At 40.2% G+C, this 67,013-nt stretch overlaps 1 protein-coding gene and 2 pseudogenes across 1 annotated transcript; 2 read left to right on the top strand and 1 right to left on the bottom strand.

The window, feature by feature from the left end:
• Positions 1–7,227: 7,227 nt before the first annotated feature.
• Positions 7,228–10,948, bottom strand: LOC147879508 (linoleate 13S-lipoxygenase 3-1, chloroplastic-like). Its single transcript, XM_087371392.1, has 8 exons — positions 10,582–10,948; positions 9,952–10,473; positions 9,374–9,718; positions 9,178–9,263; positions 8,955–9,062; positions 8,479–8,783; positions 8,103–8,369; positions 7,228–7,981 (listed from the first exon to the last, which is right to left on the bottom strand). The coding sequence occupies exons 1-8, from the start codon at positions 10,946–10,948 to the stop codon at positions 7,228–7,230; spliced, it is 2,754 nt and encodes a 917-aa protein (XP_087227518.1).
• Positions 10,949–12,893: 1,945 nt separating this feature from the next.
• On the top strand, positions 12,894–50,669 carry LOC147879507 (uncharacterized; annotated as a pseudogene).
• Positions 50,670–54,291: 3,622 nt separating this feature from the next.
• On the top strand, positions 54,292–55,728 carry LOC147879506 (3-ketoacyl-CoA synthase 1 pseudogene; annotated as a pseudogene).
• Positions 55,729–67,013: the final 11,285 nt, after the last annotated feature.

Below are 67,013 nucleotides of genomic sequence, written 5' to 3'. Positions count from 1 at the left end.
ATTGTGTTCTACACCTTATGCTATCATTCTCAAATCAACTCAAGGTACCATTGCAATGTGTTGGATTTAGGCTAGAATGTATGTGTTTAGTTATCACTTCTCCCAAACACACATGTGCCATGCTATCACTTCTCAAATCCACCCAAGGTCGATTTAAAATGTGTGCCCCACACTCAAACATAAACACACATTGCACACATAAATATATATGTGGTGATGACCATAATGGTATGCACACATTGTATATGTGGCCACTCACACATTCAAATTTAAGAATATGTGGTGATGTTAGTAATTAGACCAGAGGTTGCAAATCTTCACACAAGATTTTAAAACTAAGAATGTGTGATCTTTAGGCAAGAACTTGGTAGGCACATACATTTATCAAGCCCACATGCTCAAATCAACCCATGGTCAACCAAATTTGAAATGACTTTTCTTAGTAATCCAAACTGACCCAAGGTCGGTTTGCAATGATGTGAAGTGCATTGAGAAAGGGACACAGTCCCACACCCCAGCATTGACACACATATCATGGATTGTAAATTGACCTTAGGTCAATTTCAAATCTTTAAGAATATGGTAATTACGATTATGGCATGCACACATTGTATCTGCACATGCGCATGCACGTGTGTACACACACACACATTTGAAATTGCAAAAATGTGGTGATGACAACAATGGGACCAAAAATTGCAAATCAACCTTCAGTCGATTCTAAAACTATGAAAATGTGATATTTGCACAAGACAACACATGTCACACACATTCATAGGCACACCTTGGTCAATGTTAAGGGCAATGTTTAATGGATTATGAAACACAATCTTCAAACAAATTAGTCGATCAAAGACAAGTACATCCTCCAAGTGCAACATTTGCTATACAATTAAAATGAATCAAGAAAGGACATAAATAGAAAGTGAGAGGGAGAAGCTACTACTCCTAGTGTTTATATGCAGGTATTTGTGCAATATTGGAGTCCAAGCCATAGACAAAGATGATGCAGTACAATATGCAAATTGTGCTAGCGATATATGGTGAGTCCCATTGGGAACATGTGGATTCAATAATATGGAACGAGCTCTAGAGGAGCCTTAAAGTTTGCCTTGCTGGCCTCTTTAGGAAAGGGCTGCCGATGCCGCTTGCCCATCATGCAAGCTTCACATACATCGGTCAGATCTGAAATTTCTGGTAGGTCTGCAATCATTCCACTTTTATGCATCTCCTTCAAAGAACTAAGTTTTAGATGACCAAACCTCTCATGCCACAGCTTAGTGTTCTTCACATCTGCTCGAGCACTAAAAGCTGAGAGTTTGTAAATGTTGTTGCGCCGTGTACCTTTACCAATGACCTTCCCTTGAAGATCTAGGATCTGTGCACCATTCTTATTGAATTGATCTTTGAGGTCTTGATCTGTGATCGTGGAAATGGACAACAAGTTCCTCTTGATATATGGCACATAAAGAACATCAGACAAGTGTTTTACAACTCCTAACTTGAGAGCAATCGTACCTTTTCCTTTTGTAGGACATTTTGCATCATTGCCGACTGCTACCAGGATGTCATTCCCTACCGGCTGTAGAGAGGTATACCAATCCTTCTGACTGGTCATGTGGCGCGATGCACCACTGTCAATGATCCAAGGTTCATCCGTAGGTACATGAACACCCTCCGTGCAAATCTCCTCAATTGCGATGAATAGCTCTATTGGTGCTGCTTGCGCACTGTTGCTGGACTCTTTCTTTACTCCGTTCTTCTCATCTGCAATCTTCTTTCGGCACTCATTCTGCTTGTGCCCTGCCTTGTTGCAATAGAAGCACTTTATCTTCTTCTTTCTCTTTTTATCATCAGAAGAAGATGGGTTACCAGAGTCCTTACCCTTACCTTTCTTTGATCTGGTCCAGAAAGCCGAATCTTCTCCAGTCCTCATCTTTTGACGCATCTCCTCCTCGAGAAGCATCACACTGAAATCCTCAAAGTTGAGGGGCGGATTTCTGTTCTGCGTATTCAGCGCCGTAACAAGACCGTCGTACTTTGCTGGGAGAATCCGTATGCACCTTCGTGCTAGATTCTCACTGGTGATGGTGATGCCAATCGCAGTCATCTGATCGCGTAGATTCTTCACCCTGGTGATGAACTTCTCTGCCGCTTCAGACTCAGACAACTTCTCGTTCGCGAGTTGAGTCTCCAGATTTTGAATCCGCGTCTGATTTGTGGTCTCGTCTCAAGACTGTCCATGCCTCCTCCGCTGTGGTGACATGTTGAATTAATGCCATGACGGAATCACTAACACTGCAGACAATAGAACACAGCGCATCTACATTTGTTCTTGTCCACGCGAGAATCTCATCCGCAGTTGGTACTATCTGTTGTCCTGCATTGGTTGGATCCGGTCTCGGAACCGGCCTCACATCCACCCCAGTAGCAATGTCCCAAAGCTCATATGCGCTTAGGATGGTCTTCATCTTGAACTTCCAGAGAGGATAGTTAGAGCCGTCCAACTTTCCGCTTTCGCCGAATGGTGGGATTCACAGTCTTGTGGGCTGGGCTATCTCTCACAATCTGCTCGCAAACAGAAACACACTACCAAATCTTCTTGCTAGAGTCCAGGCTCTGATACCATGTAAGAAAATAATACAACATCTATGCTCAACAGATAACAGGATCTCGTACGCAAGAGAGAAAACCACATAGTATGGAGAAAAAAAAATTTGATTACTGTAGAACTGATACAATAGATGGCGCTGCCTCCCAACCGTGCGCTCTTGCGAAAGGAGCTTCGATGGCGTGCTGGAAACAGTAGAAGATGGAGGCTGGATGCTAAGGAATCAGGGTTGCTATAGCCAGTGATGAAATGGGCTTCACGGGCTTGGTCTTATATAGCCACCAGTTGTAGTCGGTTAGGCTCAATTGGGTGGCCGACCCAGTCTGCCCAAAACGGTCGACTGGCGGGTCGGTCTCGAAATAGGCCACCGACCATACGATAGAATCGGTGTGCAAAATAGAGCAACTCACCTATGGTGTCTGTTCAGCCATCCGGCATCATCTGAGGCTCCAAACGGGCCCCGCAACCCGAGAGTGGGCTGCTTCGAGAAATGCTCCATCTACCCTCAGTGCGGTCAGTCAAGGGATGCCTTCCCTGCACTTGCATGTAGCCTAGTTGGCGGTGTGCTAACTCTATCTGAAGCCATCCAGCCATCAGGCCATACATGGCCCCCATCTGGTGTCCAAACCGGGACCTACCGGATAACCGAGCTACTCAAATGCCTTCTCCTCATATAGGGGGCTTACAAGTAGAGTTAGCTAGTTCCCGCGTAGTTACATGAGAGTGGAGCATTGATATCTAATAGATAATCTGTCTCAAAGTTGTGGCATGAGAGATTCTACCATCTTGGATACTCAATTTTGGATGCAATGTAGAAATTTCAAATATTAGACATGCTTCAACAATATATCAACAACCATAAAGTATGCAAGCTTTCATAGAAAGCAAGCAACACCAAGGCTTGTTTTTGGGAGCTACCACTGAGGCCATGGAACCACTTGAGCTGGATCATTAAGATATCTATGGGCTAATGTCCATGCCAAAGTGGAGCACTTCATCACATTTATCATTGACTCTCGGTTGGATGAAGTGGATATATGTTCTGCCAAAGAAGACTCAGGCCTTCGACAAGCTTAAGGAATGGAGGGTGAAGGTAGAACATTAGACTAGAAGGAAGGTGAAGGCAATTTGAGTGGATAGAGGGGGCAAGTTTGTTGACAAAATTTAACAAGTACTGTGAGTAGATCAACAGTAAGAGGCAAGTGATATGGCAAGGACATCCTAACAAATTGGGGTGTTAGAATGAAGGAACTTGGTTGTTGTTGAGATGGGGCTGAGCATTTTGAGCAGGAAGAAACTTCAACATCTATTTTGGGGAAAGGCAATCAATGCAATGGTCTTTAGAGCTAGTCCACTCTATTACTAGGTCACTTTATATGAGACTTTGTGTGTGGGTTCCCTTAAGATAAGGACAATATATATGCAGTCCCATAAGGATGTACTTCTTGGGACACCAAGCCTAGATTAGACTTTATAACTCATTCAACCTAACACTTAGTTTGATGGGTGCTCGAGGTGTGGGATATAGATGCTTGAATTAGGATAGTTGCTTGGTGCTTGGGTTGCCTTAGGCTCACACTTGGTTGGACATTTGATGAACTAGATCTATGTGAGGGTGTTGAGCTTATAAGTCCCCCAAATGGTCCTTATTTGGGGGTTATTTGGTTTTGTAAGTTATGAGTTATTAGAGGACCTAAGAATCATGTATAGGACTAGCCAACCTTTATTGAGTGCATGTTTTAGCTCGTATCAAAGGCAATTTGATTCTCTTGATGGTAAAAAACTTTTCTCATAGTATTCTTGGTGATGCTACGTGCAGATGATTGCTTCAATTTCCTCTATCCAATTATTGTGATTATTATTGGTTGTCTTCATGTAGAGGTGCCCTCATGGCTAGTGTTTTTTCCATACTATGAATGGACATTGGAATCCATTGGTTCATGTCTGATCCTCGGGGGGGAAGGGGGGGGGGGGGACACTAAGAAATATGTAAGATAGCATGTGCAATCAATGGAAGGGGTTTTATATTTCGATGGAGTTATAGAAAATGTACATACATAAAGGGTTTTTTAATTCAAAAAGTGAAAATTTCCACACATAACTTTTATCATCTCAAGGTTTACAGTCGAAGAGGTGTATATCGGTTATTAAAATCTATAGATAGGGTTCTTTTTTAATACCAATTGCCCCCTGGGGTCTAATCTCCTTGTGAGAGCACAAAAGCCAAATGAGATAGGTGATACACAAACAGTTATATTTGATTGGGTCCAGGGGTAAATGTTGGGATGTCACTCATGTAAGCTTGAATATTGTGGGTTTCGTTGAATTCTTTTCATGAGCTTTCGTCTGGGTGGAGCTTATATGAAATAAAGATTGGAATAATTTGTATACGTGAATCTAGAAGGTCTATTTACGTCTATTAGGACACAATTGCTTGGTTGACGAGATGGATTGGATTCTTCCATAATTATCTATTTACTTCATTCACTTGTCTGTCACAGCAAGGGGGTGTTGAGCCTCCCTCAAGGAGCATTAAATGCATGAGTTGAGATGGATATGGTAGATATTGTTGTATATCTCTACCTACGCATGCCCTCAAACTTGTTTTTCTAGTCACCTTTTTTAGAAGGGCGTGTACTCTAGTAAAGCAAGTTGGAATCGACTATGATTTGGAGGGGCTCTATTTGAAATGTGGAAAACGAGGGTTAGAAATGCAAGCTTTTCGAAACGTATATTTACGATATAGGGGTATAATTATTAAGTGAAATTTCACAATAGGGTACTATTTTAAATAGGGCAAAACCGTTACAAAGGGAGTTTTTTAATACCCTTTGAATTCATGTTCTACACGTCTTACACAATGTGATCTCCCCAAGGGACTTGGGGATTTCATTTGTAGATTTTAGAAAAACAAGCAATGTGCAAAATGGCAGAGAATGAGTTAAGCAGCTTTGCATGATAAGTAGGAATCGAATTTAGATTTAGCACAAATGTGATAAAAGAGTAGGTGAGGTCTAGAGAACAAGTCGAGGGTAAGAGATAGTAAATAATAATGAGATGGGAAACAAGTAGAGGAAAAAGTGAGTCTTTTAAAAAAAGTGAGAATGATTACACATGGAAGAGAGAAAGGCTACTGAAAGCAATAGGTGGTGAGCATTGTGTAAAGGAAATAATGGCCACTAGCAAATACTTTATGATGCCACTGTTGATGCAGATGAGCAAATCGATTGTCCTTTGATATAGGCAAGAAATCACTTTAGTTTAAGCGTGATTATGTTCTACGTGTAGTTTCAAATTTGATGAGTGAGTTTTGTGAAACCATAACACCTTATAAAAATTTAACCTCTTTGATTATATCCTATCTTTTGCCTAGTCCAAGCATCGTCGTAAATATTCTGGAGGGAGCCATTCATGTTGCTTTAATCACTACCCTTTCAGGGAATACAAGCACACATTATTCGATCTTGTAGTATTGGAAGATTTAAAAGCTTGTCTTTTGTTAGGGATATGCAAAATGGGCTTTAGTGGGCATAAGGGTAAGATCCTTGGATAGTCTATTGTGCATATTAGAAAGGATTGGTGGGAAGGGGACTCGCTTCTCATGTAACAATGACTTAACAAGGGTGCACAAGTGAGCATGGGCACTGCGTCTTTTAAAAAGGCATTGGGCTATTTAAAAACAATTTTGGTACAATGATCTCCATAAATGACGATTTAAAACACGCAACTTAATTAATTTTAGAACAAATTACATCTGGAAATTCACAAAAGGAGTTTCAATTCTACATTGTAGCACTACGTCTAAGGAGGGAGTGCACTAGTGTGGGGACATTAACATAGTGGCAAAGACAAGAATGTATACAAATGGGGAAAGTGAAAGAGACGAACATCATATCATAGCAATGAGTGCAATTAACAAAGAGTCGGGGCAACAAATGGGGGAAGTGAACGAGATGAACATCATATCTAAGCACGGAATGGTGTATTTGAAAAGGGGCAATTCCACCCTCAAGCGAGGTGGCCCCAAGGGTGAGTGGGAGAGAGAAAAAAAGAAGCGAACTTTATATCCTCATGGAGACTTTGTGCCAAGGGTCAAAAAATTATGGGGTGGGAAATAAATTAAATATAAGAATCAAGGAATGGATACATGTTATGGTACAAGGCGCAGAACACGACGTGTGTGGGGGGGGGGGGGGGGCTTGCCTTTCCGTCACCCAAAGAAAGCCAGCAGCTGCACCACACAACCCTTGCTTGCTCGCTCGGATTGGACGCCGCTCCACCAAAACAATTCCAAAATTCATGCACTGCCAGCCATCCGTCCCCTCACCTCTTCTTATCGTACAATTACAGCTGCCCTTCGGGTGCTGCTGAAAGATACCTCTCTTGTCCTCCTCATCAACCACCAGATTCAGATAACGCCCTTAGTCACCTCAGCCCACTCCTCCCTTCCTCCTCTCTTTCAACTCCAAAATTGGACCTGCCAGATGCCAAATTTCATCCTTGGGATCCTTTTTCATCAGACCTCAGGCTGCGAAATTTCATCCTTTCCATTCCGCTTCAATCTGTCCTGTATACATGCGTATACTCTGCTTAATCGATCTCTGCCTAGCTAATTTCTATATCGAGATGCTGTTGGGAATACCTCTGCCCGTTAGCCCCGGTCCTGATGTAGGCATCAGCAGTTCATACGGTAATACCCCAGCCCCGTTCCTATTCTTCAGCTTCGGGTTTCTGTTCCTTTGGCTGATAATCCGCTCGATTGCTCTCATGCTCTCTCGGAACTTTAGAGACCCCTCTACTGCCCTCGTGTCAGAAGTCCAGTTTGTTTGAACCCTCTGCCCAAGATATTCTTCGTCTGGTGAATGCGACGAGAGCGTATCTATAACCGCCATGGTGGTGGTGGCTTGCAGCTGATTAGGAATAGTGGACAGGAAGAATTTCTCCGGGTTTTGGAGAAACTCTTGGTATTCCGAACTCCCTTCCTCTGGGATCAGGCGTCTGGTCATGCAGGGCCGGTTTGGCACATACCCACCATAGGCGTACTGCCCAAAATTCACCGCTGCGTGAAAGCCAGACACTATCCAGATTATAGTGGTCAGTATTCCTTCGAGATCCTCCTTCGTCCTCAGCTCAGGCCACCAAGGCTCGTTCTTTTTATCACAATGCCCCTCGTTTTTTATCTCCTCCCACCATCTTTGAATCTCAACGTCATCACAGATTGACTGGGAATCCGAATAGTATAAGGACACATACTCGCCCACCCAAGACTTTATCGAGTTCCAGATCAGCATGCCATCAGCTGCATACGGATAGTCTTCGATAACCAGCTTAAGCCCGTCCGGTTCGCTTGCATCTTCAGTGGCCATGCCCCTACACCGAATGTCAAAACAGAAGCCGAGTCTAAATTCAACCACCGTGAAATTTTCAGCAATTCAACCATCGTGAAATTTTCAGCATACGATCGGAAATTGCTCACGGAAGGTGGACTCACCTATTGATCAACTCAGCGGGTAAGCCTTCTTTGTCGAATCTCCACATGGAACCGTAGGCAGCTGAGCTTATTTCCAACGAATAGGGACCCGGAGTGAAACAGTTCTCGATTACGCCGTCTGCGTTGATGAGCAGCTGGCGAGCAGAGGCATTTATTTCTAATGTGTATCGAAAATGTGGTTGCAGTAGTTTGAAAATCGGATGCATGCAGCTTAATCGGCGGTGCGTTGCTATCACATAAGGCTCCACTGCAGCATGACTTCGTAGCCTGTGAATCGATTGTCTTAGCTCAAGTAATATATCAAACGTTTACTTGAAACATCAACGGTCAGCAAAGAAGGAACTGAACAAGCAAGCACTGAGTTGTTAGCACGTACCAATGATTTACTAATTGGTGGAATCCTGCGTCGTTGGAACTTACGTGAGCCTTGGCAAGCTGCCATTTCCAATAACCTGATGCGTCTTGGGCCGGGGTGAAGACTCGCTGGCTGCCAGCTGTGCCGCGAGAAGGTGGCGGCAAGCTCAATTCGATGGCTACCGGCGTCAGCGTGCCTGTATCAGTACGGAAGAAGATGGTGCGCGAGGCGTACATTTTGCGCCCTTCTAAAGCATTGACATTGTGGATGCAAGGCATAAATGCGTCGTGGTAGTCGATAATAAATAACCTCCCGTCGTCCATAGCCTGAAGTTTGAATGATAAAAACATTATATGATAGGAACAACAAACCTCGCTACTTATTTCTTTCACTCTAGCCAACGTATTGATTACCTGATCAATTTCACGCATGAGAAAAAGAACGTACTAGTGACAATTTTTCAGGTTGGGACTCGAGAGAGCAAGATTTCAATTCACCTGCTGAACTGTGAGGCCTTGCAAACATCCGGCAAGATGTTCCGTTCCTATTGCAGACACAGCGGAACCAAAGACCTCGGGATCCAAATTACTTCTAGGAGGAAATTCCTGGAGTCACACGCATTTGTCTCGGCTTAGTTTCAACGCCACTTACAAACGTTACATCAGATTCTCTGAAACTAGCACGCTACACAGTGCCCTGGAACCGTCCTCAGTGACAAACCTGTAGGCGCTCGATCTTCAGCGGATTGGCTCCTGCAAGAACCTGCCGGCCAAACTCATCATCCCGCAGCCACCTAAATCTATCCTCTGCAATATTCCGTAAAGTTATCAACATTCTGGCCCCTTCGAAATGGAGAAGTTGGAAACGATCAAGGACACGACGTATGATAAGTAAGGCAGAGAAAGATGCCTCTTACTGGAAACAATGTCGGGTTGCGCATATTGAAGAAAGTTGGAAACTTGGTTTGCCGAGTCCTGCACCTCCGTAAGTATTCGATCTATGGGTAAGTTTTTTAGAAAGTCGTGGTCCAGGTCCAAATTCCTTAGGTTCAATCCTGCTTGGTATAGCCTATCGATGTCATGGAAACATTGAAACTCGCCATGCACTTCTTTGGGGATGTTGATCAACGACGGCACTAGTTGGTGAATGACACCTTTCAAGGAGTTGCCAATAAAGGTCTCCCGCTTGATCTCTTCAAAGGCTTCGTCCCTTGGAACGTAATAATTTGTTCCCATTTCTAATGGGCTTTCCGCAGCAACGTCTGCCAAAACCAAGAGGCCATAAGAGTGCCTTCAATAACACGTACTTTCAATTCCATTGCAACATATAGTATTAATAAGTAGGGCGGAAGCGATGCTAAGCCTTTGACGATCATTATACATATGCACAACATTTGGAAAAACTAGGTGGACAAGTAAAATTGAATATGCATTCGCATTGAAAGCGGAACAGAGATCAGGGGTGCAAAGGGGTAGAACAGAAAAAGAAAGATACCAGTTTTTGTAGGTAATCTGCCTGTCCGGCAACGTTGGGGATATGGAAACTTGTCATTGCCACTGAGGGTGGGTCTGGCGAGCTTCTTGCTTTTGTCTGGATTACCGATGTCACTATAAGAAGCGTAATCGTAGACTCGGTCCCAAGGTTGCCGAGTACCCTTGCCATTCCCGCGCAACGATATCATGTCCCTCTCCCTCAAATCTTTTAACCCAAGCGGGGTTTGCGAAGGCAAGTACACTTGATTGCTAAAGAAGATTCGTTCCTCCGGTATTCTTAGCCGTGACTGCACCCAGGAGTAGCACGAAAAATAAATTGTACCGCTAGGGAAGCCTTCAAGAGCTATTGTCTCCAGAAAGAATTCATTCCGATGAGAATTGAGGAGCGTTATCGCCCCTGCAACGCCGAAGTCTTTGTGGATTGTGAACTCTGCAATGTACTGAACTTTGTCGGCAATAATATTTGCCTTTTCAGACCAGTTCTTGAGAGCCGATTGCTTGCTCCGTTTCCCAACTCCGGTTTCTGATTCGCATCACGGAGACAAACGTTGAGCTTCCTGGACTGATGGATATACTGGCGGATAAAAACAGCATTGTTAAACCATGAGGATGGATTGAATAAGTTACTTACTGGGATCAGTCACCACGCTCACTAGCTGTAGGATGACCCTCTGTCCAGCGGAATCGGTGACACAGTCGATGAGGTCGTCCAACCTTTCACTTACGCTCGGATTGCGTTTGCGCCTCACTGTAACTATGGCCCTGACTTTGTAGTGAGTCGGCCCGCCAAAGACCGGTCGCCTTGTAGGCGAGGCACGAAGCGATGCAACAGTCGCAATTACTGCAGTACGTGTCCGCTGAAAATTGGTGCTTGAGGGGAACGATACCTGGCTGTCGTTCTTGAGCGAGAAGAGGCGTCGTCCAGCTAGCGGCAATCCCCCAAGCGAGCCCGATGAGGATTCCAGGCCCAGCGTAGACGCCTGTGCCGATTGCAACATGGCCCAGGTGTAAACTCTCCTGAAAGAATCGAGAGGGAGCACTCAGTATCAAACGAAATACGGGATGATCACACGCTCACTTGTCAACAACAATCGCTGAGTGAAGGTGGCGCACGGAAATGCAGTATTTCTAAAAGCCTTGGCAAACCCTAAACCGCTCGGGAGGAGGAAGCAACGTTCAGAAGGAGAGAGAGATCTCAATCTAAGTAGAGTAAAGGTTTAGACACGGCCAGCTACACAAGCACTCACGAGTACTACTACTACTACGAACTACTGCGACATACAGTTGTGACACATCGAAGCCTGCGTAGGACGTGTAGAGTGGAGAGCTATACTTAAAAGCCCAGTAGCGCAGAGGGGGGGATATGGGCGGATCCAAAATCGCGCTGGCAGAGTTGATTCTCGAGGTTTTGCTCCCACTTTATAATCCGAATTCCTTACGGTTGTCGCGCACAAGCCCGGGTTATTTTGATGGGTGAGGCTTGTGCACGTCGATCTAACGCGGATTTCTTAACAGCGAGCGTGTGTTGGTGGTTGTCTCGATCGCGGCAACGCTGGAGGGACAGGCGAACCTCCGATAGAAAGTCGCTCTGGATATATATGTGTACCTCTAGAGTATGCAGCAGTATGTCGCGGGTGAGGGACAGAGTGCGAAAAGAGGGAGATTGACTTGGATCCGAGCGGGTACTGCAATGCGAGGAGCAGCCTGGGTGGCGATTGGCATAGTTAATAAGAATTGAATCTTGCTGCGCGAGCGCGGCACCTTTATAGATTATGGGTCTGTACAGGGACTATATGGGAGAAATGGGCTGGCAAAGGAGGATCACCTGATTCACAAGAAAAGGAGGCTAAGGAGACGGGGTCAGCAAAGCCACAGACACAGACATGCAAGCAAGAGAGAGAGAGAGAAAGAGAGAGAGAGAGAGAGAGAGAGAGGACAGGTTGCACTTGCATGCTGGTCGTTGTTGCCGGGCTGGCTGGCGGAAAGGAAAGCTTCCTCCTCTTCTTCTTCTTCTTCTTCTTCGTCTGCTTGTGAGGCCTCCTTTTGCCTTGACGGTTGTTGTTGTGGTTACTCGCAATCCTCTTGAATCTTCAAAGTTGAAACCCCTTACAATACAAGAGATTGAATGGAGAAAGAATGTAAGGGAGCTGGCGGCATCTGGCTCTTTATATAAGTTTCTCAAGGGCTGTTGCAGTCAACCACCGCGCGGTGACGGCTGCTGGCTCCCCTTGCTTTCACTGCACAGGACCCGGACCACAGGATATGAGCGCCTCCCACTGAAATCCAAGCGTGCAGCTCCGAGTTCGGAAAATCTCACGTTGAATCGCGATAAATTCTCGAGGTGCGAAATTCGAATCAACGAACGAGTGAATGAAATAATCAGAAAACAATCTGAGACCAGAAAAGGTTGCTGCCGCTGGTTGAACACAATCACCCATTTGTGGTAGGTTGCTACTCTGTTTTGGGACACGATCGCAAGATCGAGGAGCCGCGTCAAACGTCGGTAGATACGGAAAACTTTTACCGCCCTTACTCCTCTCTACTACAACTACTACGAACGCAGCCGGGAGGTAGCCCGCAGCAAGCAGCAGGTCGGTGAAACTTTCAACGGAAATGAGCGGGGGTTCTGTTGTTTAATCGGCGGTCAAGTCAAATGGAGAATGGAAACGAAGCATTTGGAAAGGGGTGTGTAATTATAAGGTGAGGAATACGAACGGGTCGGCGAGCGACGTCGGTGCGAGGATTCGGATTCGGAGGTGGCGAGGGAGCAAGAGATTTGGACGGCTTATGGGTTGCAAAATTTTGGCGATTCTTCAAATAAACCGTGCAGTTGTAAGATATATTTGGGCGGCATTGCGGCTGCCATGGTCATGTTTTTTTATAGGCTATAATAAACGTGTGTCCTCTCTCTGTTCACATGCACAGCAGCCCATCAAATCCGGCATGCCCTCGTGTGACCCCGCCGCAGTCGCCGTGCAAAGGCGGCAGGCCAAACCAAGACGATAACTTTTTAACAATGGATAATTACTTGCATAAAAAGTATTAACATTATGATGTTGGCGGTGTGTATTCACTACATAAGAATGTGCATTGCATTAGTATGTTGAATGTAATGTGAAGGAATTTAAAGATATGTGATTTTGTAATGCATCCCTCATATGTTGATGTTATTGTTCTTGATGATGATGAGGATCATGATGATGATGATGATGGTGGTGATGGTGATGATCTCTCGGATTTATGTGAAAGTGCAGTAACTCAAGGAAATAAGTTACAATAATTATTTTTTGTGATGCATAGTCGCTTTTGGTCATTTTCATGTTTGGGGATCTTCAACGTGAATGATGAGATTGTTAAGTATGGGAGATGTTGGTCATGGAAAACAAATTAAGTTTAAACATCAAGTCTTGTTTGTTAAGAATGCGAGATGTCGGTCATGGAAAACTTAAACATCAAGTCTCCTTTTCTTTTCCCTCCCACTGGAAATAGAAATTATAGACCCTACAAAAAAGCTAGGCATGAACTTTTATGGATGCTTCCAACCTTACCAATACCACTTTCATATTCTATCTAGACATATGTAATTTGAGATAACACATTGCTCACAAAATGAATGTCTATTACAATACTTATACTCCTTGAAATTCAAAATGCTTCAAATGGCATATCCAACATTACCTAAAAATAACACTTGAAGTTATGCCTACCAATATTATACAAAACACCTATCCTTACAATGCTACATGTTTGTAGACCATTATACATGAATAGCTTTAGCTTTTAACCCTGATGACTTAAAGTCAACAAGTACAACCAACTTCTCACCACCTTTAATAAGACATATTTATCATTAGCATGGTCCACACCCATTTCATTTATTTTGGATGACTTCTTTGTTTTGTAATAGAGCTTATTTAAGGCCTTCCCAAATGAATTTGATTTTGAAACACTATAATTTTCTAGCCATTTGGCAAAAACTCGACTAAGAAGGGGATGACATTCGTACCAAATGAGGATTTCACTCATGTTTGGAACCATGCAGTCATGATGGTGGTTTCATGTATTTAATTTGGATCAGATCATCGAAAATACGTGTTGTTCGAATTGACATGACCATGCACTTTTACATATAGTCCTGTCTTTAACTTATATCACAAAAAGAAGGACTCATTGAAACCAGCATAAGCATGCACATCCATCTCGTAGTAGTTCAATGCTTTACAACTTATTGCTTGAAAATATCTCACATTTTTTATATATCATATTATCAATATTTGTTATAACTCATGCCAAATTATGCCACAAAACATATTATGCTTCAATTGACATCATGAAATCATAAAATATGACATCAATTGACATCATAATGATTGAATACATGGCCCAACAGTTATGGATCAACTTCCACATCAAGCCCAGACTCACAAAATATATAAACTCACATACATAAGAAACATCAAAGCCTAAGTTAATATCATTCAAAAGAATAGATTTATGATTATACACTTACATGCTTAGGATAAGACATAATCTTGTTTGACACAAATTAAATTGTACATACAACATGAAAGAAAAATAATAAACATTACAAAACTTTGTACTGAGAAATGGGACGTATAAGAGAGTCCTTCTAGTGATGACATGGATGCATATGGCCCCTAAATCTGAACATAGTATTGGCTTATGGAGGTTGGAATATAATACTATTTTTCTAATTATTTATTTAATTGGCCCAAAGTTTGATGCAAACGTCCCACTTGTGGCCTCAACCCGCCCATTACGTTTTTGAATTATAACCGAAATTCCCAACAAGTGTCTCAATCAAAATTGAACCATTTCTTCTGAAACTAGATCCTCTTATCCAACTAGCACCTTTCTTTCATTTCCAATATTTTCCTCTTCCATCGCCCTTATTTTAAGGAGATTTTAAGGTTCCCTTTGCATCTCTCTTCTCTTAAACCTGAAACATAAATTCTTTTAGTTCTTTTGAGTGGATAGCTCTTTCTAGTTGCCTCCCCCTTTATTTCCTTTCTTTCAAATTTAAAAATTTTTTGGAAAGAGATGGGATGTGTCCTGTTCTTCTTCGACTTGGGATGCTTATCTTCTACAATTCCATGTCCAATGTGGTTGGAAGAATTAATGATGGTGGAGAATGACACTAGCTTGGGAGGGATTAAAAGGAGAAAGTAAGAGGATTATTTCTAAGCATCATACTTATTGGTTCATGAAACTTTATTCTTCTTTTATTCATTAGTCATCAATCTTGGAAGAGCTTTGAGGACTTCACCTATTACGGTCTCTTGCTTGTTATGATCACAAAATATTTTGTAGCATTGTTTCTTTTCTTAAGCATGTTGGATAGAGGAGGAGGTAATATTAGAGTCCTCTTCAAAAAGGAATATAGTGACAATGATAAGGTCTAGAGGAATATACTCTAGCCCTTTCCTAGAGGAATATATTACAATCCTTTTCCTAGACAAATATGGTGACAATGACAACAATCTAATCTTATGTTTGATGAAGATACTTTTTGTGTATCCTCTCCTTTGAAGTCATTAGTACTCTAATGTAATGTTTAATTTCAAGTTTGACAAAGATTTGGATGTATTTTGCATCCATAGACGCATTTACTTAATTTTAAAAAAAAGTGACAGGCGCATCTATTAATGCATCTACAGACCCACATCTATAGGTGCATCTATATAACAGAGAGACATGTGTATAGACGCATGCTCTACAGAAATTTTATAAAAAAACAAATAATAGATGTGCTTATAGATGCTCTGTAGAATTTTTTCTATTAAAAATTAAAACAGAATGTTGTATATGCTATGTGGTTGCAAGAATCCCATTTCTACAGTGTGCAATGCAATTCTTATAGCCCACAGCATTTTGATTTGCACGATTCCATGCACGTCTATAGCCAATGATTACAATTCCAAATAAAACATTACAACTCCAAAACATCATTGCACAAGGAAATTGAATGCCAAAAAAATAAGAGGAGTGTATATTACACAACAAGACAAAGCACCTACAGACGCGCACACAGATGCGTTTACTCAACTAAAAAAAAAAAACTTATGGGTACGTCTATTTGCACGTCTATTTGTGCGTCTACAAACCCGCATCTATATAGCAGACAGACGTGCCTATAGACGCGCATATAGATGCATAACTCTGCTAGAAAATTTAAGAAATAGACAGACGCATTTATAAACGCATTTATAGATGCATTTATAGACACGTTTATAGATGCGCCTATAGACACTTCTCGAACAGACAGATGCGTATGTAGATGTGTTTATAGACGCCCTGATACACACGCTACATAATATTTTTTAAATTGTGTGCTTGAAAAGAATGCTGTGTATGTTGTGTATGCTATGTAGTTACATGATTCCCATTTTCACATTATGTAATTCAATTCTTATAGCCAACCACATTTTAATTAGCACTCTTGCAAGCACATCTATAGCTGACAATTACAATTCCAAATAAAACATTACAACTCCAAAACGTTTAGTTCACAAGGCATTAATTGATAGAACGTTGCACAAGAAAATTGAAAGCCAAAAAAATAAAAAGAGTGTATATTAATTCATAGCTCAAAAAGTGCTTGTATGTACATATAGCACGAAGCTAAGCCACATCCTGTGGCTTTAAGTACCAAAAATAAGAGGAGTATATATACAAGAGGCACGAAGCCAAGCCAGTGGCTTTAAGTACAAAAAAGAGTAGCTAGCACTACTTCTACGATTAATCTAAGTTCTCCACGTCCTCGCTCCCTTCTACACTCCCTTCTCCGCCTCCTTCTTCCTCGTCTTCTTTCTCATCTTCTTGTGCAAGGTCCTGTAAACAAGGGACAACATATATCAATGTATGAAAAATCAAATCTTTCCTTATAATATCGACATTATTTAATTACTTTCAAATACCTCGGGGGACGCTCCAATAGCCCGAATATACTGCTCCTCAGTAATCAACCCGTCATTATAGAAGTGCCTCCATGTATCTCCTCTGCGATGGTGGCAGTGGTAGGTTGTCTCGAAAGGAGTAGGGTACCTGCCCACAATATCAAGCTGCAAGATGACACAATTTGCGGAGGGGTTAGTACAAAGAAACAACCTCCTAATAAACTACATAAACAATATAATTTGAGATTGATACTTACAAATTGGGCCTCCCATGATTCAACAGCCCGTACTCCAAAATGCATGCTTCCATATTGCTCCATTTGGATCCTTCATGCCTCCACGTGCTGCAGACTGGGTTCCTTCTTCACTGACTTCATTGCTTTCTTCCACTCACGCTTGTGAGCGGTGTGGGGCGGGCCCCTTGGTGGTTGACCTCCCTTGAGCCTGGCAAGCTCTGCTAGTGCCTGCCTCTTAAGCGAAAATCTTTTATTGCCAAGTATTATAACAATCTTTGACTTGGCCCATTTATCTGTGAACTGAACATTGGGGGGGTTAGGATACCTAGAGCGAATGTTCAGCAGTGGGGGTCTCATCACCCAACCTCTTCGGTTGGTCTTTGTAGTGAATAAAGCAATCTCTGTAATTGTTAGCAATTACAGAGCGCATGAAGGCCATGATATCCTTCCCCCGTGTATCCATCAAGATGCCTCCTGTCTGAGTGATGTCATAGTAGATCGTACCATCACCCGGAGGCACGTCTAAATCATCTGAATCATCCTCGTCCCCACCACCACCCCACCCAAAGCACCGTGCCATGTATCCCCCACCACTCTCCCTGCTACTATGCCTACTACTATGTCGTGTTGAGCTAGTACGCTAGCCACTCGTAGCTGGAGAAGCGACTCTCGACTGCACGGGACTACATGGACCACTCGTAGCTGGAGAACTGAGTCTCGACTGCACAAGAGTATGCCAATGGCTCTGCGAGGCAGAAGGACCTCCTGACGGCATGGGGGAAGGGACATAGGATGACATGGGGGAAGGGACATAGGACAGCATGGGGGAAGGGGCTCGGTTGTGTAGCCGGCTAAGCTATGTTGACTCCGCTGGGATAATCGAGGGATAATCTCAGCTGGTGTGGGGTTAGGGTGGTTTGGAGTCTGTAGTGCCGACTCCTGGGGGATGTTTAGAGTACCTGTCATGTAGCCGTATAACTCCCCAGGACTGGGAGGGTGCCCCAAAAGGTTATATAACTCCCAAAAGATGGTCTCCCGAAGATCAGGTGAGCCTGAAGAGCTTCTTGGCCACATGATGAACTGGAAAAAAGAAAAAAAGAAGATTACTGATGAGCTGAGAAGAGAAAAAGAAGAGAAAAAGAGGAGAAAAAGAGAGAAGGAAAGAGAGTAGAGAAAAGAGGAAAAGTGGGGATAAAAGAGAGGAGAAAGGAGAGGAAAAGAGAGGAGAAAAAGAGAGAAAAAGTGGAGATAAAAGAGAGGAGAAAGGAGAGGAAAAGAGAGGAGAAAAAGAGAGAAAAAGTGGGGATAAAAGAGAGGAGAAAGGAGAGGAAAATAGAGGAAAAGAGAGAAGAAAAAAAGAGAGAAAAAGAGAGGAGATAAGAGAGAAAAAGAGAGACGAAAAGAGAAGGAAAGAGAGGATAAAAGAGAGAAGGAAAAAGAGAGGAAAATATAGAGTGCAGTCCCTTTTTTCAATCATGCTTTCCCTTTCCATCATTCATGCAATCACCTTCTTCAATCATGCAATCCCTTTCCATCATTCATGCAATCCCTTTCTTCATTCATCCAATCACTTATTTCCATCATTCAATATGCAATCCTTTTCTTGAAAGTGGAAGTGGAAAGGGAAAGGGAAGAGGAAAGAGAAAGGAAAGGAAAGGGAAGGGAAGGGAAGGAAAGGCTACCAAGGAAAAATAACAAAGTGCATCTATCTTCATGTATAACAACGCATTTATAGACGCGGCTATTTGTTTCCAAAAAATAGAGTAGATGCGTCTATAGATGCGCTCTTTGATGCATCTATAGTGTGCTCCGACGAACGGACTATTCTAAAAACTCAAAAAGGACATGCGCGACACAAAAGCACAACACTAGTACCAAAAACATTCGTTTCTTGGATATGACAAAGGACGAATCCAAAGAGAGCAACTTTCAAAGAGAATCAACCGTAAAGAGACTTAATTTGGATAGAGGTATGGAAGCTTCTTGTCCTTCTTCAAAGCTTCTTCTCTTTCCTCTCTTCCTTGTTCACCCTTTGCTTCTCTTTCTTCTCTTCCTCGTTCACCCTCTTCTCTTGTGTGCTTGGAGATGATTGTGTAAGCTTGGAGATAACTGTGGGTGCTTGGAGATAAGTGTGGATGCTTAGAATTGTGTCTGTTAATAGCAAAGTAAGCCATGCGACGCTAAAAGTATGTGAAGAAAAGCAAGCATGCTAAAAGTAGGTTTGAAAATCGCATCTATAAGTACATCTATAAATGCGTCTATAGGTGCGTCTAATTGCACGTCTATATACACGTCTAAATGCACGTTTACTTGCGCATCTAAAATGCACCATAGAATAGACAGACGCGGTTTTAGACGCGGTATTAGATGCATTTTTAGATGCGCACCACAGAACAGACAAACGCGATTTTAGACGCAGTATTAGACGCGCCACAGAGTTTTAAGATTAAATATTTGATACAAGAGCAAATTTTTTGGGTTGTTTATTTATAGAATGTCTTCATCTTCAACAAGTAGCTCCTGTGAGGATGAATTTATCCGTATCCACCATTGCGAAATGTGGTCGCAGTAAAAAATCAAATGTATGTGTGATCGATGTCGAGGAAACATGTATCGTGCACGTAGGATTACACTCAATCACATCTCAAAGTATGGAGAATGGGATGCGACCGTAAACATAGTAAGTGTTAAAGAGTTAAGGTTGATTGAGATAACTATGGGTGTTCATATGTTTGAGTTATGATCTTGTTTCAATTTGATACAAAATGTAGTGCCACACCCGCATATGTTGCCCTATGCTCATTGTGAGGAGGCGAAGTGTCGACGATATGAGGTGGGATCTTCAAGAGGGACCGTTACGGATGCATGCAGTGATGGTGATCGTAGCCCTCTACCATTACCTCATGAAGTCGTGGAGGAGGAGGTGTTTGATGATATGGTGTGGGATTTATATGTCCATCAATCCGAAGGGAGGGATGATAGCATGGAGCAAGACGATCTTTTTACCGCAGCATCGACTCCACTGTTTGAGGGGTGCACATTCTCTGTTTTATGTGCCTCCCTTGAGTTACTAAACTTGCAAACCAACTCTGGATGGAGAAATGCAAGTTTGAATGCATTATTCAAGTAAGCTTTAAAGTCTATTTTGCAAACATGGTGAATTATGCTAGTGGGTCAATTACTCGAATGCTTTTCCTCATTTATAGTCTTCACGTGTAGACTATTGTGTAAAATGCTTCCAAGGGAGAATAAATTACCGACCTCAAGAGATATGGCAAGGCAACATGTGACCTCTCTCAGAGGATTAGATTACAAGCGCATCCATGCATGCGTCAACGATTGCGTTTTGTTTCGTGGACTACATAAGGATGCAAGAGAGTGTCCTACTTGTGGAGAGGCAAGATATAGAGCAGATCTCAAAACTTTGGACGTGCCTCATAAAGTTCTGCGACATTTTCCCATAATCCCTCGCATCCAACATATGTTCAAGTGCAAATCCATTGCAGACCTCATGTCATGGCATTCCTCTGATCGATCAACCGATGGCAAGTGGAGAACTCCCGCAGACACTCTTGCATGAAAGCATATTGAAGACACATGGCCAAGATTCAAGGAAGAACATAGGAGCTTGAGACTTGGATTGGGTATGGATGGTGTGAACCAATTTGGTATCGAAAGCACCTCCTAGAATGTACGGCTAGTGATATTGGTGAATTATAATCTTCCACCCTCTATGGCAATTAAGAAAGGACATGTTATGTTATCCCTTCTAATTTTACGGAAACATAAAATAAAAAATCTTGATGTTTATTTGGAGCCTTTGATTGACGAGCTAGAGATACTTTGGATAGGTATCAAGGTGCATGATGTGAACATGCCTCCCTCATCACGAGACTTTAACTATAAAGCAGTCTTGATGTGGATGATGCATGACTTCCCAGGCTATGGTGAGTGTTCAGGTAAGCATTGCACTTCTAATTATGAGTAGGCAAAGGATGTGGCACCCTAAACCCACCTTCAAGTCTTAATTGTGTCTATTGTTCAAGTCTCACTACATCAGGTTACCATGCATGTCCTATTTGTGGTCCTTCGCTTGTTGCCTCACAAGCAAACGCATTAAATAAGGTTATCTATGATTACCATATTGGTCCCACCTCAAGATCAATCACCTGCTTGATCCCATGCATATCTTCAAGAATGTGGCATCTACCATTTGGGAACATTTGAATGGGACACGAGATTCCGTAGGCATAAGGGAGGATCTATGTACCACAGGGAGGATGCGTGAAGCTTGGCCACAAGAGAGACCAAATGGGCGTGTATTTTAACCTCGTGCACCATGGAGGTTATCAAAGCTGGAGATGGTGGCGGTGAAGCACGCTATTACTACAATTCATACTCCCACTAGATGCATGAGGTGTTTGAAGGGGGCCTTTACAAAGAGTAAGAAAAGAGGTGTAGAGCAATTATATGGCTTGAAATCTCATGATTGGCACAAGATGCTCCAAGTAAGTATTTTATGTGCATAATATCTTTTTCCTTTCAAATTTGTGAGTGAATTAGAAGCAACTAATCAACCACTGATCAACCATTCCTCGAGTGTTCAGTTCATACTACCTACTAGCATTTCTTGCAGTGCATCGAAGGACGTGAAGGATTGTATTTACAAGATGGGCGAGCTTGTGAGGTACTTTACATGATACAAAATGTGATGCATATCAATGCTCCATGCAAGGTGTTCATATTGCTAATATGGTGTACTTTTTCATTTCTAGGTAAGTGAGCTCAAAGGAAATAGATCCCACCATGCTTGAGAATGCTCGAGTTTTGTCAGTGGAGGTGGTTTGTTTAGTGGAGGAGACATCAAAGTAATAGACACGGAGTTGCTTAATAATATCAACCTCTATTGCGTGCTTAATAGTGATGTGATGATGAAAAGATGGGTGACAAGATATGAGGATGCAAAGGCAAGAAGACAAGAAGAAAGGGCCCTCTTTCATACACACCACGGATCTTGTGTGCCATACCCTCAGTATCTAAGAGCACTTCCAAAGGATATTCATGTAGATTGGCTACTTGACGAAATGGAGAAAGTAGAGAAAGACGGGGGATGCATATCACAATGGAAGAATGGGAGTATGCTAGGGGATGCATGAGCAAGGTCGGTATATAGAATATTATGCACAAGTTAGGAGCTTTCAATAATTTAGATTGCTTATTTCATTGATTTTGTCTTGGTGTAGTGCACTATGTTCAATGCTGTATGGTGTGAGGGCAAGCATTTTCGAACACAATGGATTGATGATAAGAGAAACACACAAGATTGCGGCATCATTGCTAGCTTTGAGGGAGCCAATGGAGCCATGGATGATTATTGTCGCATAATCCAAGATATTATTAAGCTTGACTTTCGACGCTTCTTTGTGTATGTTTTGGATGTAAAGTGGTTTAAGGATGTGGTGGAAAGAGGCCCTAATGCAACAATCAAATGCCATGCAAGTGGCTTTGTAACCATTAACTCCACAAAGTTTTGGCAAAGTAAGAAGGACACACTAGTACTACCGCAACAATGTGAACAGGTACTGTACACACATATAAAAATACTCACTTTTGAATATTTGGTACCTTCGATGCAAGGAAAATAACATGATTGTATTTGTGTTTGAATTAGGTTGTCTATCAACCAATGGTGGATAATAATAGATGGTGGCATGTCATACCTATTATGCCACGTTCCAAAGTGATGTATAGTACATTTACTAATATGAAGTGTATGGAGGATGATCATGGCCATGGAGGTGATGATAACCGTGATACGAGAGAGGAGGATGATCATGAGATAGGAGATACAGATATTTAGGCCATTACGCGTGAGGACGAGCCTACCATTGGTGATGCTGATTTCGATGGGCACATGAGTAGCACAAGTAGTAGTGGGTTGAATGTATTTGTAAATCTAAACACTTGTTTTGGATTTTGAAGTAGATAGTTTGGCAAGGGTTGATCTCATTGAGGATGAGATTGAACCGTAGCCCATCATTGATAATGGCAAAACTATTTTATATATTGTCTCATTCTCCTTACCTCACTTAATGTTTGTATATGTGGGTTTGCAAAAAAGCATTGATGTTTTTGTTAAAATTATGTGCTTTGGTAATCATGGGCACTGTTTGGAAAGCAGTGATGTACACCAAAATCTCACTTTCTGTATTCTCTGTTTTGCATCTAAATAGGCATCTAATTCTCACTGTAGACGTGCTAATAGAAATGCTAATAGACGTGCCTATACATGTATAAATACACACGCTATTAAACGCAGTGATAGATGGGCCTGTATTTTCTCAGTGTAGATATGCTAGTAGATGCGATAATACATGCGTAAATAGACGCACTATTAAATGCGCTTTTAAACGCGCCCGTAATTTCTCTTTTCAAGCAATGCCTATAGATGCGCCCGCTATTTTGCACGTCTATCAAGCGCGTCTATAGTTGCTTTTTGTTGTTGTGTTAATTTAGCCTCACGATATCCAGAGGCCTATTTTCCTTGGACTTTGTCCATGGGAGCATGGACCTATGTCCCCATGGCTCCACCACCCTTCCACATACCTCACCATCTTTTCGGGAGCTTGTGAACTGCCGATGATCGTCATGTACGTTAAAAATCATATATTGAGCATAGGCGACTTTCATTTCGCAAACAGGCTAGCAAATCTCCAACTACCTAATCATCCACATTCCCTGCCTCTCCTCTCCAAGTTTAGTTTTGTCCTTTTGCGAATTCCATTCTCCTCTTTTCTGAGCTCTCTACTCCCCAGCTCATACGCTTGTTCTCTTCTCCTCTGAGTGTTCCCTCAAACCTCCCGCTCCAGCATCTAGCTTTCAAAGACACACTGAAGCGGCTCATCCAGTATAAAGTGCCAAGTAGCAGCAACTGAAAATCCTACTTTACGCATTGTTTCCCAGCACAAGCGGCTCATCTAGCTTCTCAGCTGCAAGCAGAGGCTGCAAGCAGAGACTACCAGCTTCTGCTTGACATTAGCAGCACTTCACCTTGATTTTTTTGAAAAATGGAAATACATTTATTGATCACACTCTTTTGTTAAGCCTTCCTTCACGAAGTGATACTATCAGACTTTGTGGAGACGTAGTTGTAGTAAGCATTTTGTGGAGAACACTGGAGCAAGAGTGAATGGATAAGCTTGTAATAGTCATTTCTTTTTTGGCGAAGTGCTTATCTGATGCTTTAATGTTTCAATTATCTATCTTGAATAAGCCTAGAGGTGCTTTGTGCAGAATCTTGTTCGCATTCACCAGGGCCTCCCTTGCATCGGCTCTTCTAGTGACCAATGTGCTTGTGCCAACTAAAAGGTCACTAAATAAGGGCAAGCATCCCATTGCAGAGGTTGCGGTACCAAAGCAAATTATTGAACCTGCCACTAAAGCATGATGAGACAAAGTGGCACAGGGTTCTTTATCGAATGCCATGGCATCCCCATCCGAGCAGTGCTACCTCATGCCCCATACAAAATAGGTCGTTCGACAAATGAGGTAGGTTTGAATTTTGTTGTGGTTTAAAACACATGGATAAGCAAAAGTTCAAGTATGGATTCATTGTAACAATGTAATTTCATTTTTGAATTGAAAATTCAATTTTTATGCATTATTGTCTTCATGCTTTCTTATACATATGGCACTTATACATATGTACATCTATAGTCATGTATATGAATACCTACATATGTGTTCATACATATATCTACACATATGTAGCTAGATAGCTATACAATCACATATAATATATATATTTCTAATATGTTTTGTATGTATAATGGAACACGTATGTTTTGTATAATTATATGTCTCTATTCTCTTGTAGAGTATACTCATATTTACATATATGTCTATATTCCTATATATTCTTACATTTGTATCCTTACACATATGCATTTGTCTACATGCATATGTATAATTGCATGTGAGGTACTAGTATGTGCTTATGCATGTTTTTTAAAGTACACACATTGGAACACGCACACATACAAATGCATAATTGCACTTACTAGTTGCTTTAGTACGAAGAGCACATATACAAAGACAATGCGAGGACATGGATCTGTAAGTTATGGTCATGTCGGAAGCGATGTGGAGCACCGCAGACCTATATCGCAAAGCAAAAAATGGATAACCATAGGAAGGTTTCCCACGAATTGCACCAGTACCAGTTGGCCCGATGCCCAAGGGATTCATAGGGGGAAACTTATGATATCGCGTGAGTGTACAATAGGGGGTTTTTTTGAAATGAGGCATAAGCTTATACATTAGGGGTGGGGACCCTTTTTTTCCCGCAATATCTAGGGGGACCATGTCATATTTAAGAAGGGGGGACATAATATAGGTTACCTTGGGTAACTAGTCCAAACAAGTTTGATTTTGTGTATGCTTTTAAATAGTCATAGGGAAAGTAACCTAAATTTGCTTATTGTGTAATCTAAATGCTTGAGAAAGAATGTAGATTTAAGGAAAGGGGGGGACATAATGGAAATTTGGTGGTATCTTATAAGCTTAAATAGGGGTGTTTTATCATCCTACATGGATCTTAAATAGGGGGTTTTCTTGAAGTTCATGCACGTAGGTGACGTCCCCCTTTAATGAAGAGTGAATCCCCCAGGGCCTGATGACACGTGCTCGTCGTCCTAACAAGATGAAAAAGAGAAAGAATGGTCAAGCTATTGATAATTTCATGCCTTCAGAAAAGAAAAAGACATCAGGTACTCCATATGGTGAGTGTCTTTTGCTAAAAGTTTGAAATTTTATGACAATTTTGATCTTGTAATGTGTAACATGGGCTCCCCCTTGCTCATAGGTTCAATAAAAACATATGTGGACTTGGGCACACCATCCAGTAACTTGGGGACTTGGGCACACCATCCAGTGCTGGCCCAATCTTGATCCCTTCTTCATAAAGAATATCGACAAGGTCATCTGTGAGATTTGAAAGCTATGTAGAACCTCTCCATGCACCTTCTCCTCTTTGAAGTTATGCGAGTCGATCTCGAGTATCTCAATGCCAAAGCTTACCTGAGCAATATCTAGGTGAGGCCAGGGGTGGCATACGGTTGCAAATGGATGAGCCCTTATCGTCCAAACCTACCCCCTAGTAAGAGGTGCTCATGCATCTCCCAAAAAGCTATTGGGAGAGTTTGTACCAACACCCAAAGTAGAAATGGATTTGGCTCAAAAGAAACATGCTCGAAGTACTAGTTTTTTGGAGGATGATTTTGGTCCATCCAGCATTACAAAAATGGACCCTAATGAGAAAACTTTGAGAAAACAACAATGGGACCGTGTGTGGGAAGCTGCAACTATTATGGCATCCATGATTCATGAGTCCCTTTACAAGGCAATTGACATTGTGGCTCCAGGTGCTCACTCTTTGCCGCCCGCTCTTCTTCTCTATTACGTGTAAATATTTGTCTTTTTCATTATTCATTTTCAGTCTTCTTCTTTTTGCTTGTAGCCTTATCTTCTTCTCTATTATGTGTAAATATTTATCTTTTTTATTATTCATTTTCAATCTTCTTTTTGTTTGCAGCCAACTATGACAAGGACGCCCATCTTCGGATGGCACCGGAGTGGGTGAAATCATTTTATCTTATGTTGTGCAATGCCTTCCCCTTCTCTTGTCGAGTTGAGAGAATTGACCCACTCTCCATTGGGACTACATTGCCACAAGAGACTATCGATAAAGAAAGTATACATGCTACTATCCCTCGGGGAAATAGGCAACATATGCAACTAGCTCCTTCCCAAGTTAACCTCCTATCCAAGGGATATCGATATGTACATGCATGGGAGGAAGACCAATGCATCTCCTTTGAGAGCATTGCATTATGGACTTGAGCATGTGTCAACCATGCATAGCTCGGGTGATTAGGATGAGAAATATGCACTTCCACTTTGAAGGCACCCTATGTGGGCACTAGATTTAGCATGTTTTAACGAAGAAGATACATTTTTTGTTCTTTTCAAACAAAGAAAATTTGAATGTATGACTCCACGCATGCACTTAAGAGTATCTATCATTTGAAATTAATTTCAAAAACGTTGAATCTCTTTCAATCATCTTTTGGTGCAAAGTCAAAATTATCATTTTATGGTGGAATATGTTTTTGTAAAGGTTTATGTTTTAATGTTCTTATTCGGCTTTTGTTAATGTTTGTCAAGTCTTCACGAGTTTAGTATTAAATAGTATTTGCAATGGAAAAAAATTATATTTAATATTCTATTTTTACTGTTAAATTTTATATTCTCGCAATTGATTCCTCCCTATGTTTATACAGGTTATTCTTAAAACAAAGGAGTTCAGGTGTATCGGAATGCCTTGACAGCGAAGAAGTGGTTTACGTGTTTGCTTCGAAATTGCTCCATGAAGGGTATTGAGATTTGCAATTGACGAACATTTAATACTCATAGGGCAAAAGAGCATATGTTAACTCCCATGCCAGAGCTCCCAAGGGGACCCATCCCTAAGGGTGGACACGTTCCAAGTCATGTAGTCAATTGTAGACATCAACAATGCTTGATACTTCACTCATTAGATGCAGGGCTTAGTTATAAAAATGCTCGGCACCAAGCATGGCGTAGAGCTACGCATGGGAGGATCTTCTTCATAAGCATGGTTTGTAGAGAGACTCTTGGATATTATGAAGAGTGGAGGACAAGATGAGAAAATGGGATGAACACAAAGAGGCAAGAATGGTAAAGATTGGGGAGCGAGTGGAGATGAAAAAAGATGAAATGCAACACCTGCAAAAAGAAAAAGATGTCTCCATTTATGAGGAGGATACCTCTAAAGAGAATTGACTTATGAAAACTATCTCAATGTGTTATTTTAATTGATGTAACTAGATTTATTTGTCTTATGCAAACTATCTTGATGTGTTATTTCAATTGATGTAACTAGATTTCTTTTTCTTTTTCCCCAATGTTGAGTTATTATTCTATCATCTAAGTAGATTTAATATTTGACATATGTACTCCCTTTTTTGGTGTGAATTCATATGAGCAAATGTACTCACATAGATAGGTACTCACACATATGTGCACAAAAATATGTACTTATTCATATGTGCACATGTAGGTGATTCTCCGTATGTACTTACACACAGGTTCTTCTACATATGTGTTGCTAATTATGTACTTACACATAGGTACTTCTACATATGTGCACACATATGTGTAAGCTCATACACATACACACGTACACAAGCATATGCATGCACACGCATGTAGCCACACATATGCACACTTACTTGCACAAACATATGTACCTCGTGATGCTTAACCAAGCTCAAGATTTATCGAAGAAACAATTCATATATAACCATAAACAATGATTTTTATACGTATCGACACATACACATGTCAACAAGCATACTTTTTGCACACGTACGTATTTGTACATATGTTCTTCTACTTATGTACGTGCACATATGCACTTGTACATATGTTATTCTAGTTATGTACATGCACATATGTACTTGTACATATGTTATTCTACTTATGTACAGGTGCACATAGGTACTTGCACATATGTAGGCTCATACACATATACACAACCATATGCATGCACACACATGTAGTCACACGTATGCACACTTCCTTGCACAAACATATGTACCTCATAACGCTTAATCAAGCTCAAGATTTCTCAAAGACAGAATTCATATAAGCCATAAACAATGATTTTTATACATACTGACACATACACATGTCAAAAGGCATATGTATGCACACGTATGTACTTGTACATATGTTCTTCTACTTATGTATCTGGACATATGTACATATGTTATTCTACTTATGTACCTGCACATATGTTCTTCTACTTATGTACTCGCTTTTTTTATGTGAGAATTGAGGAAATGTACTCACACATATATGCACACATATGTAGTTATACTCTATATACGCTTAGCGTATGCACGTGGACATATGTACATATCTAATTTATGCACACATATGTAAACTCATACACATGTGTAAGCTCATACACATATGTAGGCTCATACACATACACATGTGCACCTCATGATGCTTAAACAAGCTCAAGATTTCTCAAAGAATGAAGAATATATAACCATAACAATGATTTTTATTTCCATAAAGCGTGCATCCACAACTTTTATAATTGGGCACCAATGCCAAAAATGTCATGGGCCTAAGGTAATGTACAAGCGGCTCATTCATTGAGCTTTTGTTGCATTGTTTGGCTGGCTTTTGTAGGGGGGACACTAAATGCCTCGGTAGGTGCCAAAGAGTCAGAATGTCCAATGACATGTGTAGATCTCTTGCAATGCTCCTTCTCAATGAATGGGCAAGCTCTTTGAATGGACCATCCAAATCCATCCTTGGTGGTGTGGAAATCTAGTGTTGGATGTAAAGATTTTTCTGCAAGGCATGCCTTCATCTCCTCCATGACAACAATTTCTCGTGCCAAAGTTGCATGCACATGATGCAACAAGTACTCATCATCCCCTGTACAAAAATCAACTATTCAAAAGAGTATCCATGAACATACACAATCAACAAAGAAGATAAAATGTGCACCTACTATGTGCATAAGCCAAGAGAAAGTACTTTCACAATAGCTCCTTTGGCAAATAGATTTATCTACAATGATACAAAACAAGTATGAAATGTTGATCACTTGTAGGGTGACCAAGGAGTTGCAAGGCATGTGAGGCATCATACCCTAAACATGTATGCTTGATCCATCTCATTCATCCTCAAGTCCTTTATGTTCATTCACTTCCATGCTATTTACCACTTCTCTCTCGATCTCTACACAAACATTTGGATGCATTGTAGTTAGCATTAAAATCAGAAACAAGCACTCATTGAAAGTAGCAGAAAGGGCATGGAAAAACCTATGCTTAGAGGGTGCTTTGTAAGTGTTGGGTGTTATCGCCACATAATATAGACGCTTTTCCTTTGTAACCACTGTCTCCAGAGGAATTCTAACAAGCATCATGACTTTTGCCTAGTGTTTGCAAAAATTGCCTTTGAGTGACCATTCACAATTACAACAAGCCCATTGGCTTCCTACATTATTTACATGGTACTAGTGTTCCTTCTTTGATCTACTATGCACATGTACAACCATAGGATCATCTTCATCAATTTCTACTTTTGAGTCAAGGATGTGCTGCATGCTTGAACTACATTATGGATAACATTTTCCACATTCAATTCTTGGTAAATTTGAAAGCTCATCTTGCTCTTGATAGATGAACATGGATGATGCATTGCAATCCACCCACATGTGCACACTAAGAGCATCATTTCAATGGTATTGGTAGAGCCAAGAGTTCACCTTCTTTGCAAGATTCAAGACATCACGAAGGCTAAGGAAATCATCTCTTCTCATACAACTACCAGGATCTAATTCAAGTCTTCTTTTCAACGTTTGTTTGTGTTGGTCCTAAACTTGTTGAGGTGTAAAACCCTTAGCTAGCTCTTTGAAGACCCAATCCTTCATTTGACCAGATAACCAAGGGGCATAGTCAAGATTGGGATCTAGGACTTTCACCTTGATAGTGTACTCCATGAGTGATTTCACCTTTTTTATCTACATGTTGCATTTCTACGGATGTCATCATGGACGCAATGTGGGGAAAATGAAATAAGTGTCGTACTATGAAATGGCACCTGCACCACTAGAGGCCCATGGATGACTTCCTTTCCCTAACTTAGGGTAGTTCTCCATGTCTAAGACTAGGTGAGAGATTGCTCGCTTGTCATTGGCCGGCACCAATACCTAGAGACCACATGTATGACAATGGGAGAAAATAAGGACCTCTAAAGCATTCTCAAGTAATATGTAGGAATTAAGATGCAAAGGGTCATAGAAATTTTGACATATGTGATCTTTGTTGTCCAAGTCTTCTTTGAACTTCGTTGTGAGTGTTTGCTATTGTTGTTGTGCTTGCTTGAGTAGATCTTGAACTCGGTAGGAGCATCAACTCTATTGGCCTCACCTTGAAGGAAGTCATTGGCCCTTTCAATAAAAATAAAGGCTTTTCTTGTGGCATTATACATGTTTTGTGGATCCAATATAGGATACCATTGCAAATGCGAGGAGTCAAACATGCGTGGCTTTGGATTTTGAGCAATTGGCTTTAGGGGCCTCCTCTATGATTAAGAATAGAAATGCAACATATAAGAATAAGTTTTTTAGTATGGAAAGGCAGTTAATCCAACCATAAAAATTATCAACACAAATAGCAACCAAGATCCCCTTTACATAATCTTCTAAACCATAATCTCAACCAACATATGCATAAACAAAAAAACAAATTATCCAAAACACACATACACATTCACGTGCATGCGTGCACACACATATGTGTGTGTGTATATGAGCCAACATATGTAAATAAAGAGCAATTTAATTCCCTAACTCATCTATTGAATAGTCCATTGTGTATGGGGAGATGAAATAGCACTAGCTCTGCTTGAGATGTTGTGGCCTTAAGGTGAATGATCTCGGAAGCTAGGAGTGTTATTGGAGGGAACGCCTTGGCATAATGAAAGGAGATGAGTCCACATAGCAACTCTAGAAAAATATTAGCTAGAGAAATTATCATCGCAAACATAGACCAATCACATAGTAGATCACCTTAATATTTTTAAAAATAAAAAAAAACACGATCGTAATCCCATTATGCAACACAAGTATTGAATGTAATCCCCTACTCTGGGAATGTAATCCTCTATTTGGGGAATGTAATCCCATTTATACATAGTTCATTTACATAGTTGTTGGTTGGCTGCTAGTTTGACATCAAAGTTGCATAGCCTTATTACCTTTTCGAGATGGAGTTGATTGCATCCGTTTCAACTTAGCACCAACAAAGAAGTCCTCTACAATCTCCCACAGCTCGAGATTTTGCCCTTCCTATGTTGAGAAACGTGGAGTTGTGGCGAAGAGATTTTGGAACATGGAGCTGTGGTGAAGAGAGTCGAGATTTAGTCTGGTTGAGCTGTGGCGAAGAGAGGCGAGGGAAAACTCTTGGTGGAGCTGTGTTGATTGCAAAGGGTGAGTTGCTGTCTACCACACAACCTTTGCCATTGATGCTTACAAGGGACAATTACAAGGACTTGTGCCAAGGCGTTGGCCTCAAATGGGCAATTGGATATCTTGAGGCAAATGGAAGGATGAGGAATCGCTACATCAGGGAGCTCACTGAATCATTTGCTGTGGCGAGCACAGGAGGATGAGGAATTGCAAAATTAGTGAAGGTATAGTGGTTGGTAGGTAGAGCGGCTCACGATTCAAATTTGGTATGCTTTTGCTCCACATCATATGTTTATGTAATGGATGTCTACAACTCTAGCTACCCTCCAGCTACCCAACAAAAGAATTGCCTACTCATTTTGGTGGAGGGTGGTGGTGGAGCCATGGGGATGTAGGTCCATGCTCTAGTGGACAAAGTCCAAGGAAAATAGGCCTCTAGATATCCATAGGCATTAATTCATAGCCCCAAAAGTGCTTTAATATATATATAGCATGAAGCCAAGCCACCTATGACTTCAAGTACAAAAAATAAGAGGAGTGTATATTAATTCATAGCCCAAAAAGTACTTGTATATACATATAGCATGAAGCCAAGCCACTTGTGGCTTCAAGTACAAAAAAGAATAGCTAGCACTACTTCTATGACTAATCGGAGGCATCCTCATCCTCGCTCTCATCACATCAGAGCCTTCTTCATGGCCTTCTTCCTCCTTAGTATCCTCACCTTCTTCGTCCTCAATATCCCTAGGAGCTTGTAAATGAGGGACAACATGTATCAATGTATAAATCCTTATTTACAACATTGACATTTTTAGAAGAGAAATAGAAGGAGAAGAACAAGGAATGAGTATGGGGAAAAGGAAAAGAGAAGGAGAAGGAAAAGGAAAAGGAAAAGGGAAGGATAAGGAGAAGAAGAAGGAAAATGGGAAAAAGGAGAAGGGAAATTTGAATGGAAAGGAGAAGGAGAAGGGAGATGGGAAGGAGAAGGAGAAGAAGAAGGACAGAACTATCACAATGCATCTATAGATGTAGCTAATAGCATGTCTATAGGCGCAACTGCACAATTTAGAATACATTTTGATGCACTATTAGATGTGCTCTAACAAATGAATCTCGAGAAAAACTGACAATGATAGACCGACTAACCCCCAGAAAGAACAAAAGTACCCAAAGAGATTCTTTCTTGCATATGACAAAGAACGAATATGAAGAGAACAACATTCCACAAGTATAAGAAGCATCATAGATTGAGAGAGAAGAGCAATTGACAAGAGACATACCTTGGATAGAGGTATCAAAAGCTTATTCTCCTTCTTCTCTTGTGGCTTCCCTCTTCATCCTCTTCTCTTTTATTCTTGGAAATGAATGTGTATTCTTGGAGATGAGGTGTAAGCTGCTTGGAGATGAGTTCCTCTTGGAGGTGGGTGTGGGTGTTGAAAGGAATGCAAGCACAGCGGAATGAGGAAATGAAGGAAATGTAGGTTTAAAAACTAGTTAGCGCATCTATTGGCACGTCTACATTGTATATTAGATGCACCTATAGACACGTTTCATAGTATAGACGTGCTTATAGACATGTTTGGGATTAAAATTACAAGCACTGATACTTTTTTTGAGTTTATTATTTGTAGGATGTCTTCATCTTCAACAAGTACCTCCAATGAGGATGAATCCCTCCGTATCCACCATTGAGAAATGTGGTTGGAGCAAAAAATCAAATGTATGTTGATCGATGTGGAGGAAACATGTATCGTGCACGTAGAATTACACTGAGTCACATCTCAAAGTATGGAGAAGGGGATGTGATCGTATCCATGGTAAATGTTGTACATACATTTCCGAGTTTCTTGTTGATGTGGATAGCTCTCTCCCACGAATATGGAGAGATGAAGAAGATCTAAGGATGACCTCTATTGTGCATCAAGGGAAAGAAAGGAGAAAAGTAATGGATAGGGAGTTGCTTAATAATGCAAACCTCTATTGCATGCTTAATAGTGATGAGATAAAAAGTTGGTGACAAGATATGATGATACAAAGGCAAGAAGATAAGGAGAAATGGCCCTCTTTCGTACACACCATAGATCTCATGTGCCATACCCTGAGCATTCAAGAGAACTTCCAAAGGATATTCATGTCGATTGGCTAGTTGACGAAATGGAGAGAGTAGAGAGAGGAGAGGGGATGCATATCACAATGGAAGAATGGGAGTATGGTAGAGGATGCATGCAAAAGCTCAGTATATAGACTGTTATGCATAAGTTAGGAGCTTTCAACAATCTAAATTGCTTATTGAATTGATTTTGTCTTGGTGTAGTGTACTATGTTCAATGCTATATGGTGTGAGGGCAATCATTTTTGGACACAACGGATTGATGATAAGAGAAACACACAAGATTGTGGTGTAATTGCTAGCTTTGAGGGAGCCAATGGATCCATGGATGATTATTGTGGCATAATCCAAGATATTATTGAGCTTGACTTTCAGTGCTTCCTTGTGTATGTCTTGGATGTCAAGTGGTTTAAGGACATGGTGGAAAGAGGCCCTAATGCAACAATCAAACACCATGCAAGTGGCTTTGTAACTATTGACTCCACAAAGTTTTGGCAAAGCAAGAAGGACCTACTAGTACTACTGCAACAATGTGAACAGGTACTATACACATATATTAAAATACTCACTTATTTATATTTGATACCTTCGACACAAGGAAAATAACATGTTGTATTTGTGTTTGAATAGGTTGTTTATCAACCAATGGTGGATAATAATAGGTGGTGGCACGTCATATCTATTACGCCACATTCCAAAGTGATGTATAGTACATTTACTAATATGGAGCATATGGAGGATGATCATGGCCATGGAGGTGATGATGATCGTGATACAAGAGAGGAGGATGATCATGAGATAGGAGATACAGATAGTCAGGCCATTACCCATGAGGACAAGCCTACCAGTGGTGATGCTGATTTCGATGGGCATAGTAGCACAAGTAGTAGTGGGCTGAATGTATTTGTAGATCTCCACATTGGTTTGGATATTGAAGTAGATAGTTTGGCAAGGGTTGATATCATTGAGGATGAGATCGAACCGGAGCCAATCATTGTATCATCCAAATTTCCTACATATTGGCAACACTATTTTATATATTGTCTCATTCTCCTCACCTCACTTAATTTTTGTATAGGTGTGTTTGGCAAAAAACATATTATCGTGTGTGACATGTGCATAGTATTAATAGTATTGATATGTTTTTTTAATTATGTGCTTTGGTAATCATGGGCAATGTTTGGAAAGTAGTGATTCACATTTATCAGCCTGCAGCACAATTTTAAACTCTCTTGCGCACGTCTAAATGCCAATGTCCTTCCCCGTTGCATATTTTGCCGATTCACACACATATGATATCTATTATATAGTGTAGATGTGCTATTAAAACACATGTATAACCATGGTAATAGACACATTAATAACCTGGCTAATAGACAGACCCGTATTTTTATTAAGTTTATCTATGCTTATAAATGTGCTCTCTATTTTGTGCATCTATCAGGCATGTCTATGGATGATTTGTGTTGTTGTGGTCATACTCTCTCTAGTTTGATATGATCTTAATACATTTTGGACCTTTTTGTCTATTGACAAGCATGTTTCATGGAGAATTAGGCCATATAGAGAAGTATGGTAACAACAATGACATCTCAAGTTTGATATCAAAGTTACCTTGAGTGACTCCTACCTTTTAGAGCCATTTTTTTAAAAAAACTTTTGTCTTATGGCATGTTTCTTGTCAAGCTTGAAAGAGATATCGTTGCACTTCACGTATACTCTTGCTTTCTCTAGTTTGTTACAAAATACTATTTGGAATCCATATTAATTTAGGTCATCTTTTTCTTTAGCTTGTAAGTCCATCATATGATTTGTGTCTTTTAATGATTTACACATTCTTGGCTCAGACTATCCTTTCATAAATTATTCACTGTTGAGATATTGAGCTCCACTCGTGATATGCCAAGATGACCATCGTGCATTTATGTTACCGACTTGTTAGCTCTGCAGATGCGGTCGGTACACCGCCCATGAATAATAGCTGGATGATAGCTATCTTTATGTACTCTAGTTAGTGGCTCAGTTATTATGCCACCTAGGTTAGCTGAGTTTGTTTTGAGACCCACATATAGGGTTCATCTATGAATTCCTTTTGTACTAAGAGAGATTTCTTTTGGCTTACACAACTAAGAAGAGGAAAACTATTTTTAGCCTCCACCTTTGTGTGTATCCCCCCATTGTGTATGTGAGAAAGTTGCAAGTGAGATCCTTACCTCTCTCCCACTCTTTTTACATGGTATCAAAGCTCAGTTCGTGGTAAGGAGCTCAAGAAATCAAACCAAGTTCGTGGTGTCTTGGTAAGAGGATCAGTGTTGCTTTCCTTTTTCAAGTTTGGGAGCAAATCTCTACAGGTAGCACAGTCGGAAAGTGCAAGACTGCACTATCTCAGATTGGGATGCCTTTCGCAGTGTGGCAAGAGGATAGTATATGCTGTAGGATAGGGCGAAGCCTTTGGTGACATTATTTTTTTGATTCGAGGCCATTTCAAGACCCGTTTTGGTGGCAGAAGTTTTCCACAAGCACTCAGAAAGGTGCCCTATTTTTGCTATGTGACCACTGTTCTGCAAGTCGGTGAAAAGTTGCCACAGAAATTGCTTCGTAGGCCTATGCGTAGAGATAGTGGGAGTGACAAAATCATTTTTATTGCCTGTTGATGCAAAATCGTCACTAGAAAGTGACTGTGTGGTCAAATACCACTTTCGTCAGTTTTGCAGATTTGCCCTTGTGAAGCAAAAGTTGTGTTTTTTGCAGTGAGAACATTTTTGCAGTGTTCTGTAATGGCGTCTGATGCTCTTTCACAGATAGTCACTGAAAAGCTTGACAAGAACAACTTCCCATCATGGAAGTTTAGAATGATGAATTTCATTAAGGAAAAAGGCTATTGAGAGTTCATTACTGGAGTTGAACAAGAACCAGTTATTCCTAATGTTCCCAATCAACAGGAGTTGCAGGCATTTAAAGGCTAGCATGAGAGAGCCAAGAAAGTTATGTACTACCTATCTAACAGTATTTCAGATTCTATGATTGTGCATATTCAGGATGCAAGCACGCCGAAGGAGGCATGGGATACTTTGACAAAAATGTATAGCACAGATGTGCAAGCCAAGAAAATGCAACTCAAGCAGGAGTTGCATAATGTGCAGAGAGAAAATATGAGCATCAATGACTACCACATGAAGGTGAAGAAGATTGTAGATGCACTTGCTTTCATTGGGTTGCCAATGGAATATGATGATTTAGTTTCTATGACCTTGAATGGTCTAGGAGAGGATTATGCACAGTTCCGGACATCCATTTCTGTCCGTGAGAACTTTCTTGATTTTGGGGAGTTTATTGCTCTTCTAATTTCTAAAGAGCAGAGAAATGGTGATGCATCTTCTTCAAGAGGAACTTCAGAAGAGTTAATTGCTCTTCTAATTTCTAATGAGCAGAGAAATGGTGGTGCATCTTTTTCAGGAGGAACTTCAAAAGAAATTGTCTTCTAGTCAAATGTTGGAAGAGGTAGAGGCAGAGGTAGAGCAGGCCGATCTAGAGGCCGTGGCAGAAATCAGAATATGCAACAAATTCAAGAAAACCAGTCCTATGGAGGAGGATGTGGTAACCTTATAGGTAGGGGGAGCCAAAGAGGTCGTGGTGGATGGTAGAGAGGCCAAAATGCAAACAGCAATGTTGAATGCTACTACTGTGGTAAAATGGGTCATATGGCTAAAGACTGCTATCAAAAGCAGAATGACATTATGAATGGAAAATTGTAGCAAGGCAATTATGCATCCTCTAGTAGACAGGGTGATGACAGAAATGAGCATTTGTTTATGGTGCAACACATGACCAATTCTGTGACAAGTGCAGAAGAAAGCAATGATGTGTGGTATGTTGACTCAGGTGCATCAAACCACATGACAGGTCATGCAAAATGGATGCAGGATGCAAGGAAAATGGAAAGACCAGGATTTGTGGAGACTGGTGATGATACTACACATCCTATTGTGCAGATTGGTAAAATTCCTTTGTCTATGCAGGATGGGAAAAAGAAAAACCTGTCTAATGTATTTCATGTCCCGAATACCACCAAGAAGCTAGTTTCTGTTGGTCAAATGGTTGAGCAGGGTTTGCAGGTCAGATTTAATCCTCATGGATGCTTTGTTGAGGATATAAAAAATAAAGGTCGCTTGATAACAAAAGGGAAGAAGAAGGGCAGGATGTTTACATTGGATGCGGACATGCCTGAATTGAGTGCAGCAATGTTTGCACATGGGACCGGTGTAGTTGCAAATATTGATATCTGGCATAAACGCATTGGTCATGTCAATGTTTAGCTACTTAAATTAATGCAGGCCTAAAATATTGTTGCAAGATTGCCTAAGTTCAAGGTTGCAGAAATGCATAAGATATGTGAAGCCTGTCAATTTGGAAAACAAGCAAGGAAACCATTTCCTAGACATGTTCAAGAGAGTAAGAGGCCATTGGAATTAATCCACTCTGATGTGTGGACTACTAAAGCTGCATCTATTGGAGGATGTCATTATTTTCTCACTTTTATTGATGACTACAGTAGAAAAGTTTGGGTGTATTTTATGAAAAAGAAAAGTGAAGTGTTTGTGCATTTCAAAGCTTTTAAAGCTATGGTTGAAAAAGAAACAGGCTTGCAAATAAAATGCCTAAGGTCAGATGGAGGGGGAGAGTACCTCTCAAATGAGTTTGCAAGGTTCCTGCAGGAGCATGGCATAAAGCAACAATATTCATGCACTGATACCCCACAGCAAAATGGACTTGTAGAAAGGAAAAACATGCATATTGGACAGGTAGCTCATGCCATGCTCAATGAAAAAGACCTACCATATTATTATTGGGCTGAAGCAGTTGCTACAGCAATCTACATAATGAACATAACTCCCACTGCAGCAATACATGGCATGATGCCAGAGGAAAGGTATACTGGTAGGAAACTAGATATTTCTCATTGAAAGTTTTTGGTTGCATTGCCTATGTTCATGTGCCAGATCAGTTGAGATCCAAGTTGGATCCAAAAGCTGAGAAGTGCATCTTTATTGGTTATTCTCTGCAGCAGAAAGGGTATAGATGCTATAATCCTTCTACTCGTAAGTTTACAGTGAGTAGAGATGTTGTTTTTTATGAGATGAGTAGCTAGTATAAACTAGTAAATGTGATTGATGATGTAGATGCACAAAATGGTAATGCTGCATAGAATTCACAGTAGCAATCACAAAATATTAGTGGACCTGTAGTGTCCTCTAGTAGTGGTTCACATACTTCGCCATGGATAGGCAGATTGAGATTAGGAGAATCTCCTCAAAGCAATGTAGATAGTGGTATGCAAGTATCATGAAAAGGAAAAGAGAAAGTAGATCAGCCCATGGTTGATGTGAATGCAGGTCATTCTTATGTGGACAGTGAATCTAGTGGCTCAGAACAGAGCCTTGATGGTGAGTTGGGTATTCCTTCTATTGTTACACCTAGAGTAAGGAAGACAAGGGATGTTTTGAGAGCTCCTGGTAGTGAGCCTATTTTGCATAGGTCTGACAGAGTTAAGTATCCTGTGGATAGGCTGAAATATGATGGATTTATAGCCATTCACTATGCCTATATGGTCAAAGTGATACAAGAACTAGAACCCACTTCTTTTGAGCAAGGCATGGGAAAAGAAAAATGGGAGAAAGCCATGGATGCATTTGCTACAGAATGGGGTATTTTTGCATATAGAGTCATGCCATTTGGCTTATGCAATGCCCCATCTACTTTTCAAAGGGTAATGTACACCTCCTTCAAGGAATTTCTCAACAAGTTCCTACAAGTCTTCCTCGACGACTTGTGCGTACACTCAGGAAAAAAGGATCACTTGCAATGCCTTGAAGAAGTGCTTAAAAAATGCAGGGAGTATGGAATCTCCTTGAATCCTCTAAAATTCCAATTCTTGGTCACACATGGAGTAGTCTTGGGACACATAGTCTCTCGACATGGGATTGCAACTGACATGGACAAAATAAAGATCATGATGGAACTTCCCCCCCACTAAATGCCAAGGGAATTCAAGTCTTCATGGGACATGTTGGATACTATAGAAGATTCATACTGAGGTATGCCATGATTGCAAGGCCCCTATACAAGGTCCTAGTCAAATTCGTTTGGACAGACGAATGCGAACAAGCATTCGAAACCCTCAAGTGGAGATTGATCACAGCCCCTGTTCTAATGGCACCAAATTGGGACATAGAATTTCATGTACATATTGATGGTTTCAATTATACAGTGCAAGCAGACAGCTAAATGATGTGGAGGTGAATTACACCACAATAGAAAGAGAAGCCTTGGCAATGATCTACAGCGTGAAGAAATTTTGACACTATCTATTGGCTCATGACTTTATCTTCTACACAGATCATCAAGCCTTATTATATCTTGTGAATTGGCCATGTACCACAGGCTGGATCATCAAGCCTTATTATATCTTGTGAATCGGCCATGTACCATAGGCCGGATCACTCGATGGCTTCTATTGCTATAAGAATTCAATTTCAAAATCGTGGTGAGAAAGGGAGCTCAACATTTCATTGCTGATCACATGTTACGATTGAGGACAAGAGAAGAGCTGAAAGGAATAGAAGATGACCTACCAGTTGCCACATTATTTCAAATAGATGCTATGCCTAATTGGTGTGCAGACATCATTGGGTATTTAATGGCAAGAAGACCACCTCCTGAAATGAAAGCTGCGGATGCTAGGAAACTAATTCTAAAAGTTGCACCCTATCAACTCATTACAGGACAACTATGCAAGATGGGCAAGGACCAGGTTTTAAGGAGATGTGTGATGCCACATGAGATCATGCCAATCCTCAGTGAAGCACATGAAGGCATTGCAAGTGGACATTTCTAGAGGGAAGCAACATCAAGAAAAGTCCTTCTTGCAGGATAATGGTGGCCAACACTTTGGTCAGATGCCTATGAATATGTCAAAAGTTGTGATGTATGCCACAACGAACTTCTAAACCACAACACAAATACTTCAATCCCCTAACAATAGTTGTTGCACAAAAAACCTTTGATAGATGGGGGATTGATTTTGTGGGTCCCATCCATCCAGCAGCAAAAGGAACACAGGCATGCTACATCATTGTGGCCACAGATTACTTTACTAAGTGGGATGAAGCTAATAAAGTTATCAGAAAGGCAAATGCCAAAAGCACAGCAAAGTTCTTATACGAGAATGTGATCACCTAATTTGGATGTCCCATTGAAATTGTGTCAGATAGAGGCACACATTTTGTCAATGAGGTCATCCAAGAACTCTTGTCTAGCTTTATGGTGATCCATAGAAAGAGCACACCTTACTACCCCCAAGGGAATAGACAAGCCGAATCTACCAACTAAATTCTTTGTATTCCTCACTAAGGTGGTAGAACCAAAGTGTTCTGATTGGGTAGAGAAGCTAAATGCAGCCTTATGGGCATGTAGAACCACAATCAAGGTCAGTACACAAAATACACCTTTTCAATTGGTGTATGGTCTTGAAGCTGTCATCCCACTGGAATTTGTAATACCTAGTCTAAGCATACAGAGACAAGATTAGTTGCCTACCATGCCATGACAACAGAGAAACAAAGAAGGAAGGCATGGTTTGATAGAAACCTCAAAGACAAAGACATCAAGGAAGGTGACCTGGTTCTGCTATACAATACCAAAGTCCATAAGGGAAAGCTCAAATTTCTAGGTCAAGGACCCTATAGAGTCAAAAAAATGAATCCAATTAGAGCTGTGCTGCTAGAAACATAAAATGGTGGAGTCTAGTTCACAACAACAATAAACGGGAGTCGACTGAAGTGCTACTACATCAACATGCAAGCCATCCCTGACAAAATGAAGATTTGGGGGTCCCAAGTCTTCCATAGTTAGGACTAGATTGTTTCACGAGCACTCACTAGCATATGTACGCCTTCGCACATATAGGTAGTTTCAATCAATTTCAACCTAAGGCTCAGAGGTGATGACTAAGTCCTAGCTACCCTATGATTCCCTTAGCAAATTAAGCATATAGGAGGAATGCCTACCTCACTAGTCATGCATAGTGCACCCACACATTTCGAGCACCACGAATAAATTGCACAAATAAAAGCCCCAAGAGATACTTGTTTTAAATCCACACACATAGCACCCTCATCACAAAAAGAGTAAAATGCATTAGCCACTCACAAAAGAAACATGCACTCTTGGTGCATGACACTATATTGGCATTGTCAAATTGGGACCTGATTCATGTGTGCAATGCTAGGGTGAAGACAGTCCAATAAGATGGGAAAGAGGTCTACAACGCCATCGACAAAGCGACACCATGCCAAACAGCCTAAGCCTCAACCTCAATAGCCCTCCTCAAATCACGCATGTGGTGGGTCTGGGGATGAAAAACATATCCACTGGTGTCTAAGACGGGACATCATAGAGGGAAGTTAGATAAGTGTGCCAAACATCAGGATCCATGATGGAGATAGTTGGCTTCCCCTCCGACAAGAGTCCCCCAAAAAACGTGGAGTCACCTCCTTGAAAATATTGAATCACCTCATCCATCATATACGCGATAGGAAAGCCCGCCTCTTATGCAATTGTCAAGTGTCAGTAGATCCACTGTGCTTGTGGTTTTGTCAGATGTCCCAAAGTCGGCTCTTGTGTGAGGTCAAATCTCATTTCTCGGCACTCATCATCAAACCATGGATCCTGGGGCATCTTACTAGATGGGGAGCAGGCTGCAGGACAAGTCATGGGAAAAAATGGTTTTGGCATCTTGGACCACTGAAATCGAAGTGTCTGAGGCATGTGAAATATCTATGCCATTTCCCAAGTGGGTCGGTGGCTCGCGTGACAAGTGGGCCATATATCACTCAAATTTGAAAGGAACAAGCTACCAAAGTATCATCACAAGAAGACCTATCAAAATCTTGAGAGGTACTTCATCATCATCATTGATGGGATGGATATTGAGAAATCACAAAAAACCTCTTCCCAAAGTTGTGTACATCTAACTTGACAACACACCAAGCGAGAGTAAAAATCAAGCTATGCTAGCAGGTCTCTACATGCTAGTGGAGAAAGGCACACTTTTAAAAGTGAAATTAGACCATTTGAATAGGTATTTAGCCAGAGAATAGTGAGAAGGAAATAAAAATGGGATGGAGATGCACTGATCTACATTGTTGGCCCTTAAGGAACTTCTTTTCCATATCACCTTCTTGGGTTTTAGTAGAAGGATTGAAATTATTTCTTAAAGTATCTTCCAAAACAAGATCTGTATGTTGCACCATTATAGGATTTTGAATTAGTGAAGGAGGTGTAATCAGCCATGAAGGGGAGAGACTAGAAGTTTAGTGCATGCGATTAGAGATATGGGTGAGTATGATGTCATGTGTTTTATAGATATGGTCTAGAAGAGGTGGAATCCATTCTTTGCATCAAAATTTCATCATTGAGCACTTGCATAAGCCCAAAGACACAGGTGATTTTAGCTAATCACATGGATCGAAAGAATTTTGGTACATGTACTTGTGAATGTTTCTTTTAGTACCATTCACTTAAACTATTCACTTAAACTACAATATCAAATCAGAACTACATCCTTGGTGAGAAGAGAGAAATGTATTTGGAGCAAGGAGTTCCAATAAAAGCTACATAAATTATTATAGAAATATGTAGTGGTAGCACACCACGTGGTGGGTAGTATGTGGCCACTATGTTATCCAATAGATGATGCCAATAGAATTTCAAAATGCCTTGGATCAAGGAGGTACAAAAAGGCTAGGAAATGATTACAAAAATGTGGATTGGTAGCACAAAGGACTTGGCAGTTGGTATGATGGTGAGTTTGTTAGCAATAAATGATTCGAGTAGATTTCCTTTCTAGATTGCTAAAGTTGTGAAAGTAAAAAAGGAAGTGTCGATGTTTATGTGTTGGCGTGACCTAGAGATTCAAGCATTAGTCTATAACCAAGTCCATGGGGGACAAGGAAGCATCGCCAGGGGGACAAAGAATTGTCAATACTTGACACATTGAGCTAGATGAGGTAGATATTTTGGTATATGCATTTTAGTTAGCACAAGCATGGAAATTGCCAAAGGGGACATGCAGTGCACAACCTAAAACCAAGACACATATGCAAGAAAGAGGGTGGTAGCTCAACTTGACCAAGTCAAATTAAAGAATGTTCTATTAGATAGCTTGAGGAGGCAGGTTCTATGACCTCTACCACACATATCTTTGTCTCTAATGAATTTTGAAGGTGTAGTATCGGACGATGCATACTACTCTTTGTAGGATCACTAGCAAGTATAATTTATGAAGCAATGCAATTTGTAGCATGTTTGTATTTTTTGAAATGTACTTGGCCCTTTTATTAGCACTGGCTCTCCTAGAGACATTGCTTTAGGATTGAGTTGAGTGGGAGTTTTGTGATTATTTTAATTAGGAATTTCTAAAATTCTTAACCTCTACTTTTAGATGGATGTTGGCTTTTCAGCTTTTATCTTGTGTGTGAGCAAGGCGCTAGCAAATTTGTATGTTCATTTTCGTCAAGAAGACTCTTGCAAATCAAGAATCAAGGTGAGAACCTTTCGCATGTCTATTACTCCATCAGATTATCACAAGTAAACAATCATCGTTCAAGTGCCCTAGTTCAATTGACTCTCAATTTCTGATCCTAGATTAGCAGGTGACATGCATGTTGCATCTGAATCCTCGGGAAGCAGATGCATGCTTTGCAAGATTTTTTAGCGATGTGTTTGCAGAACTAAGGCAATATGTGGTGGACCTTGAGGATCTTCCATTTACTTGCAATGAGATCTTGAAAACGAATGTGCCTTGGAGGATTTAGAAGTTGAGAATGAGCTTGTTGCTCAAGCCGTCTCCTAAAAAAAACAAAAGAGTTGTTAGCTAGAAAAGACGGTTCGCCTGTTAAGGATTGAAGCCATTGCCTGGAAATTTTTTTTTGCTATCCAGGGAGCCATTTTTTAGAAAAGTAGGTTCACCTAGGAAAAAAAATCCATTTTCTTGTTGAAAGGGCTTTATGCTTGTCGGTGAAGAGATTGTCGTCTACTAGATTTGTTTATAAAAATAAAGCAAACCCCCCCCAGAAAATTGACATTAAAACTTTGCAGGTATCATTTATAAAACTTGGAAGGAAAAATAACGCTGATTTTCCTTTCAGTTTTAATTTATAGTTGCAAAAAAAGAGGTAGTGGCTTTGCAGTCGGTGTGAGAGCATGCAAATAACTATAGAACCTTTGCAAAGCCTAATGGATGTTGTGAGTCCTCAAAGAATTTCTTTTTTATTATTTCTTATTAAACAATCGATAGTGTCTAAAGACTCGTAAAACCCACAAGTTAGAGCCAAGTTCTTTCGAGCATACATGCACCCTTGTTTCCATTGGATGTGTAGACCTACATTGCGAGTATTTTGAAATGTTATTATATTTTATTCGATTTTCCAATTCCAAGGAAATATTTTCATGCCTCTTTTCTAAAATATGGTTGTGATGAAAATTCAAAAAAGCGTGTTTTTTAATCTTTTGTCAAAAGTGCTAAATTATCATCTTTTTGCAAAACATATAAAAATCACAAGAAAAATGGAAATCTTTTAAAGATTCCCCTAGAGCTCTCATTTTGATGTCATTGTTCTTGAATTGGGTGTTACATTGTTAAATGACATGGCATGAACCTAATTAATAGTATTGAACAAGACATAAGAGAACATGGAGCATAGTGCTTATTAAAGGTCAATTGCTACGGTAAGCCACTAAATAGCTTTGAATCTAGAAGTGCACAATTGATCATCTTGTAAAACTAACTAATTCACCTAGAAAGAATTTCAAAGAAGTTTCACTTGAAAACTTGAGATAGACTCATTGCACACATCTTGGGACTTATGTTTTCATGAATGTATTATCATGTATATTTTCATATTAGATGCAAGAAAAATTGATCTAGAGCAACCTCATAGGTGACAAAATAACTGAATGTTAGGATGCATATGCATGCAATGGACCTACATGGCACATCATCAACGTTTTTATGTGGATTTGTCATGTGTGTGTGTGTGTGTGTGTGTGTGTGTGTGTGTATGTGTGTGTGTATGTGTGTGTGTGTGTGTGTGTGTGTGTGTGAGAGAGAGAGAGAGAGAGAGAGAGAGAGAGAGGGAGGGAGGGAGGGAAGGAGAGAGAGAGAGAGAGAGAGAGAGAGAGAGAGAGAGAGAGAGAGAGAGAGAGAGAGAGAGAGAGAGAGAGAGAGAGAGAGAGAGAGAGAGAGAATGAATCTACAAAGTGGAGATGATGTAATTTTGTTTGAAGTGCATGCTTTCTATTTGTTAACAAAATGTTTTCATGCCAGAGGTTGAAATCAAAGTATTCGAGATAAAGCAAGGGAGTCAAGACACTAAGTTTGTTGAAGAGGATTTGGGCTAAAGACAGGAGTTACTCCTATGTTAAACCTTTGACATCAGGCATTCTTTCTCCAACTGATGAGGTATCAAGTGAAGAAAATGTAGTTGAAGAACCTATCTATGAGGGTTGAGAGGACTTGCTAAGTGAAATGCTTGTAGAGGGAGACAATTTTGCAGTGAATGCTGAGGAGGGAAACGATGAGGGTGTGGACTTCTTCATTCTAAAATGTAGCCATGCAAAGCAAATAGTTAGGAAAGTGCTTACAGACAAGTGGGGCACTAAGTGTGGCAGGGGCTCACACTATATTACTGGATGGTATTAAGTATGCTTGAAAGATGAAAAAAGTAATATATAATAGAAATAATGTATAGCACACAGTATGAGCTATATAATATAGCTCATTAAGAATGCTCGAAAGAATAGATTACATGCTATATATAAGAGATATTATACATTGCAAACTGTATGAGATATATAGCTCATGTAGAATGCTTGAGATATTAGATTAAGTGCTATATATAGCACAAATAAAAAATAAAATAAAATAGTTTGGGAGACTCACCTTGGCATCATCAACCCTTTTCTGTAGTTCGTGTACATTGTCTTTGGTATGCAATCTTTGGAACATTTGTAACAACCATTCTTGATCAGCATCCTCTCCAAAGATTGAACAGTTCAGATTCCATCTTGTTCATCTCTGTTCGCTTGCCTTTTGCTCTATACAAGTTCTAGCTAGCAACCTCAAGAACCTAGCATTCCTCATCAAGCGTCGACTTCAGACCTCCCAACCTAATCTCATCTGCACTTGTCATTCCAACAATTCCATCTTCCTATTTTTTTTGGAATTCTGGGCTCATATAAAACAGGTTTTTCACTGGTGTTGTGGAAACAACAGATTTTACATTAGATGAAGGGAACACACCATGTAAAGATCTCATATTCTCTTCCCACCTCTTGCGCTTTGTACCTAGATGCCCTCGGTGGACCTTAGCATGTTCCAGTGCACTCTCTACAATGGAGCCCATGCAATGGTGAAAAGCTACATGTCCTCAGCTCTTTGCACTGACTTGCAGTTCTCCAAGGCAAAGGACTTGGCAAAAAATAGCCCAATTTCATAATTGGTTAGCCCCTCTTAATAGACTTCATAGTGATGCCGCACAAGCTTCTGGGCAAACTCATTACATACATGATATGACTTTATTTTTTTTTGCCCAGAAACTGGTTTGGGACATGCAAATACAGACTCCAAGTCTGCAGGGGTTATGTCTTTCGAACCTATTTGTATCTCCCTTGGATCTATTCCAACCATACTGAGCCCATACTCTTCATTAAATGCCTGTGCGTATTGGCAAAATTTCTTTTGTACTGGGACTTGCACTTGTGATATCTTCTTAGATGCCTTGTGAGCTGCATTAGCTACCATGATCTCTACAAAGACAGAAAGACTAAAAGTCAATATGATTCATTATGATTCACTGCATGATCAATAGCCAATAATATGTTCCTTCCATATACAAAACCATATTGTCTAGCATGCACCATGCTACTCAGAATATGCTTGATTCTATTTGCCAAATCCTTGGCCATAACTTTGCACACACAATTGAGCATCGACAAAGGTCTCCAGTGACATGGTAACCAACTATTTTGCTCCTTAGGAATAAGCTTTATCATACCCATATTAAGCCTCTGAGGCATCACACCTCTTTGGAAGCACTAGTTAATTACTTCCATCATATCCTCCATAAGTTATATTGATAGAACTCAATAGGCATACTGCTAGGCCCAAGTGACTTATCTCTAGCCATAGAGAACACAACATATTTGATCTTAGCCATTGATATCATCCAAAGAACATATTTGATCACAGCCGAAGACTCAGCCTTTGCAACAGTAGAGCCTCATAAGGCATCACCACCTATCGTGCAAATTGCTTAGGAATGCATCCAGCTTTACCTTGTAATTTGTGCTTTCAATTGGCCTAGTGCCCACAACGCTAGATAAATGCTATATGAAAATCTCAGCTATTTTTGACTCCTCATACACTAGATTGCCCTCAGCATACTTTTCTCTCTAACCGTTCTAAAGAAGAATGCCGACGGTGTGTTACCTTCTTGAAGCCACTTTGAACCTTAGCTACACCCAGCCTAGCATGCTCTATAGCTCTCAAGAAAAGCTCAACCGAGGAAAGCAACGAAGGAAAAATAGGATCCAATGGATTCTCAGCAATAGTCAACAATAATTACAAACTCAAGCAAACCGTTGCCTTCCCCTGTCTCCTCATTCTTCCTGCTCTCTCTCTCTCAAAATCTTTAGCAATCTTAGTAACCATTTCAATACAAGCACTCCATCTACTGAACTTGAACGAAATTGGGCCTCATTTAGTCTATGCCAACATCTGCAAGTCAAACTTCATAAACAATAGAAAGTGATAAGCAGAAACTACTTCCATCAGGACTTTACCCTCTAGTTCATGCGTGTTTGAGTCCTCATTGTGAGGAAGCTGAAGTCATGAGCTGGACGATAGTGCAATAGCATAGACGATGAATATGAAGCTCTTCAGCTTGAAGGAATGGTTGACAAAATGATTAGGAGGGAACAAAATTTTGTTGTTGGAATCTAAGAACTACCCGAAACGTCTCATTAGTCTTTTAATTACTTGGTAGTGGTGCACGTAATCATGCAACGAACTCTCTATATTTTATTGAAAAATATAATGACTTTTGTTTTTTCTTCATTTAAGAACTATGTATTAGTTTCATGCTATATAGTGGAAAAAGCATCCCACATTACCTTGCTTTCACCTTGCATTCCGGACTGCTTATTTTTTTGCTAAGAATGATATGGAATTCTTGAAGTTTGCATGTATGTTGGGGTTTTTGAAATGTTGTGGGTAGAAAACTTACCAGCAGATCTTTACCATAATGACAAAGCTGCATCTACCGTTTGTTTCTTTTATAGCAAATTACATTTGCAAGGAAATAATTCATTGATTGTAACAGTCATCTATCTTTGGTATCTACGTGGATGAGTCAACTGATATATCTGTGTCTGAGCATATGATAATTTATGGGAGTTATATGTGGAAGCACTCACCTTGTGCATCTTTCTTAGGACTCATGGAGGTGGAAGATAAAACTGCAAAGGGGTTGCATGCTAAGTTGAAACAGTTTTTGCAGCTCATGACATTGATGAGACAAAAAGGGTGAGCTTTTGATCAGATGGTGCCTCTGTCATGACATGAAAAGGTAAAGGTTTGGCTATATTGTTGAAAAATTCCATTCCTTTTCTAACCTCTATCCATTGTGTTGCACATCGCACACATTTATGTGCCTCTGATGCATTAAAGCAATGTGAGTTTGCTCATAAGATTGATGCACCTCTAAATGAGATAGGGTCTTTTCTCAAAAAGAGTTCTTCAAGGATATTGAAGCTAACTAAATTGGAAGAGGAGTTTGATTGCAAAACACTACATATGAAGAGGATTCATAATATATGGTGGTTGAGTAGGCACAAAGTGATTGCAAATGTTTGTGAAGTTATTGAGCCACTTTTAGCATTCTTGAAGGCTGAAAATCAGTCTCTTTATGAGACCATGTCAAAGTTTGAATTTATTTATGCCTTGCAATTTCTTGGAGACTTACTAGATCACATTAATGCTCGTCTAATCTTTGTTTTCCAAAATATGTTTGTGGATATTACAAGTGTATCAAGTCTTGTGAATGCAACTATTGGTACGATACAAATGGAATTTATTGCAGATCCCATAATTGACATTAATGCAAGGAATTACAATAGTAGGGGCTTCCTATAATTCCCGACTATGGTTTTGCTAATGGGCATCTTGCTGAATTGAGGAGTGCATTAAAAGGGGATATGTTTCGTGGTGCTGTAATACAAAGATGTCCTATTGGATCTGATTTGATTGTTGCCATATAGTTTCAAAAACAATATTCTACTCTTATCTTGGATAGTCTAAAAGAGAGGTTTGCAAATAATATGGTATTGAGTTGCTTGAAAATACTATGTCCATCGTCTTTTCCACCTGGGCAGCTTTTGAAATCTTTTGGAGGAGAAGAATTGAATTCGTCAGTGCAATTCTATGGAAATCATGTAGCATGCAATGGAAAAGGTTTTGATAGCTTGATTGATGGTAGAGCTTTGAAAAAAGAATTTCAAGTGTTCAAAGTGCAAGCTGCCTCTGATTGGAAGACATGGCCTTTGAAGGATATATGGAGCTATGTTAGATGTATTGATGTTCTTCGCACTAAGTACCCAATGATGCTTCAGCTGAATGAAGTCGCAATGGTCCAATGTTCAAGTACAACAATCTATGAGAGGGGATGCTCTTGTCAAAACATGATTAAAAATCGATATCGAAATCAGCTTGCGACACCAAACTTACCAGCATTGATGCATATTTCTATTGAGGGCCCAAGTGTGGAAGAGTTTGACTTTGTAGAGAGTATTGAAGCATGGGGCAATGCAACAAGGACTTCATGGCATCTATATGGTACCTTGAAACATTGAAAAAGTAAGTATACTTTGATTTTTAAGTAGCTAATAGTTTTAGCTCCATTTTTTATGATGCTTAGCATCTCCTTAGCATATGGTTGCACAAAATTCAAAGTGTGCAAATAATATTTTGATTTTCAAGCAACCAATAGTGTGTTTGGCTTAAGTTATTAGCTGTGTATACTATTGATAATTAGAGTGTGGTTGCAAAAAATTAATGAGCACAATGATTGCATGTTAATTTCAATAAGTTGTATTGTGTCATTTGAGAATGTTTAATATGTCATTAAAGCTTTCTTATTTGAATCTTAGTTAAAGACATTCTTGGAGAGATTATAATAAATTTTTTTGTTGTTCCAGGTTGTACATAGCATGGTATGCACTATGGAGTTGGTCTATCATTAAAGCTTTCTTATTCAGTTGTCAATTGAAGACTTTTTTTGGATATTCCAAGCTGTCCATAACTTATCGTTAGGTTTTGCTTGTCAGATTCTTAGTTGGAGACATGCATTACTTCTTTTGGCTATTCTAGGTAGTCTATATCATGGCATGCAACTTTTTTCCAAGATGGTTGAATCAGTTTTTTTCTTGTTAGGGCGGTGGCATATCATTAAGGCTTGCTTATTGCGATCTCAGTTTGAGACACACTTTACATCTTTTGGTTGCTTCAGGCTATCTATAGCTTATCTATGATTAAAGCTTGCTTTTTGAAATCTCAGTTGGAGACATGCTTTACTTACTTTTGGTTATTCCAAGCTGTCCATATAATGACATGCAAGTTTTTGGAGGCTTTAATAGTAGACTGGTTGCTTTTGCGAGGGTGCTTGGAATCAGTTTAGTTTTGCCAGGAGGTTGAATCAATTTGGTTTTGTTAGTGTGCTTGCTTATCACCATTAAAGCTTGCTTTATTTGAATCTCAATTCGAGACATGGTTTAGAAAGTTTGTAATACATCTTTTGGTTGTTCTAGGCTATTTGTAGCATGGCATGCATGCTCTTGAAGGCTTTAATTCTTGATTTGAGTACTACACAATTGATTGGCAAGTTTATTTTTGTCATGGTTGCTTTGCCAGGGTTTTTGTATCATCAATTTGGCTTTGACAGGATAGCTCATGCAAGCTAGCATGGAAAAGGGTTTGAGCATTATATGTACGGGTGGTTGAATAAGTTTTTGGTGGTTGCAAGCTAGGAGCATGTAAGATGAAGATGGAAAGGTTTTGTAGGGTTGATGCAAGTTGGCACAATGCAGATTTTGGTGAGTAGTATAAATTAGAAAGTGTCTTGCTTTGGTTTATATGCATATCCTTGGATTTTGGATATCGGAGCCATGCATGCTTTAGACAGATGGAGGTTGCAGCTTTTGGGTTTTATTTTTTGACATCCGCTTTGGTTTTTCAGGAAGGTTGATCCAAGTTGGCATATGGGAAAGTACCATGCATCATGTTGCTGCTCATTTTGGATTAGTTTGAGACACACTTTACTTCTTTTAGGTATTTTAGGCTACCCATAGCTTGTCTTAAAGCTTGCTTATGCGAAAATCTCAGTTAGAGATATGCTTTACTTCTTTTGGTTATTCCATGCTATCCATGGCATGGCATACAAATTTGTGGAGGGTTTAATTTTGTCTTTGAATATAAGACTGGATGGTTTTGCCACGATGATTGGGAATTGGGACCAGTTTGGTTTTGCCCAAGGTGATTGATCATTTTGGTTTTGCTCGGTTGGTTACTTATTATTAAATCTTGCTTTATTGGAATCCCAATTGGAGACATGGTTGGGAGAGATCATGATACTTTCCTTAGTGATTTCACAATGTCCATAGGCATGTAGATTTTGAAGGCTTCATTTGATAATTTTTTATTTGAATACTAGAAATGCCATGGGTGATGGAGGTGGCAGGTTTTGAGAGGTCTCATTTTCTGATTTTTCCACTTTGATTTTTCAAGAAGGTTGATCCAGGTTGGCATATGAGAAAGTAACATGAACAATCCCATCCCATTGCTTATTTTTTGATTTACAAATCAAATTGGTTGGGTCCACTTCAATTTTCTAGGAAAGTTGATTAAGGTTGGCATATGAAAAAGTAACATGCAAGAGTCCAGCCATCCCATATATATTTTCTTCTTTGCAAATCAAATTGGTTGGGTTCACTTTGGTTTTCTAGGAAGATTGATCCAGGTTGGCATATGGGAAAGTAACTTGCCATCTCATTGCTCGTTTGGTATTGGTTTGCAAGCTGGGACCTGGCTTTTGGGGTTACTTTTTGTACAATGAAGCTTGCAAGTTTTGTTATAGATAAGAAACACTTGTTTGGTGCACTCATTTATACGGGTAGACTTTTGGCCAGTGACATTTTGTGGTTGCAATCTTATAATCTGAAAGCATGTTCATAAACTTCTAGCCTATAGATGACGGGCTCTATGTTATCTATGGAGTGATGAAAGGATGATTATTACCAGTGATATGTTGGATTCTCATCCCTAAGATACATGTCTAGCAAGGAAATTAAGGGGTTACTAGACCTTAGTAGTGTGCATGATGCTAGATCTAGTAAATAAGTGGCAATCTATGCATGCATCATCATGCCTATGTAATGAAAAAATCTCCAATTCCATTGGTCTTAGTCTCTGTGAGATACTTGAGAAATTTACATAGTATTGTTTCTCATTTTGACACTAAATTTTTTTGAAGTATAGATCTTGAATGAAGGGGTTTTAAACATCGACCTTTTACTTCAAAAAGTCATGAATTTCTCTACTTACTGTTAGAAAAAATGTTTTTCGTGAACACTTGGAGAGTAGTTAGAACTGAAGGGAGAGGATTGCGTGCCAGATATCGTGCATCGAGATGGGCGTTTCTAACTATGGAGTGCTGACTACTAAATGCCTCCGTGACAATCGAGACAGAATGCGGAATTAAAGTTGAAGTGGGTCTAGCTATTACTAATTTGAGCCAAATTCAAGTAATTTGTCCTTGGTTGTCCTTACCAGAAGTTCCCACCTTCTTCAGTCTGTGCAATCTGTGCACCGCGTCCATCATCCAACAACATGGGTTTCCGCCACCCCCAGCTTCCATTCATTTCCATCTTGCCTCCTGCTCTGCTCCTTATCCTCCTCCTCAAAGTTGCAGAAATGACACATTCCTCCACCTGCCTCCCCGTCCTGGCGCTCTTCTGGGATAGCTTTCACCCCTACAGCCTCCCGCTTCTGCCTTGGGTCCTTGCGCTCGTCATTGCCGCCGTGTCCTTCTTCCGACGATGGTCGCGCCCTCTGTACCTCGTGGATTTTGCATGTTACAAGCCTGGGGACGATCAAAAGTGTAACTACGAACTGTCTGAGTTTTTCACGACAAATGATGGGAAATTCACTATTCCTAGCGTGAAGTTCCAGCGCAAGATATTCCTTCGGTCGGGGCTTGGTGGAGAGACTTATGTGCCACCCTTCATTTTTAACGACCGACCCGTTGCTCTGCACGAGGATGTCTTACTCGAAGCCACCCAGGTACTGTTTGGTTCTGTGGACGAACTCTTGAAGAAGACAGGAGTAGAACCCGGTGATATCGATATTCTGATTACGAATTGCAGTCTCTTCGCCCCCTCCCCGTCTCATTCCGCGATGATCGTGAATCATTTCAAAATGATGGAGAGCGTCAAGACTTTTCACCTTGGTGGAATGGGTTGTAGCGCCTCTGTGATTGCTTGTAATCTAGCAAAGGACTTATTGAAGGTGTACCCAAATCAGTATGCTTTGGTGGTGAGCACTGAGAACATTACCCTCAACTGGTATTCTGGGAACAACAAGTCGATGTTAGTGACAAATTGCTTATTCCGTGTGGGTTGTGCTGCCATGCTGCTCACCAATAGGCGGGACAAAAGGTCGTGTAGCAAGTACGAGTTTCTCCACTGCGTGAGAACGCACAAGGCGGCAGATGACCGCGCTTACCGCTGTGCATATCAGACCGAGGACGAAGAGGGATGCTTGGGAGTTGCACTGAACCGAGACCTGATGGGGGTTGCAGCCGATGCCCTCAGAACAAACATCGTTACCCTAGGGCCCCGTGTCCTGCCTTTGGGGGAGCAGATACTGTTTGTTATCAGTCTGCTTTCCAGGAAGGTCCTTAAAATGGAGGTGAAGCAGTACCAGCCAGATTTCAAGCTAGCCTTCCAGCATTTCTGTCTTCATGCGGGAGGCAGAGCCGTGATAGACGAAATCCAGAAGAATTTGTTTCTGGAAGCATCTCGAGCTACTCTTCATCGCTTTGGTAACACTTCTGCCAGCTGCCTATGGTATGTCCTTGCTTATATGGAGGCGAAGCAGAAGATCAAGAAGGGAGACAAAGTGTGGATGCTTGGTTTGGGCTCCGGGTTCAAATGTAATAGCGCGGTATGGAAGGCTATTGCAGACATTCCCGTCCCCGTTCGTAGCCCTTGGCTGGACTGCATCCACAGGTATCCTGCTGCATTTCCGAGACGTGGATACCATTGATACTAAAGCCTCCCAAGTATATCTGTGGAAATCTCTTGAGACCTTTTGGTTTTGCCCAAAGAGATCAGACTCATCAGATTGTCCTTTGGCATTTGTAGAAATTTACTATACTTCGATAGGAATATGGTTAGCGTTTTTGGGAGTAGTGGTAACTTTGACACATTCAAGTTATGGTGGCAGTTTAATTGACTCATTATGTAAGAGAGAGTCCCCCATCTTATATCAATTATTTTCCTAAGCATCTTGATTATGGCAGGAGCTAATTGTATTTTTTTCCCTAAAGAAAATTTAATATATTGCAGATGATATAGGAGCTAATTGTATTTTTTTCCCTAAAGAAAATTTAATATATTACAGATGATAAGGAAGAAAAGACAAATAAATTGAACTTCCATAAGAAATGCTTCATAAGACAAGTTTTTAACAAGATTCTTGTCAACGCTAAGCTTACCCAAATGCTAAGAAATAACGAGAGCACTCACATTGTTGGCTAATGAGAAAAAGATGAACAAGGTTGAGGAGGGATCACTTTAGAGCCACTTTAAAATGTTTTTGATGAGTTTCAACATGAAGATTGTTCAACATCCTCTACTTAAACTCTAAGAGGGTTTAGTGAAGAATAGCACATGCATTCATTAAAAGGGTTTTAATTAGATAATTTACATAATTTTTATAGTAATTTACTTATGCAATGAGACAAAGTTGAACAAGGTCTAGGAGGGACTACTTTGAAATGTTTTTGATGAGTTTAGCATGAAGATTAATCAATAAGTTAGCATGAGTTTAGCATGAGACAAAGTTGAACAAGGTCCAGGAGGGACTACTTTGAAATGTTTTTTATGAGTTTAGCATGAAGGTTCAGGAGGGACTACTTTGAAATGTTTTTGATGAGTTTAGCATGAAGTTAAACCTTGAGAGGGTTCATTGAAGAATGCCACATGTGAATTCAAAGGGTTCTTTTCTACTTAGATAAATCACATAATCGAATAGCAATCTCTTTATTGAAGGGATTTTATATTTGGAATTTGGAATGAACATTAGGATAAAATACTTATATAACTTATAAAGGCTATTTATGTTTGTCCTTTAAATGCATGTGTTGTCCAAATCTTTTACATAGTGAATCCTTGGGTTAAGCTTGGTGTTCAAAGAGGCGAGGCATGCAAACCCTTCCATTGCTCTTACAAATGAGAGGATGCTTATCGGAAGATGTTAGAAAAGCTATCTACAAGATCAATGGCATTGTCAGCTATGCTTAGTATCATATCACCTTCATTATATTTCATACAATTTTAAATGATCGGTATAAAATATTGAATCTTATGGGTGCACATGGAATAAGTGGATCTCGCAAAAAGTGATCTCTCTATCGAGCATCGAGAGGGCTAAAGTGGACTCCATTGAAGTTGTGTGCTTGCTTGAGAAGCACTTTCCCTCAAGCATTATGAAATGACTCAGGTGCACTTGCTTGTACACGTACTTGATGAGGTCACCATTGTGAGAACCGTTTATAGTCATTGGATGTTTTTCCTTGAACAATTTATGAAAACTTTGAAGAGGTTCTTACATCCATGAATCCCGATATGCCACATGCTTGGAACATCAAGGATGATGATCGTGTCATTACGGAGGTTCCCCAAGGTAAAGGGGTTGAAAGAAAGATGAACGAAGAGTAAAGAGAGAAATTCAATAAGTTTTGTGTCCTCAATAGTCCCGAGATGCAAAGATGAGTGGAGAGGTATGAAGAGGCCAAAGCAAAAAGGATAAATAAGAGGACAGGATTTAGAGTCATGCACAGGTGTAGGGTGCCATATCCATCAGACCTTGCTCTTCTCTCCGGACACATCTCACATGATTGGCTACAAGAAGCTCTTTGTGAAGTCAAAGATGATGGAGAGGACGCAATCGATCGAGAGCTGGAGCTTGCAGCTGGATGTATGCCACATGTAAGTTTCTTTCCGTACTACTTAATTTGGATATATATGGTCACAATTGCTACAAAATGCATCCTCATTGTTTTAATCATGTTCTTTTGTAGTACAAAAAGTACAGTGCATTATGGTCACATGGATGGCATTTTCGTGTGGAACGCCTCGATTCAAGGAGAGCCACCTATGATTGTGGAGTCATGGCTAACTTTGTACAAGATAGACGAGTTGATACTAATCCAATTAGATTATTATGGGACCATATGTGACATCTATGAAGTTGATTTTAGACGATTTATTATTTTCATTCTTGATGTCAAATGGTTTAGAACCATCTACAATGGTCCCAATACTACAGTCAAGAGAGACAACAGTGGTTTCTTTGCCATTGACTCCACTAGACTCTGGACCGATGAAAGTGATACTTTTATTCTTCCAGAGCATTGTGAACATGTACATACTAATGGATTGATTAAAAGCTAATATCTTTGTTTTCAAATAATTATTGGTAGATGCTCATATATATATATATATATATATATACTTAAGTATAAATTAATATAATTACTGGCATCTAACTTGCCTCTTCAACATGGGTGGCCTTTCATCCAGATCATTCGGATCCAAGATGGTGGTACATGGTCCAAGTTGCTCCTTGAAGCAAACATATTTTTGAAGATAGGAATGTGGATACGGAGATGCCAGCAGAAGGTCCAAATAATGATGCTGAAGGGTTTAGGGAAGAGGATGAAGATAACGATATGGACTAGGAAGAAGGTGACAATAATGACGCTATAATGGAGGAAGGTGGAGATCACGACTTTGAGGAAGAAGAGGAAGAACTAGAGGATCAAGTCTTAGGTAGACATACAATAGGGCATGATGATCTAGGTCATCAATTGTATGTAAATCTTGAGATAGACTTATTTGATGTGCAAGACTTGGCTCAAGACGAAGTCGTCGATGTAAATGCTACTGATTGATTGTTTTGACATCATCGAGACTTCCTATGTTTAGTCCTCTCATTTTTCTAGTGACATTTTGTACATTTGTATGTTAAGTTTACCATCAATATATAAGTGTTTTGATCTCAATTTTGGTGTACATACTCTTATATCTTTTATCTTTCAAATGATCAAACTTGTGGTCAAAAATTATTTTGGGTCCCTTGGAAACGACGTTCTGTAAAAACATCCGTATGAAAAATTTAACCCAGAGTCAGTATCACTATCGGTGGAAGCATTGTCAATTGTCTGTACGTGCATCAGTATAGGCATTGGTATATAGGAATGCATATACCAACATATATATCGACATTCATACTGACTATATTTTCATCATCCACACTGCCAACTGTACCGCGATTTTCGTGCCTACGCCTGTCACGAGAAGCATCGGTAGACAACATCAAAAAACCATGTCTTGTAGTGATAGAATTTGACCTGGCCCAGCAAGCTTTGAATGACTTGAGATCTGATCACGTTGGAGCATTGCTCCACGGAGATAGATGTCCGTCTCACAGATGAATGTGCAATCTGTAGGCCACTTGGATCCTCATCATGTGTTGTGAGGTAGACTAAGTTTGTAGCCTAAGGTCTCTATGGGAGCCAGTAGTATGCCCAAAGGGAGACTTTGAGTGGCACCACATTGAATGCATTTGTGGTACATGCACATATTGTAATTGAAGAAGAGGCAATATGATATCTACCCACATGAATGAGGGAAGACTCTTAAATTGAGAAGGTTTGAACATGTTAATGTTGAAGGATTGGCAAAAAAGACATGGCTAATGTCATATAAGAGCACTATTCCGAGGGAGCTTGTAGAGCACTTGGTTCAATCCATCCCAAAATATGTGCTTTATAATTTCGCGGCCAGTTGTCAAGATAAGAAGTCCAGGAAGTGCCTTGCCAATTTCTCCCATGACACTATTGTCTCTATGAAAACGTCGGTATTTCACACACGTTAGTGCAGTAGCTAGCAATGCTTACATCTACGTGATAGTTATTTCACTCAGACTAACTACTTTCACGTGGGACATGGATGCCACAGGAATGAAGAGCCACAGTGCCTATTCAATGAGAGTTTTGACATTGGTGTCATAAAGTTTGCCAAAAATTACTCATTTCAAGAATAGGATGAGATACAAAGTGCTCATCATTGGTACAACAAGCAAACTGTATCAATTCTAGTGCATATCAAGTACAGTCATTTGCTTGTTCCTTGTATGATTGATGCCAATCTGCTTGTTGACTTGGAGTCGTGCAACACACATACCGTTTCTATATTTCGATTGATAGGGAGCATGACACCTTATTTGTGTAGCATGCTAAATTTCTATTGCATTGGGAATGGCTAAAAAATGATGAGATGAACCCCATGTACAAGAAAATATAAAACAACATTGGGTGTGGTCACACGGCTCTTCTTCCCAGTTTAAATCAACCTATGGATTCTACTTTGTCTCAAGGTTTAAATCCCTGCCATGGTAGCGGGGAACATTATGGATGTGGTGATGTTATTAAGCAAGCTCTATTAAAACACCAACTAACATGCCCTCATGAAAAGCTTAATGATGCTGTGAATGCTTGATCATTGGAATGAACTTTGCATGCTTGAATGGCATGATTCTTGAGTGTTACTTGGTTCTTCACCAAGTAACATTGACTGTAACTCTTCCAGTGTTGGAATTTGCCATTGAATGCAATACTCTGGACTAGATTCTCCTATCCCTCTCCTAGTCTCCATTTAGAATGACTTAAACCATTTATGTGAGATTCATGATCTCTGTAGTATGGCACAAGATTATGGGCATGTCAATTTCAAAAGCTTGATTGAATGAATATTGAATATTCTTTCAATATAATGTGAACGAATAATTTATATTTAGCATTCACTCATTTTTACACTTTCTTTAAAACGAATACTTTATATTCTTTTAGGAGAATGTGAATGAATGATTTCTATTTACAATCACTTATTCTTACACTTTTTTTTGCATTAATATTTTATATTCTTTTAAGAGAATGTGAATGAATGGATGAAAGATAAATACTTTTGTACTTGCCATTGAATGGATGTGTTAGCTCTTTCCCATAGCTTCCGCAGGAACAACAGGGTATTCTATGCAGGGTTACGAGGCTTTTTGTCACCTACAGATATATCGGTGTTGTCGTTTGTAGTATAAGTGTAGCTTAGGACCTCGATTCGTATTTCGGTGAGAGACGTAGGCTTAAGTGGGGTAAGCAAACATAGTGCAAGCATGTGTGAAAGGAATGTGCATCATCATGGTTCGAGTAATGAAGGCTTTCGCCTTCATTGGGGGTTGAAGTGTTTAGGATAAGTTTAAGGGTTAGAAGGAGGTTCCAAGCTTCTGAGAGAGGTTCCAGAATTTAGAAGAGGTTCAAGGGTTAGAAGGAGGATCCAAGGTTCAGGGTAGAGTACATGGTGGAGAACTTGTCTCCCTCATAGATCATGGAGGTTAAGGGTTGTGGAACTAAGGGTTTAGGCAGAGCATAGGAGTGGGAGAGGAAGAATATGTAAGAGCATGGGGGAAAGGAGAGAGAGAGAAGAAGGGAGGAGGAGGAGGAGGAGGAGGAGGAGGAGGGAGAGGAGGAGGAGGAGAAGGAGGAGGAGGAGGAGGAGGAGAGGAGGAGGAGGGGGGAGGAGGAGAGGGAGAGGATGGGTTGCAAGGTTGGAGGAGAGGGGAGGAGGAGTTGTAAGGTTAGGACATGCTTTTGGACATGGAGTGCAAGGAAGTAGGGACACTTGAGACAATTGCTCGGAATACCAAAGTACAAGTCAACAAAATGCCCTAAAGAGTGTGGGTTTCATTTCATTATGGGGTATTTATACAAGTTGGAGAGCTTCTCTCTCTGCATGTAGGAATTGTAAGACATTCTCTCTCTACATGTAAAACTTGCATATAGAAGTTGCATGTAGAACTCATATGTAGAACATGCATGTAGGAATCGCATGTAGGACTTGCATGTAGAACATGCATGTAGGAGTTGCAAGTAGAACTTGCATGTTGACGATTCCTAAGAGATTATTCCTAGCCTTATGCAAGTACAAGTAGAGCTTTGCCGCTACTCTATACACACATTCTTTACTACCTAAGTACATGTTGGCACAGAGACAACATACTCCCAAATCCATTTTATTACCCGTCCTCGGGTTATGGCTTATTATGATCATGTAGCTGGGATGCCATGTGTGAAATCTAGTGGGTGTGGAACTTGTGTTGTGCTAGTCGATCTTGCTATAAAGCCTTAGCACCATACAATTTTTGCTCAATTTCTAGATAGCCTGTATCCACCATAATTTGATATGTGGCGTGCTTCCAGAAAGATGACTCTTTGATAGAGTTGGCTTGTAGTCTGAGCATCGATTCATTCATTGGGATTGAAACTGAGTGGGGACAAATGGCGGTCGATGTGGCTGGGGACCTCCAGAATGTATTCCAATGTTTTGTTAAAGATAGCACTTTGGCGAAGGAAGCGGTCAATGTTGCCACACATTATTTGCTCATGCTGCTAAAGTGCTCAGATCAGTGTGCCTTGGATATTCCATTCTACGCCAGAGTATGGTTCGATCATTGGCCGATTAATGGTGCGATCTTCACCGAAATTGTGTATGTTGGCTTCCCATCTGTGACGTCGTGGAAGTGCATAGAACTTGGGATGGGTTCTGAGACATGGAGGTGCATGTAGGTACTCTTTCAAGAAGATTACATCAAAGAGCTTGGGACAGTGCCAATCAGGTTGGGGATCCAACTTGCTTATCCAATCTTTACTAATTTGATGTTGACAAAGGCTGGTAGGGAAGTTGTCCAGGGTCCATCCACCTCGAGTTTTCATATCAAGATATTTGCTCCAAAATTCCTTGATGGGGTTACTGGGTTACTGGGAAGTGGTATCACATAAAAATCATACCCATCATTGGAATTTGGCATGGGAGTTGGAATTGGATTATCCGGATCTTGATATCCTAGAATTGGTCTTCGATTGCTGTTGCAGTCTATCTTTCCAATTCTTGTGCATGTTCCTCCTTGGCCAAGCTAGTGAATAGTTCAGACATTTCGATCATTTGGCTAGCTTGATGATGGAGAATGACAGATGGTGATGAGGATTGACGATACTGTTGATACAATTGGTGCCCATGTAGCCATCTTGATGATTCTGTAGTACTTGTTGGGGGTTGTTCCAATGGTATTTCAGTCACTTGGGTATAGTAGCCATACTGTTGAATTTGGCACTAGCTGCCCTTGTGGCTCATGGACTGGCATGGCGTCGTTGGGTAGAGCTGGTGCCGATGTAGCCTCAGGCTCTGGTGCTGATCTTGCCTCAAGCTCTGGTTGCTGTTGTTGTTGGAGATATATTGGTTGCAGTTGTGCACTGAGCTGTATAGTCTCGTGGGGCAATTCCTCAATTCTGACCTGTAGAATAGGCATTTCTTTTGAGGTATCTGCATTTGCCAATGTGATAGTAGGAGAAGTTGGTGATGGCTCCCGTGCCGGTGAGAAGGGAATGTCCAACTCCTCGATAGGTTTTGGTGACTGGGGCACAGTCATTTCTCATTCCCGTATCTCTTTATTGATGATTACAGCCAATAAGTGTGGAATTTTACATTTTTGGCTTGATGAACCATCTATTTTTTTGTGAAGATGACTAAGTGCTTGATCCAGTCTTGCTTCAGTTTCCTACTCAACAAAACAAATGTGCGGAGTGGAAGGGATCGATTCTTTCCACATTTAACCCCCAGGATGGATAGGAATTGTCTTGCTTCCTTGAGGCGAGGGTTAATGATGGTGCAAAGTAATATGCCATCCCTATGGAACATTGTGCCCTTGGTGAGGAGAGGATGTACTTTGAGAAATTTAGCATCGCTAAGCCTTGTAGGGTATTTTTCACCTGTGTTGGGAGTGTATCTCCACACCAATTTGGAACAACATCTATTTGAAATAGTGTGGCATCTGGCAAGTCATCTTCTACTCTAGTGGCTTCTTCTCCCGACTTGACACGAGACATGTGATTGGCAATGTAGTGTTGGGCACCCTTGCAGACGACTATTTTGAAGTTGAATTCTTGAAGCAAGAGGAGCCATCTAGTTATTCTTCCTGTTGTACATAGGTGGTTCACAAGATAAAGCAACACTTGCTAGTCGGTGTAGAAGACAAAATCATTTGCCAATAGATAGTGCCAAAATTTCTTAACACTATACACGATTGCTAGGGCTTCTGATCCCCGCATCATTGAGTTGTCGACTGGTGAAGTAGAATGGGTAGTCTTTCTTATGTTCACCAGGTTGACAAAGCACACTCCCAGTTGCATACTTGGATCCATTAGTATGAACATGAAAATCAATATCGCAATTGGGAGATATAAGGATGGGTGTTGTGATTAGGCACCACTTTAAAAGCTCAAAGGCTTGTTCGCACTCTTCTGTCCATAAGAATTTCACTAATAACTTGTAAAGTGGTTTGGATATCATGGCATACCATAAGATAAATCTTCGATAATAGTTGGCATGCCCCATAAAGGCCTGTACGCCTTTGGAATTTGTAGGAGGAGGCAATTCCATGATGATTTTGATTTTTTCCATTACAGTTGCAATTCCATGTTGAGAAACGATGTGTCCCAAAACAACTCTGTGGGTGACCATGAACTGCATTTTGTTAGATTTAGGGAAATGCCATAGTCCTTGCATTTGATTAGTACTGCTTCAAGACATTTGAAGTGGTCTTTTTTGTTCGAGTGGATGCATAAATCATCCAAGAACACCTGTAAAAAATTATTCAGAAATGACTTGAAAGCTATGAACATGACTCGCTGGAATGTGGCCGGGGCATTACAAAGGCCAAATGGCATGACTCCACGGATGTTTTTATCAAAGGTATAGAAATATAGTATTATAATATCTTGGCAAAATTTTTAATAGATTATTTTTTAAAGTTTCAAAGCATTGGCAAATTCCTCTGTAGGCACTTCCTATGTAGAAAAGAAAAAGCCGTTAAAGAAGAGGAGTTGTTTGTCAACTACTACACATTAAAGTTATGATATTGGCTTCCTATTGTATATCTAAAGCTCTCTTCAAAAGAGTCTAGGAACTTGACCTTAGATTGGTCCCATCTAGTCCCATCTCCTTGTGAGTGTAGGGGCCAGGAACCAATCCCTTGGCCAAGCACGGGGTAGGGCTGAAGAGAAGGGATAGAGGTCTCCCTTCACTACTACCATGTGGCACATTTGAAACTCATGTGAATGGTTATGGAAATGCCTATCTCTCTAGCACTTAGTTTTTAGCAGTATTTCAATGCAATGCATGAGGGGGGTTGTGACTATGTGAATGTTTAGACTTTAAATCAAACTCAACTGGTAGAAGATGAGTATTTCATCTTGGAAGTCTTACACATTTTATCTTTCAAAGATACCAATTGTCCTTATAATGACATCAAAGGTCAAGGATTATTACCAAATGTTGGAATGTAGACTTACTTATCTAACTGCATCTATAATCAAATAATATGATCTAATGCAGAGAGATAAGCACCATACAAACGTATGACCCAAAACATGACTCGAATATTACCTGACAAATCAAGCTATAAGAATATTATTCCAGAAGGTCAAATACATCACTACATCGATATTTGATATTTATATAATTATGACATTGACATAATAGTGGAGATGAATGTTAGAGCCTACATTAGATTTAAACTGCAACCAATAATTAAAACTCATCAATCTCTCTCTCTCCTGGACAAAAGATATGAACCCAATGTTTATAAAAAATTATCATACCTCACGTAGGCCACTTTTCCACAAATGGATCTTGAGTTGGTAGATTCAACCTTACTGAAAAACACATTAAAAGAAGACATCATACCAGTAAAGATCCTATGACTGATGGCAATAACTCTGATTTGTACAAAATAAAATACCCACATGTTGCATGCGAGACTATAGATGGTGACAACTATTAAGAAAAATCAAATATCTTCAGATCCGGGATATAAGAATTACACTAGTGGTGACTAGCTCTTTGTAAAGCCTCAAAGAATGCAATTGTCTAATTCCAAGTTGGAACTTGAACTATTTGGACATAAGAATTTTGAAGTCACAAATAAATTCTTTCTTTTTTTGATTTGTTAGCATACTCATGGCCCCTACAAGTTTTAGTTTTGAATTTGAAGGAAACAGCAATGGCCATGTTAAAAAAGTCAAAATTCAAAATTACCTTATCGATGATCAGACTGTGGATAGAGGGGCTACTAGACTTGCTCTCCTTATTCTCTCAAATAAGATTCACTATGCAGTGAAATCATCATTTCTTTTAAATACAAATTCACTATACATGGAATCCGAAATCGGGTGATGGATTGAAATTTCCGTCAAGGGAGTGAAATTTCCATCCAAAAAAAAGGGGAAATGAAGCGTTCCAAAATGTGTGAAATCTCACTTTCATCCAATGGAACCTTTAGTGCCAAAATTTCTTGCCGCCGATGCAAAAAAAATCGTCAAAAAATTCCGTCGATGAAAAAATTTCCGTTTGTCAAAAAATTTCCATAAAAAATGAAAAATTTTTATGTTATCAAAATCAGGATTCTAGAATCCAAGTGGATTTTGGAATCCCAAATCCCATCACTAGAAGAAAAGTTTATGTCGATGGAAATTTCAATCCGTCGATGGAAATCTCAAGCTGTCGATGAAAACTTTTGTTCCGTCGATGGGATTTGGGATTCTAGAATCCACTTGGATTCTGTAATCTTGATTTTGATGACGGAAAAATTTTTTGTTCACAGAAATTTTTTGACGGACGAAAATTTTTCTGTTGGCAGAATTTTATGACGATCTTATTCCCATCGGCAGGAAATTTTGGCACTAAAGGTTCCATTGGATGAAAGTGAGATTTCATACATTTTGGAATGCTTCGTTTCCCCCTTTTTTTGGACGGAAATTTTACTCCCTCGACGAAAATTTCAATCCGTCACCCAATTTTGGATTCCAGAATCCAAATTCACATCATAATTTTCAATCAACAATTTGTTCTTGTTTTCATAGATCGAATAATGTAAACTCAAAACTTATAATGTAAACTCAAAACCTACTACCATCAAAATATTGACCACTAGGTGGAAATTGAACCATTTGGTTCGAATGACAACAAATTGTATTACTTTCTTCTCTAAACTTTGGAAATAGATAGTTTAGTTACTATCTAATTCTAGAGACATTTTAAGTTGCAATAAACCTCTTCTATGAGCATGGACTCCATATACTTATTTATCTTAACATAAAAAATATGCTCTAATTCAAATATTGGAATGAACTACATTGATTAAGATGAAATTACTTA

The sequence above is a fragment of the Dipteris shenzhenensis genome, chromosome 33 (assembly GCF_047967505.1).
Source record: "Dipteris shenzhenensis isolate YYH24624 ecotype China chromosome 33, Dip_SZ_1.0, whole genome shotgun sequence".
Lineage (NCBI taxonomy): Eukaryota > Viridiplantae > Streptophyta > Polypodiopsida > Gleicheniales > Dipteridaceae > Dipteris > Dipteris shenzhenensis.
This window is presented reverse-complemented; position numbering and strand designations above follow the sequence as displayed.

Excerpts from the sequence above, each read along its gene's own strand:
- LOC147879508 (XM_087371392.1), bottom strand. The coding sequence starts at position 10,948 with ATGTTGCAATCGGCACAGGCGTCTACGCTGGGCCTGGAATCCTCATCG. Across the intron at positions 9,264-9,373 it reads GCAACCCGACATTGTTTCCA|AGGATAGATTTAGGTGGCTG; the intron begins GTAAGAGGCATC and ends GGAATATTGCAG. Across the intron at positions 9,063-9,177 it reads TGAAGATCGAGCGCCTACAG|GAATTTCCTCCTAGAAGTAA; the intron begins GTTTGTCACTGA and ends GTGTGACTCCAG.